Raw genomic sequence first — 70,752 nt, forward strand, 5'->3', positions numbered from 1 at the left:
GGGGTCTGGCAAGGAGGGGCCGGCGTTGGGGAGTGGGGCGAACCTGGGGGTGATTGAGCGGGGAGAAGGAAGGGAACAGGTAGGGAGAAGGGGAGAGGGAAAGGATGGGGGTAAGAGGAGAAAGAGTGAAGACATTCCTCCAGGAAGCCTTCCCTGACTAATCCATCTCCCCATCCTATTCTCCCTCCCTTCTGCGTCACCTATACACTTGGGTCCGCACCCCCTGAGTACTTTAATGCTCACCTCATCCCCACACCAATTATGTATCTATCCATGTACTCCGCTTCCCCTGTCTGTAATTTATTTTAATTTTTTTCCCTCATCAGACTGTAAATTCCTTGCGGACAGAAATGGTGCCTACCTACTCTATTGTGTTGTACTCTCCCAAATGTTTAGTACAGTGCTCTGCATACTATAAGCACTTAAGATGTTCCATTGATTGATTGATAATAACAATAAAGATTGTGGTATTAACTGATTTAACCCCACTGTTTAAAGTGGGAGATGGGACTGGCCCAGATGCAGCCCCTCCTATCCCCAGGAGACCCTGACAACCCCCACAGATACAGGAAGAGGAAATTGCCAGTCTCCCAGCCCTTCTCTGTCTGGCTGTGGCTCTGCCGGCTTCCTCCTCCTCCGGGCAGCCTTGTGGGCAGTGCCAACCTCCCAGCCCCCCAGGTTGCTCAGCTAGGGCCTCCGGGAGCTGCTGCTCCCTTGCTCCCCATTCACTGGTGCTCAGACAGGTCCAACCATGCCCCCAGGCCCAGCCTGCACTGGGAAAACCTAGCCCAGTGGACCCCCACCAAAACGATTTCTCCTCTGTCCCCAGCAGAATCAACGTGAGAAGCAGTGCAGCCCAGTGGAAAGAGCACAGGCCTGGGAGCCACAGGAACTGGATTCTAATCTTGGTTCCTCCCCTTGCCTACTGGGTGATCTTAGGCAATCACAACTTCCCCATGCCTCAGTTTCCTCAACTGCAAAATTGAGATTCAATACTTGTTCTCCCTCCTACTTAGGCTGTGAGCCCCATGTGGGACTGTGTCTGACCTGATTAACTCATACCTACCTCAGCACTTAGAACAGTGCTTGGCTTATAGTGAGCACTTAACAAATATAACAATAATAATAATAATCTGCCTCCAGATGGACTTAGTGTCTAGCTGGTGGGCAGTACTGGGTTCAGGATGCTCTGAACCATCCCACCGCCCAGCCAGGGGCGAGGCCGGCCCTAGCCCTAACCCTAACCCTAACCTCCCAGAGTAGCAGTGAGGCGGAGGGAGGAGAAGAGGGGGAAACACAGGGCTGGGGAGTGGGGAAAGAGCCCACGTGGCAGACGGATTGGTGAGGTTGTAAGCCATTCTCCCCTTGACTGGAAGATTGATCTCTCTCTCCCTCCCTCTGTTAAGCACACACAAGCAAGATTTGCCTGGGCAGATTCAGGCCAGAAAAGGGATTTTCCAGCAGCAAATTCCTACCCATCATTCCCTCCTCCCTGCACAGGCTCCAGGGTCTCAGGAATTCGGGGAGGAGCAACCAGGTAGCGAGGAGGACGTGTGAGAGAATCTGAATCCGGGAGACCCAGGGTGGCCCCATCCCCAGAGACCACTCCCTCTCCACCCCTGCAGGGTTCATTCTGCTGCAACACACCCAGAAGAAGCTGGTCCGAGGCTGTGGGCTGGTGGCCGGAGAGGAGACACCACGGCACCGTGGCCTAGTGGCTAGAGCATGGGCCTGAGAGTCAGAAGTACCTGGGTTCTAATTCTGGCTCAGCCACTTGTCTGCTGTTTGACTTTGAGCAAATCATTTAACTTCTCTGTTCCTCAGTTCCCTCATCTGTAAAATGGGGATTAAGACTGTGAGCTCTATGTAGGACAGGGTCTGTGTCCAGTCCAATCATCTTGTATCTACACCAGCACTTAGAACAGTTTCTGGCACGTAGTAAGTACTTAACAAATATCACAATTGTTACTATTATTATGGCCACAGGGAAGGTTGGGAAGCCACTAAGTAGGCAGCTCAACTCCAACTCCTCCCATCTTCCTGTGCCGGGAATCACTGTGGGAGCAGGCAGAAATGCAGGTAAGAACCCCAGACTCCCTGGAAGGGGCACGAGGCTGGGAGCCAAGAGACCTGGCTGGGTTCTAGCCACAGCTCTACCAAAGACCAGCTGTGTGTAGCCTCAAGCAAGCCTCCTAACTGCTCTGAGACTCAGTTTCCTCCTCTGCAAAATGGGAATCGCATGCAGGCTCTTCTTCCCTCTTAGGCTGTGGGCCCTGTGTTGCACAGAGACTGTATCTGATCTCATTGTTTACCCCAGGGCATCACACAGCGCTCCTAGCTGTCTGACCTCACCCACCGTGGTGAGGTGTAGACAGGTCCAGCCAGCACTTGGAACGGTGCTTGGCACATAGTAAATGCTTAACAAATACCATAATAATTATTATTATTATCCTGAAAAGTAACTAGTGGACATGGGCAGTGATGACCTCTGAGGCTTTTGAAGCAGCGTGGCATGGGACCTAGTGAATACAATATGGCTCTGGGAATCAGAAGAAGCTAGGTTCTAATCTTGGCTATGTGACCTTGGGCAAGTCACTTGACTCTCTGTGCCTCAGTTACCTCATCTGTAAAATGGAGATTAAGACTGTGAGCCCATGTGGGACAGGGATTGTGTCTAACCTGATTAGCTAGTATGTACCCCAGCGCTTAGAACAGTGTTTGACACAAAATAATCGCTTAACAAATGCCATCATCTTCTTCTTCCAAGCCTTAATGAAATTGCATCTCCTCCAAAAGACCTTCCCCAATTAAAACCTCATTTCCTCTTCTCCCATTCCCTTCTGTGTCACCCTTGAACTTGGATTTTCACCTTTTATTCACCCCTCCCTCAGCCCCACAGAATTTACGTACATATCCACAATTTGTTTTTGAATTAATGGCTGTCACCCTTCTAGACTGTAAATTCATTGTGGGAAGGGAACGTGTCTACCAACTCTGTTATACTGTACACTCCCAAGTGCTTAGAACAGGGCTTTGTACCCAGTAAGCTCTCAATAAATATGATTGATTGATTGGTTGAAGAGTCTATCCCAGCAACACCGCCTGCTGGTCTGTGGCCCTACGGCACAACATCGACACTGCCAACATCATTTTGGACAAAAAAAGTTTTGCCCATAAATTTCTCAAGTGGACTTTGCCCTCTGCCCACCTAGATGCTTGTTATACTCTGTGCCCCCATGGGAATATCACTAGCAAGTTTCAAGAAGGTGAATGGTGCCATCCTTTCTCCCTAGAATCAATCCCTTCATGCATGTTCTCTGCCTTTTATTATGGGACACTACATCATCATGGGATATACTGAGTCCTTAATAAATGGCATCATGATTAATTATTAATCATTGCCTTTCACAACTTATTAACACCTGAGTCTCTCATCCACACTACTCCCCACCCAACCCCTCTTGGAGCTCCCTCCCCTCACAAATCTGCCAGATCTCACCTCTCGCTCACCATCGAGGCTCTCCTAAAATCCCACTATCAATCACTGTGGTATTTAAGTATTCATTCAATCATATTTATAGAGTGTTTAGTTTGTGCCAAGCACTGTACTAAGCACTTGGGAAAGTACAACACCTACTATGTACCAAGATCTGGAGTAGATTCAGGGTCATCAGATCAGAACCAGTCCCTTTCCCATAAGGGGTTCACAGTCTAAGAGGGAGGAAGAACAGGTATTTTAATCCCTATTTTACAAGAGAGGAAACTGAAGCCCAGAACAGTGGAATCACAGACAAGTGGTGGAGCTGGGATTAGAACCCAGGTCTCCTGACTCCCAGGCCCATGCTGTTTTCACTGGGCCATACTCTTTCAAAAAGTCTTCCCTGATTAATTCTTATGCCATATCAGCTCAACAGCCACCTCTTGTTCTTATGGACTTATTTTTAGCCATGCTCATCACTTGGATATCCAATTTATTTATACTAATTCCACTGGTCAGAAACATTTCACTGTCTGTCTCCTCTGTGAGAGTGTAAGCCCTTTGTGGGCAGGGAATGTGTCTTGTGCTTCTATACTTTCCCAAGAGTTGAATATAGGGCACTGCACCCAGCAGCTACTCAGTAAATACAACTGCGACTAGTACTATCTCAGAAGTAACTTTAAGCTCCCCCTCCTCCTTCCCCAGGTGGTCAATCAATCAGTGATATTTATTGAGTGTTTACTATGTACAGAGCACTGTACTTGGGAGAGCACAATTCAGCAAAGTTGGTAGAGATGTTCCCTGCCCACAGGGAGTGTATAGTCTACAGGGAGGGACAGTGTCTGTGGTCTCAGAGCCTTGTTTTACCCCCACCCACCCCATATTTTCTTGCCACCAATCTCCACGCCCCGGTTAGCCCCACTCTCCGACCAAACAAGTCATGCCGCCGAGTGATTTAGACTTAGACTGTGAGCCCCGTGTGGGAGGAGGACCGTGTCCAACTTTTTTTTTTTTTGGTATTTGTTAAGCACTTACTAAGTGCTGAGCACTGTTCTAAGCGCTGGGGGAAATACAGGGTAATCAGTTGTCCCACGTGGGGCTCACACAGTTTTAATCCCCATTTTACAGATGAGGGAACTGAGGCACAGAGAAGTTAAGTGACTTACCCACAGTCGCACAGCTGACAAGTGGCAGAGCCGGAAGTCGAACTCATGACCTCTGACTCCAAAGCCCAGGCTCTTTCCACTGAGCCACGCTGCTTTCTCGATTGATTAGCTTGTATCTACCCCAGTGCTTAGAACAGTGCTTGGCACATATTAAGTGCTTAGAAAGTGCCATAATTATGATTTTAAGTAGGAGGGAGGCAACAGGGGCTGAGGCGAAAAGGCTGGCTCATCCAGTTTGGTCACACCTATTGCCCCTTTCAGAGCCTGGCCACCTGACTTCCCCCTCCCTTGCTAGCCCCATGCCTCCCTTTCTTCAGAGAATCCAATTAATTCTTCCCCCACCCTGGTCCTGGAAGGGAGTCAGTATCTGCCTTGCCATTGTACAGGTGAGTAAAGTGAGTCCCTCTGTCTTGCTGTGTATCCATTGGAAAGAGCAGAGCTCTGGGAAGCAGAAAACTCTGGTTCTAGCTCCAGTGTATTTGGGTTGTTTGGTTTTTTTAAAGGTATTTGTTAATAATAATAATAATAATGTTGGTATTTGTTAAGCGCTTACTATGTGCAGATCACTGTTCTAAGCGCTGGGGTAGATACAGAGTAATCAGGTTGTCCCATGTGACGCTCACAGTTAATCCCCATTTTACAGATGAGGTAACTGAGGCCCAGAGAAGTGAAGTGACTTGCCCACAGTCACCCAGCTGACAAGTGGCAGATCCAGGATTCGAACCCATGACCTCTGACTCCGAAGCCCAGGCTCTTTCCACTGAGCCACGCTGCTTCTCATTAGTTAAATGCTTATTATATGCCAGGCACTTTATTTAGCCCTGGGGTAAATAAAAGCTAATCACTTTGGATACATTTTATGTCCCACTTTGGGGCTCGTCTTAAGCACTATTTTTCAGATAAGGCAAGGAATGGAGGCACAGAGAAGTTAAATGACTTGTCCAAGATCACACAGCAGATGAATGGAGGAGCCAGGATAAGAACCCAGGTCCTCTGACTCTCTGGTCTGTGCTCTTTCCACTCCTTTGGGGCTGCTTCTCCCTGCTGGGGCCGTGCCACTGAGGGGAAAGTTTCTGAGTGAAGAACCAGCTAGGGCATTCGGCAAGGTGGACAGTTGAAGCAGGAATCCTGACAAATAGCTAGCTAAGGTGGGTGGAGAAGACCATAGCAGTTACTGAGGCAGCAGCCAACTGGTCACAGCTAAAGGCACAGCAAACAGCACTATGCTGCGGTCACTTCTGCCTTAAACGGGTCCTGCACGTAAAACCTTTGCATGCAGTTTGCAGTGTGCTCTGCCGCTACCCATCGACTTGCTCACTGCACTCTGAACTCCAGGTGGAAAAGTGTAATATTAATAATAATGATGGTATTTGTTAAATGCTTACTATGTACCAAGCACTGTTCTAGGCGCTGGGGTAGGAACAAGGTAATCAGGTTTTCCCACGTGGGGCTCACAGTCTCAATCTCCATTTTACAGATGAGGTAACTGAGGCACAGAGAAGTTAAGTGGCTTGCCCAAGGTCACAAAGCAGACAAATGGCAGAGTCGGGATTAGAACCCACGTCCTCTGACTTCCAAGCCCGTGCTCTTTCCCCTAAGGTATAAATGGTGCTGGACAAACAACTACCCTAGACTCAGTTCCTCTGAAATTTCAGAGGCAAGGTCTGTCACTCATTTCTGATGGGGGACTCCATTGGTCTCATCCAAGTGAAGGTCAGAGGTTAGGTGACCACACAGCACTTGGGTTTTTTATTTTTTGTGGTATGTATTAAATGCTTACTGTGTGCCAAGCTAATCAAGTTGGACAGAGTCCAGGTCCTATGTTGGGCTCACAGTCTTAATCCCCATTTTATAGATGAGGCAAATGAGGCACAGAGATGTTGAGACTTGCCCAAGGTCACAAGGTCCGGCAAGTGGCAGAGCCGAATTAGAACTCAGCTCCTTCTGACCCCCGGGCCTGTGCTCTTTCCACAAGGCCGAACTGCTTCTCCAACTCTTGATCTGGAAGCAGGAGTCGGAGCTAAGGTCTTGTGGACCTCTGGCCGGGTGTTCTGCCCAGGAGAACTTCGATCTTTGGAATGGAGGGAATCATCCCTGTGGGATACCTGCCTCCTTATCCTTCCTCAGGGGCCCAAGGGACAGGACAAGGTGGGACTTGGATCATCTTTCTGACCACCAGCAGTCATTAGGTCAAGCAGAGATCAGAAAAAAGGAAATGTCCTCCTACCCCTGCTCCCCCCCCAGTTCCCTCCCTTCCAGGTAGAGGGATTGAACTAGACAGAAGTTTGCATGAACCAGAAAAAGCTTTATTAGGTGGCTACAGGTGGCAGGGCAGGAGAAGGGGAGACATGGGAAAAGGCACTACGGGAGCAGAGCGGGGTTGGGGAACCGGCCCAGACAGTTCTTGAGCTCCTGTTACCAGCAAGGGCTCCCACTTCGGCCCAAGGACTGGTGTGGGGCGACTGCTGATGGGGGCAGGGGCGGAAGGGCTCGGCGAGGGCCACCCAAGATGCCAGGTGACTCAATGCTTGGGGCGGAGAACCTGCTCATGGCTGGACACCACCTGCCCATCGCGGACATCCTTGACGACAGTGCGGACCTGGCGGCTGCTGGAAGAGCCTGGGGGACCGCGGTGGGGTTGGGGAGAGAAAAGAAGTGAGTTGGGAGTGGAAGGGAGATGGAGGTCATTGAGGGGCAGGGGCACTGGAACCCTCGGGATCCCCAGGACAATTTCTCCCTGAGGATTGATCCATTAAGGGGATGGTCTCAGGGCTCAGCAGAGAGGAGGGCACGTGTGGGTGTATTTGGGGTTGGGTTGGGGGGAACGAGCCGGGAGCAGTTCCAGAAGGGAAGGCAGTCAGGGTTCAAACGCTGCAGTAATTTTATGCTTGATATTTGTGATGAGTTTGGTACAGTCTGATGATTGTCACTATCACCAAAGGAGCAACACCCACCCTGGAGAGGAGCTAACGGGGAGAACCCTGTGCAGACCAGGAAGTTGAACTTCCTGCGATGTTTACAGGTGTGCATTCTTACCGTCTCGGGTGGACTGGGAGCCGGACAAGTACTGGGAGTTGGATATTTGCTGGCCAGAGATACTGAAGGAGGGGAGGAGAGGAAAGAGGAGTCATTAGAGACAGGGCCAGCACGGAAGAACTCCTGGGGCAGAGGCCTTCTCAACCCACCCTGTGGACGATGGAGACCAGAAAACCCATCCCACAACTCACTGGGCATCCTCGCCCTCCAACAGGCGGCGGTAGGTGGCAATCTCCTGCTCTAGCCGGGTCTTGACATCCAGCAGGATCTTGTACTCCTGGTTCTGCTGTTCCATCTCACAGCGCAGCTGGGCCAGCTGCTCCTCCACGTTACCGATCAGGCACTGGATCTGCGAGAGCTGCATGCAGTAGCGCCCTTTGGTCTCTTCCAGGTTTCCTTCCAGAGAGGCTTTCTAGGAGTGGAGAAGACGGGTGAGCGGGGACGGTCACGCACCTCTCTCCTCGGCCCAGGGTCTGTTCCCTCCATCCGGGCCCCCGGGGGGCTGGGCGGCCACCCACCATGCTGAGCTGGGACTGGAGTTCGATCTCCAGGGACTGGAACAGGCGTCGCAGCTCTGAGACTTCACTCTTGCTGCTCTGGACCTGTTGACTGTTGGATGTCACCTGCTGGTTCAGCTCCTCAGTCTAGAATGGGGGAGACACAGGGAGTGGGTGCAAGAATCTGGGGGCTCTTGCCACCTCCCCCATGGTCACCAGCCTCTGTGGGCACCCACCTTGCTGAGGAACCAGGCCTCGGCGTCACGGCGGTTCTTCTCTGCCAAATTCTCGTACTGGTCTCTCATCTCGGATAGGATGCGGCTCAGGTCCACGCCCGGAGCAGCGTCCATCTCCACGCTGACGTCTCCGCCCACCTGTCCCCTCAGGGCCCTCATCTCCTGGAAATGGGCAGAGATGATACGTTTAGGCGGAGTTGCTCAGAGGGGGTTGGTGCCCCCACTCCATTCCAGCTGTGGAAATGCCATCGTCGCCCTCACAGCGGTCCGGACTGGACTCCAGCCTCACCCCCCTACCAGAGCTGGCCAGCAGATTTGAGAGTTTTCCAGTGGCTTGAAGAACTGAGAGGCTGTGAGGATCTGGGAGGAGCGCCCCCGCCCCCACCCAATTACGTTTCTAGCCTGCCTTTCCCCCATAAAATCCCCTTCCTTTTCCCCTCCTTCAGTCAAGATAGAATGTTGGGTCCCAGACCAGGTCACTATGGCCAGAGTCCATCCTGGTTTAGGGAGGTATGTCTTCTGGCATATCTCCCTCCCTCCTCCTACCCTGTCTCAGAATCTACTATTCAACACACAGATAGCCCACATCTCAGTTTCTGTCATATCCAAGTCTTCAACGTCTCCTCCTCCTCCCAACTGGACCCAGTATACCTACTGCTACCAACTCAGTCCAGCCTCACCTCCTCGTGGTTCTTCTTGAGGTAAGACAGCTCCTCCTTCAGCCCTTCAATCTGCATCTCCAGTTCGGCCCGGGTCAGGGTCAGATCGTCCAGGACACGGCGCAGCCCATTGATGTCGGCCTCCACATTCTGACGGAGGACCAGCTCATGTTCGTACCTGAACAGTTGACCCAACAAGCAAAGGGGACAGGTGTGAAGGCCTCTGAAGGGAGGGTTCTGGTCACTGGCTGCCGCCGGGCCCAGATCCCTCCTCCTAACGGGTCAGAGGATCCCTGGCGAACAGCGCCCCCATCAGGCAGTCCCTGGAAGGGACCTGGGGAGGATGGGGTCACTCACTTGTTCCTGAAGTCGTCAGCTGCCAACCGGGCGTTGTCGATCTGAAGCAGGGGCTGGGCATTCTCCAGGGTGGCGGTCAGAATCTGTGGAGCAGAGGTCAGAGGCACAGTAAGCACTCAATACACTGGATTGATTGAATGATGAGGATTCCAGATCCCCTTCTAGCCCCTTCCCAGAGACTGAGGCAGGGGAGCGGGGTTGCTCACTGCAGAGTCCTTTGGGCCCATGAGAGAAAATGGACATGTTCATCCCAGCTGGAAGGAGGGTGGCATGAGTCCCTGTCTGTCCCCAGGCCCGACTCCTGGCACAACAGAGACTCTGTCCCCTTTCCCCTTGGGAAGTAGCCCAAATCTTGCCAGGCTCATCTGAGCCTCATCAAAGGGCACAAGGAGCTGGCGAGGGGCCCACCTGGTGCCCCAGGCAGCGTCTGGGTGCCATGGCAGCTCTTGCCAGGGATTGGCAGCTGTGCAAGGTTAACACGCTGTGGGGGAGGGGAGGGCCCTCTGATTCAGCCCGTATCTGGCCGTGGACAGTCAGTCTCCTGCCCAGCTTCCAAGGCTAGAAAGGGATAGCTGTTCCCCCAACCCAACATCACAGGTGCCCCTGGCTGGGTGGCAATGTTGAGGGCTCAGGCCCCCACCACCTTCTAGCTGTGGTGAAGTCATTGTTCCACTGGAGCCACTGGAGTGAAGACACCACTCTTCTTGGATCTCAGATCAGAGCTGAGGGTCCCAGCAACTGAGAAGACTGGCCCCCCAACCAACCTTAACCATATATCTCTAATTATGAGCTGTGAACAGACTGCCATACCCTAGCTCTGCTCCATGCTCCCCTCAGCCAAGTCTGAGGCTCTATCCTGCATTACCCAACTGGCCCCACACCTTGTTTTTCAGCTCCTCGATGGTGCGATAGTAGGGGCTGTAGTCCCGATCCTCGCTGGGCCTCTGCTTCAGGTACCAGTCACGGATCTTGACCTCCAGGTCGGTGTTGGCCTCCTCCAGGGCACGCACCTTGTCCAGGTATGAGGCCAGCCGGTCGTTCAGGTTCTGCATGGTCACCTTCTCCCCACCGGCCAGGAGCCCGTCACCCATGACAAAGCCACCACCAAAACCGCCACCGAAGCCCCCGCCGAAGCTTCCGCCATAGCACCCACCGAAGCCGCTACCCAGTCCCCCACCGAAGCTGCCTCCACCGAAGCCGCTGCCGTAGCCGCCTCCGACCCCACAGGCACCCCCGGAGGAGAAGCGGGATGAGGTCACCGACATCCCCTTGAAGCCAGAGCCCCCGCAGGTGCTGGGCACCCGGCAGGACCCGCCGGTCAGGATGGAGGAGACGTGGCTGGAGCCGCCCCCAAGGCCACAAGACCCCTTCGTGGAGCCGGAGGAAGAGAACTGGCGACTGCAGGAGGTCATGGTGAGCAGAGAGTGGACGGAAGGAAGGATGGGTGCAGTGAGGCTCGGAGAGAGACAGAGAGCCGAGAGCAAGTGCTATCTGGCCCAGTCCTGGGTCGTTTTATAGTGCCGTGGAGGGGCGGGCCCGCCTTATGCTTCGTTTCCCTTCTCTGCTGACTTCCGTCCCCGGGGGCCAGTCGCCTCCCAGGAGGATTACCCAGCTCCTGGGCCTCGTCATCGTCTGCTCCGTTCTGCAGAAACGCCCTCCAAGCCTGGCGCCGCCAGGCCCCAAAGAAACACAATGCCAAGGCGGCAGTGATTCAGCTCAGGCCAGGTGGGGGACCGTGTTGTTCCCTTCATGGCAGGACCCTGAGGGGTTCGGTTGAGTGGGATCTAGAGCGGGGGGACAGAACGCGGTCTATGGTGGCTCCTCTTCCCTTCCCAGCTGCTGCTGGGACCCTTCTAGAGAATGTGAAGTGGGACTGGGAGTCAGGTGAACCAGGTTTCCAGTCCCAGTCCTTCCATGGGATTGCTGTGTGTCCTTGGACAAGTCATTTAACTTCTCTGTGCCTCACATACCTTGACCATGAGCCCCAGATGCATCAAGGTCTGTATCCATCCTGAGAACCATGTATCTACCCTACCAATTAGAACAGTACTTGACACATAGTAAGCACTTAAATATTATTATTAATATTATTGTTACCATTAAGTGGCTGAAACTCTCTGGTCCTCTGTTTCCTCACTGAAGGGAAGGGACTTGTCTAGCCCCACTGGCTGTCAGAGATGCTGAAAGAAGCAGTGTGAGATCACTGATGGGAAAAACTCTGACACGCCCCAGAGCTAGGCAGATTGCAGGTGTCAGTGGGTTTTTCTCACTGTTCCAGTGGGTTCCCGTGGGGCCTACTGGGCGCAGAGGGCAGGGCCCGCGTTGAGGGTGGGGTGAAAGCAGGAATGCTCTCCTGAGTTCCAGTCCGCCCCACCTCAGACCCACCCAGCCCTGGCATGACCACTGGTTCCACCCAAAATGCTTGGATCCAGGCTCGCTGTCTCCCACCTGTCTACCCCAGGCCCCCCTCCACCTAGACACCCCAATTCAAATGGCAGGACCCTGTAAGGGGGTAAGTTTCAGGTCCCTGATCTCTGACCTTTAGATCAAACCCTGAGTTTCTGGATTGGACAATGGTTATAATAATAATAATAATAATGGTGGTACTTGTTAAGCACTTACTATGTGCAAAGCGCTGTTCTAAGTGCTGGGAGGATACAAGGTGATCAGGTTGTCCCACGTGGGGCTCACAGTCTTAATCCCCATTTTACAGATGAGGTAACTGAGGCACCGAGAAGTTAAGTGACTTGCCCACAGTCACACAGCTGGCAAGCGGCGGAGCAGGGATTCGAACCCATGACCTGTGACTCCAAAGCCTGGGCTTTTTCATTCATTCAACAGTATTTGTTGAGCGCTTACTATGTGCAGAGCACTGTGCTAAGCTCTTGGAATGTACAAATGGGTAACAGATAGAGACGGTCCCTGCCCTTTGACGGGCTTACAGTCTAATCGGGGGAGATGGACAGACAAGAACAATAGCAATAAATAGAATCGAGGGGATGAACATCTCATTAAAACAATAGCAAATAAATAGAATCAAGGTGATGTACATCTCATTAACAAAATAAATAGGGTAATGAAGATATATATAGTTGAGGCGGACGAGTACAGGTGCCGAGGGGATGGGACGGGAGAGGGGGAGGAGCGAGAGGGAAAGGGGGAAAGAGGGCTTAGCTGAGGAGAGGTGAAGGGGGGGTAGAGGGAGCAGAGGAAAAGGGGAGCTCAGTGTGGGAAGGCCTCTTGGGGGAGGTGAGCTTTAAGTAGGCTTTTGAAGAGGGGAAGAGAATGAGTTTGGAGGAGGTGAGGAGGGAGGGCGTTCCAGGACCGCGGGAGGACGTGGCCCAGGGGTCGACGGCGGGATAGGCAAGAACGGGGGACGGCGAGGAGGTGGGCGGCAGAGGAGCGGAGCGTGCGGGGTGGGCGGTGGAAAGAGAGAAGGGAGGAGAGGTAGGAGGGGGCAAGGTGATGGAGAGCCTTGAAGCTTAGAGTGAGAAGTTTTTGTTTTGTGCGGAGGTTGATAGGCAACCACTGGAGGTTTTTAAGAAGGGGAGTGACGTGCCCAGAGCGTTTCTGCAGGAAGATGAGCCGGGCAGCGGAGTGAAGAATAGACTGGAGCGGGGAGAGACAGGAGGAAGGGAGATCAGAAAGAAGGCTGACACAGTAATCTAGCCGGGATATTACGAGATCCCGTAACAGTAAGATAGCCGTTTGGGTGGAGAGGAAAGGGCGGATCTTGGCGATACTATAAAGGTGAGACCGGCAGGTTTTGGTGACAGATCGGATGTGTGGGGTGAACGAGAGAGACGAGTCAAAGATGACACCGAGGTCGCGGGCCCGAGAGACGGGAAGGATGGTTGTACCATCCACGGTGATAGGGAAGTCAGGAAGAGGACAGGGCTTGGGAGGGAAGATGAGGAGCTCAGTTTTGGTCATGTTGAGTTTTAAGTGGCGGGCAGACATCCAGGTAGAGACGTCTTGGAGGCAGGAGGAGATTCGAGCCTGAAGGGAGGGGGAGAGGACAGGGGCAGAGATGTAGATCTGTGTGCCATCTGCATAGAGATGATAGCTGAAGCCGTGAGAGCAGATGAGTTCACGTAGGGAGTGAGTGATTATGGAGAACAGAAGAGGGCCAAGAACTGACCCTTGAGGAACCCCAACAGTTAGACGATGGGAGGGGGAGGAAGAGCCTGCGAAGGAGACCGAGAATGACCAGCCAGAGAGATAAGAGGAGAACCGGGAGAGGACGCAATCCGTGAAGCCATTGTGAGATAAGGTATGGAGGAGAAGGGGATGGTCAACAGTGTCAAAGGCAGCTGAGAGGTCAAGGAGGGTTGCTGCTTCTCATCTCATTCCTTCATTCAATCGTATTTATTGAGGGCTTACTTTGTGCAGAGCACTTTACCAAGCGCTTGGAATGTAAAATTCAGAAAAAGAGACAATCCCTGATCTCATCACCATCCCATTCATACCCCAGCTCCCTCTCCTTCAACTCTGGGGGATCTCTACAGAGTGGAATTGGGACTGAGAGTTCTTTCCCAGCAGGGAAGCCACAAGGTCCCAGATGTGAGCTAAGGAGGGGAGGGTGACTTTGGGGGAAAAGAGTAGCCAGAGCCCAGAGGAGCCAGTAGAGACAGAGTGAATACAGGTGGTGCCTGAAATGAGGTGTCAGGAGGCAGGTGTCAGGTCCAGGAGGATGGGGAGAGGGATCCTTCCCTACAGGAAGTATCCAGTCTTTCTGTCTGGGACAGAGCAAGGGACCATAAAGGAAGGGAGCAATTGGAGGGTGAGGAGATGGATAACACGTTGTTCAATGGTAAGCCTGCTGGGAAAGGTGGGGAGCACTGCTGATCCCGGGCAGCTGGCAAGATTCCTTTTCCAGGCCGGACCCTGGACAGTTTGCCCAAAGGAGGTTGTTGGGGTCCCTAACTCTTCCCAGATTCTGGCTCCATAACACCTTCACAAGGCATTGCCAAGGAAGAGGACGGGGTTGGAGAAGAAAGGGGTGGTCCTGTCCTGTGTCCGGAGAGATTAGAGATGTCAGGAGTCCCCTCTATCTTGGAAAAGCCCAGATCCTCACTCTCTTCCAGGTTCAGGACTTTGGGCATTGGACCCAAATGTGGGGGTCACCCTTTCTAGCTTGGGCCTGCTGAGTCTTCTTGGCAAGGTGGGGACTTGGGGGTGGCAGGAAATTGACCACCACTCCCCCCTGAGGGTCCCATGGCCAGGTAGTGCTGCTTAAGGAGCCTGTCTTCCCCAGAGGAAACCATGGATTGTAGAGAGAGGTTGCAGGGCTATCCTGCCCGGCACCACGTGAGTCTAGATCGGGCTTCCTGTCCCCTTATCCTCCCCAACTAGAGAAGTCACTGGCCTCAGTTTGCCCACCTCCCAAGCCTCGGCCTCTGCCTCTAGAAGCAACCTCTCAGAGTGAAGTGGGACCCCGGAGTCAGATTTGGACTTCCCAGCCCCCCACAATGAGTGTACCCAACCCGATGGACAGGCAGACAGAGTCAGGGGCCTGGCCAGAGACGGGGCCTGGCCAGGTTCAGCCTTCCAACTGGCTCTAGCACCGGATCCCTACATGGGCAGAGGCCCAGCCAATCAACAGAGTGACCACCAAGACTACATCATGGCAAAGGGACGGAGATCCAGACCTCTCCAGATCAAACCACCCCTACTCTAAAAGAGGGTGGTAAAGTCCCCTATCTTGAAAAAAGCAGCAAGCTGGTCACCATTAAAGTGCATTTCTTTCTAAACTGCAGCCAAAATGGAAAAGAATCATCCAACTTTTGGAGGTGGGGGTAGGAAGGAGAGTATTGAGGGCTACCAAAGGAGGGACCCTGCCCACCTGTGAGGAAAGGACTGATCCCCAGGGTCCTATAGGGACCCCCATAGGCAGGGGAATGGACTAGTTGACCTCAAGCTCCCTCCAGGGCTCTGTCTCTGTGATCAGGGACAGTGCCCTGAGCCCTCAGAGATCATGTCACCATGAGTCACTGCCTGAGCCGACTGGTTCCTGCCACTGCCAAGCTTTGAAGTAGCTGGTGGGGCATCCCTGGATCAAGCCAGCTGGGGTGAGGACTGGATTTAGGGAGCAGCGGGCTGCCTGAGCGGAGAAAGATATGGTTTGGCATCTTCCCAGTCCCACAGAGACTGTCAGCTCTTCCCGACATTCCCAGGTCTGATTGGAGATCCAGAAGGAGAAAAGCTGGAGTCCAGTGCGAACAGCTGCTGGGGGGACAATGGCACCACAGCGGACAGTGGCTGAGGAGGTCGGGGGATCATGGGCCCTATGCTGTCTGCTTGAATGGACCATTCCAGGAGGCAGGGGAATAGTCCAACTGATCTCCCAGCCCAAAGCGCCGCCTTCTGGGTAGAATGCCTGGCCCTTGGGGCAAGATTTCCCCAGGCCAAGACCCTCCAGTTGGATCCCAAAATCCCAAGTTGCATGAGGAAGATCCACTCCCACCACCACCCCGCCCCTCCTTGGGCCTCACAATCTGGGCAGGGTTCCTGGAACAACCGGAGTCTATGGGAGAGGCTGAGGCAGGGCAGCTGTGGGTGTCTGCTCAGAAACCCACCAGAGGGAGGCTGACCATGACCCTGCTCCTGTCCGCATCTGGCCCCCAGCCACAAACTCACTGGCTGGGTGGGATCTGGAGCCAGAGCTGGAAAATTTAGCTGCATCCTTAACCTATTCCCGCCTCAGTTCCCATCTGCACAGTGGGATTCATGGAGTGGGGAGAAAGTCTCAAAAGAGACGCACTCCCCAGGAGATTGCCGGCAGAGTCTCTGGTAGGGAGGGGAAAATGATTTTTGTCCTAAACCAGTGATCCAATTAGTTAATGGTATTACATATATTAAGTTCCTTCTGCATTTTCCTGGACTAAGTGTGGTGGTTTAGTTCACTGTTAATTTCGTTAAGTACTCACTATATGCCAAGCACCATACTCAGCACTGGGGTAAATTTAAGATAATCAAGTTTGACAGTCCCTGTCCCACATGGGGCTCACCCTCTAAGTTATTTCATCCCAATTTTATAAATGAGGAAATTGAGGCTAAACATTTTACCATCGCTAAAATCTGCAATTTGCTCTCCAACGAAACTGCTACCAAGTTGATCCAAAGTACATACCGTATCCCTCCTTGATTTCTGAATCACTCTCCTTTTTGACCACTTTTCCTCCTATTTCTCCTTAAACCAGTCCATATTTCACTCTGCTGCCCAGATCATTGTTCTCAAAAACTATTTTGTCCATGCTTCCCTCCTCCTAAAGAATTTCCAATGGTTGCCCATCCACCTCCACATCAAACAGAAACTCCTTTCTTTTGGCTTTGCAACACTCAATCACCTTGCCCCCTCCTATCTTATCTCCCTGATTTCCTACTGCAAGGCTCACTTCACTCCTCTAATACCGACTACTCAAGGACCCTCGATCCCATCTATCTTGCTGCCGACCCTTGCCCATGTCCTGCCTCTTCAAAGCCTATCTTCTCGTCTTCAAAGCCTCATTAAAATCCCATCTCCTCCAAGAGACCTTCCCCAACTTCATTTCCCCTACTCCCTCTCTCTTCTGTATCGCCTTGGCACTTAGATTTTACCCTTTATTCATCCCATCCTCAGCCCTACAGCACTTTTATACATCTCTGAAATCTGTTTTGTCTGTCTCCCCATCTAGACTGTAAGCTCCTTCTGGGCAGGGAACATGTCTATCAACTCTGTTGTATGGTGCTTTCCGAAGCACTTCGTTCAGTGCTCTGTACCCAGTAAGCGCTCCATAAATATGATTGATTGAGGCACATTGAAATTAAACGACTTGCCCAAGGTCATACAGCAAGCAAGTAGCAGACCACAACTCCCAAGCCTGTGCTCTTTCCACTTAGTCATGCTGCTTCTCGTAAAAATGCGCAAATGTGCCAGTAGGTAAGAGATTATCCCTCAAAAATACTCAATTTCAAGGATGCAGTTCCACCACAGCATGGAAGAAGAACAACTTTAGTTATACCTCTACCTCAGTCTTGTCTCTTTCACTGCCTCCCCCTTGCCCACATCCTCCCTCTGGCCTGGAACTTCCTCCCCCTTTATATATGACAGTGAAGCAGTAAGCCTAGTAGGTAGAGCACAGGCCGGGGAATCAGAAAGACCTGGTTTTTAATCCCGGCTCCTCCACTTGTCTGCTGTGTGACCTTGGGCAAGCCACTTAACGTTTTTGTGCCTCAGTAACCTCAATTGTAAAATGGGGATTAAGCCACGAACTGTGTCCACCCTGATTAGCTTGTATATACCCCAGGGCTTAATATAGTGCCTTGAACATAGTAAATGCTTAACAAATACCATAAAGAAGAAGGAAAGACACTCCCCAATTAAAGTCTTATTAAAATCACATCACCTCCAAGAGGCCTTCCCCAACTAAGCCCTTATTTCTCCTACCTCCCTTCCTTGTCTCCCAGGGACATAAATCTGTACAGTTTAGCCACTTGATAGTCACCCCTCCCACAGCCCCACAGTACTTATGTACATATCTGTAATGCATTTTAATATCTGTCTCCCCTGCTAGATTGTAAACTCCTTACGGTCAGGGTTTGAGTCTGTCAACTGTGTTGTATTGTACTTTCTCAAGTGTTGAGTAGAGTGCTTTGCTCATAGTAAGTGCTCAATAAATGAGAAGCGGCATGGCCTAGTGGATAGAGCACGGGCCAGGAAGTCAGTTGGGCCTGGGAGTCAGAAGGACCTGGATTCTAATCCCAGCTTTGCCATTTGTCTGCTGTGTGACCTTGGGAAAGTCACTTAACTTTTCTGTGCCTCAGTTATCTTATCTGTAAAATAAGAATTAAGACTGTGAGCCCCACATGAGGCCGAGATTGTGTCCATCCTGGAAACCTTGTATCTACCCTAGGGCTTAGGACAGTGCTTGGCACATAGTAAGTGTTTAACAAATACCAGAAGAGATAAATAAATACCTTTAATTGATTTGATTTAGTACTACTGTGGGCAGAGGATTGTATTAAGCTCTTGGAAGGATGCACAGCAGAAAACAGGATCCCTCTCCTAGGGAGCTTACAGTCTGGAGAAAGGGGCAGACACTTGAATAAACTCCAGATAAAGGGAGTGATTGAGCACATATAATAGTAAGTGTGTCCAAAGCTGTTACTTACCTGCTTGGGTGGAGGGGCAGGGCTGAAGTACTTGTTGGGAGATGTAAGGTGAGGCCGTTACAGTTGATTCAAGAAAGTCCTCCTGGAGGAAATGGGATCTCAGAACCGTTTTGAAGATGGGGAGAATTGGAGAATTGTGGTCTGCTATATATGAAAGAGGAGGGAGTTCCAGACAATAGGAGAGGTGTGTGAGCAGGAGACAGATAGGGATAGAGAAAGAGAATAAAGCATAGTGAATAGGTTAGGTTGAGGGGATCAAAGAATGCATCACCGACCCCTCGCCCACATCCAGCCTCTGGCTTAGAACTCCCTTCCCCTTCATAACTGACCATCACTCTTCCCCTCCTTCAAAGGCATATTAAAATCCCATCTCCTCCAAGAGGCTTTCCCCAACTAAGCCCTCATTTTCCCTACTCCCTCTCCCTTCTGCATCATCCTTGCACTTGGATTTTTACTCTTTATTCATCTTACCTTCAGCCTCACAACACTTATGTACATATCTTTAATTTATTTGGATTAGACTGTAAACTCTTAGTGGACAGAGAATGTGTCTACCGACTCCATTGTATTGTACTCTCCCAAGCGCTTAGTACAGAGCTCTTCACACAGTAAGTGCTCATTAACCACTGATAGATAGATTGGTTGAATAGGAGGGTAGTGGGAGCGGAAACAAGACACTTGCCCTGTCTTCATAGTTTCTAAAACGAATGGAGGAAAGAGACTGACAAAAGGTATATACAAAGAGTGTGACAGGAGAAAAAACAAGGTTATAATGGGTAACAGAGGGTCAGAATGAAATAGCTGAAAGAATAACTTAATTTACAACTTAATACACATTTCTTCACAAGGGTTGTTGAAGAGTATAAGCATACAACTGCCAAGAGGGTTGATTGGTAGTGTGACTTGAGGAACTGGGAATCAACTGGGGTTCCGGCAGGGTCCCCACCTCACCTCTCAGCTGCCCCCTCCCAGGCTGTCCTGACTGGAAACCCATCTCCTGGCAGCAGCAGTCACCAAAGAAGATAATTCTCCCAGTCTTTCCTATCACTGTAGACAATACCTTTATTGTCCCTGTCTCACAAGCCCTTAAAATTGTCCTCTACTCATCTCTCGCTCACACAACCCACATATTCAATCTGTCACCAAATCCTGTCGGTTCTATGTTCACAACGTCACTAAAATCCTTCCTTTCCTCTCCATTCGAAAAGTTAGCATGCTGATTCAAGCACTTTCCTACCCGGCCCTAACTCTTGTACCAACCTCCTTGCTGACCTCCCTGCCTCCTCTCTCTCCCCACTTCTGTCCATACTTCTCTCTACTGCCTGAATCGTTTCTCTAAAAAAAATTCAGTCCGCATCTCCCCACTTCTCAAGAACCAGTGGGTGCCCAACCAGTGCCCATCTACCTCTGCTTCAAACAGAAACTCTGTAGAACAGTGCTTGGCACATAGTAAGCGCTTAACAAATACCATCATTATTATTTACCATGAGCTTTAAAGCACCAACCCGCACTCTTCACTCCTTTAGCTCCAGCTTACTCACTAGGCCCGGATCTCATCTTATCTCACCACTGATCCCTTGCCCATGTCTTCCCTCTGGCCTGAAATGCCCTCCCCCTCCACGTATGCCAGATCACACTCTCCCCACCTTCAAAGTCTTATTAAGTTCACGTCTCCTCCAAGAGGCCTTCCCTAATTAAGCCCTCTTTTCTCCAACTCCCCCTCTCTTCGACATCATCTCTGCATTTGGATCTATACCTTTTGAACTTTTGGTATTCACCCCATCTCAGCCCCACTGGATTTATGTACAAATCTGTAAATTATTTATTTAGAGTAATATCTGTGTCCCCTTCTAGATTGTAAAAATTTCTCACTATGGGCAGAAAACGTGTCTATTGTATTGTACTTAGTACAGTGCTCTGCACACAGTAAATACTATTTATTGATATATCTACCCTATATATATCATGACCTTCAGATTACCTCATCCCTCCCTGTGGGACCCCCCGCTCTACCAGGGCTGAAACCCAGCTAGTGTACACCACTCCTCACCCCGCTTGTCCCCTCCTCAATCAGTCCTTCCCTGGCCCTGCCTGGCCAGAGGGAAGGGCTTGGAACTGGATGTTCCCCTGGGACCCCACCTCAGGATGAGTCCTGCCCCCTTCCATCCACTGCAGCCCAAGTTCCCGTGGCAGAAATCACTGAGTGCAGAAGGGGTGCCTATCTTACCAATCTATCAATCATTCATATTTATTGAGTGCTTACTATGCTCTGCCCCCTTCTCCCATCCCAAGGAGAAGCCTCCCATCCCTCCCACCTCTCTGCTCCAGGGCCAGGACAAGTGGCGGCTGGGGGGCGGTCCCTGCATAGCTACTGGGGCTGGAGGCTGGGACAGGATGGGAGCAGGTCCAGTGGGCTGGTGGGAGCAAGGGATGGGGCCTGGGTCCAGCTAAAGCAAGGCTGGGCAGGGCAGGGGACTGGGCAGGGGGCTGGACATGGAATACAGAGTCTGGGGGCTGAATCCAGAGGTATAATCGAGGGTCTGGGCTCCATGAGAAAAGGGGGAAGGGGTATGTCTGGGTGGGCATGGGGTCATGGGTTCTGCACCCCACAAGGGACTTCTTTAACCCAGTTGTTGCCCGCACCCCAGTGATGTCAGGGAGGACTCCACTGAGGGGAAAGAGGCAGAGCTTCCAGCTCTCCAAACCTTGGGGGGAGCCGCTGGGGCCCCACGTTGAACCCACCCCAGTCCTCTCTCCTACTGCAGGCTCTCAGCCCTTCAAGGTTCCAAGCCTTTAGGCCACAAGTCCAACCTCAACTGTCTCCCACCATCACCACACACAGCTGATACCCACCACATACACATAGCACACACCACACACACACCACACACATATAGCAGGCACCATCCACACATCCAGCAGGCACCGACCACACACACAGTAGGCACCCGCCACATGCAAAGGACATGCCCAGGCAATTCCCACCACACATATAGCACATCCACAGCAGACACCCACTACACACACAGTGCACACACAGCAGGACACCCAAAGTGAACATCAAGTGCAAGCATACATACACACACACACACACACACACACACACACAGTGGATGTCCATCACAAACCCAGTAAACATAGGTCAGGAATCCACTGCACACCCAGCATGCCCAGGTCAGACAATAGTGCACACGCAATGCACACTCAGAGGGCACCCAGCACTCACCCAGAAGACACAGTCGGCTCATTTGAACAGTTACTGATAGTAACTGTTACTGATAGTTACATGTATCCCCATCCCCACCACTCCCAGGGACTGAGTCCAGCCTCTTCTCTGCATCCGGGTAACAAAGCTTTATTGGCCAGCAGAAGGAGGGCCAGGGACGGGCTAGGGGCCGAGGCTGGGCTGGTAGCCAGGCAGGAGGCTCTCGAAGTGGGGAGGGACTGAGCACCCAGCAGGAACAGGCTGATCCCCGGCCTTCTGATTCCAGCCCAGCTCAGCGGGTGGTTTGGTGGACCTGCTCACGGGACGAGATGACCTTTCCATCCTGCACCTCTTCCACAATGGTACGCACCTGGCGGGTGGTGAGGCTCGCTGTGGCGGGGGAGAGCAGAAGAAGTGAGGAAGGTCACTATGGGGACAGGGAGAAAGAAGGGACCCGGGTACAAACCCCACTCCCTGGCCCGGCCCACTCATCCAGGTGAATGCTGGGACAGACGACCATGGCTTGGCCCACCCACCCAGGTGAATGCTGGGATTGATGTTGGGCAGCTGTTGGGGATATGTACTCGCTCAACAGGCCAGCAGTCAGTCCACTGGGATCAGCCCAGTGATTAGTCCACCCTGCTTGGGGCTTTGGGAGGATTCTTACCTTCCTTGGGCTTGTATTGAGAGGCCAGGCTGCAAGAGAAGACATGAAGGCGTGTTTAGGTTGTGCCCGCCACCGCCCCCCGGCCAGTGAGCTGTTCCCAGGATTCCCCGGACCCATGCCCCATGACCCAGCGGCCTCTTTTGGTGGAGGCGATGGGGAAAGGGGTGCAGGAGTCCCCCTTGGCCACTCACTGGGCATCCTCGCCCTCCAACAGGCGGCGGTAAGTGGCGATCTCCTGCTCCAGCCGGGTCTTAACGTCCAGCAGGATCTTGTACTCCTGGTTCTGCTGCTCCATCTCACAGCGTAGCTGGGCCAGCTGCTCCTCCACGTTACCAATCAGGCCTTGGATCTGCGAAAGCTGCACGCAGTAGCGGCTTTCCGTCTCCTGCAGGCTGCCCTCCAGCGAGGCTTTCTGAGGACAGAGAGAGGACGGAGTGGGCAGGGACAGTCACTCACCACTCTCCCCAGCCCCGGGTATGTCGGCCTCCGTTCAGGCCCCCGGGGGGCCGGGCGGGAACCCACCATGCTGAGCTGAGACTGGAGCTCAATCTCCAGGGCCTGGAGATTTCGTCGCAACTCGGAGATCTCGCTCTTGCCGCTCTGGACCAGCTCGCTGTTTGTGGCCACTTCCCGGTTCAGTTCCTCCGTCTGGAATGGGATGGGAGAGGGGAGAAGAGACACAGAGATCATCCTCAGGATCCAGAGGCATTCGGACAGATCCATGGACAAGTGGTCCATGTTGGATCACTGAAGAAAAGTCAAGAGTGGAGTATGAAGAGTTAGGAGTGTTGAATGGTTCATGCTGGGATTATTGAGGGGAGAGTCAGGGATGGGGAGGGAAGAGTTTGGGGTGTTGGGTGGTCCCTGTGGTCACTGGGAAGAGTTAGAATGGAAAGGGTAGAGTTTATGGTGTTGGATCAACCCTGTTGATTACTGGGAAGAATCAGATTGGAGAGGGGAGAATTTAGAATATTGGATGGTCCGTGCTGAGTCATTATGGGAAGAGTCAGGGATGGAGAAGGGAGAGTTCTATGGGTGATCCTCTAGACTGTAAACTTGCTGTGGACAGGAAACATGCCTACCAACTGTGTTGTACTGTACTCTCCCTAGCGTTTAGTTCAGTGCTCTGCACACAGTAAGTGCTCAATAAATACCATCAAATGACTGGTTGATTGATGGATGGTCCACGCTATGTTACTGTGGGGAGAGTCGGGGTTGGAATGGGGAGAATTGGGGATATTGGATGGTTTGCCCCTAGTCACGAGGGTGGGTGACTAGGATGGTAATCAATCAATCGATCGATCATATTAACTGAGTGCCCACTGTGTGCAAAACACTTTACTAAGTGCTTGGGAGAGTACCAAACACTTATGAGAAGCAGTGTGGCTCAGTGGAAAGAGCCTAGGCTTGGGAGTCAGAGATCATGGGTTCTAATCCTGACTCTGCCACTTGTCAGCTGTGTGACTTTGGGCAAGTTCATTCAATTCAATAGTATTTATTGAGCGCTTACTATGTGCAGAGCACTGTACTAAGCGCTTGGGATGAACAAGTCGGCAACAGATAGAGACAGTCCCTGCCGTTTGACGGGCTTACAGTCTAATCGGGGGAGACGGACAGACAAGAACAATGGCACTAAACAGCGTCAAGGGGAAGAACATCTCGTAAAAACCGATGGCAACTAAATAGAATCAAGGCGATGTACAATTCATTAACAAAATAAATAGGGTAACGAAAATATATATAGTTGAGCGGACGGGTACAGTGGTGTGGGGATGGGAAGGGAGAGGTGGAGGAGCAGAGGGAAAAGGGGAAAATGAGGCTTTAGCTGCGGAGAGGTAAAGGGGGGATGGCAGAGGGAGTAGAGGGGGAAGAGGAGCTCAGTCTGGGAAGGCCTCTTGGAGGAGGTGATTTTTAAGCAAGTCACTTAACTTCTCTGGGCCTCAGTTACCTCATCTGTAAAATGGGGATTAAGACTGTGAGCCCCACGTGGGACAACCTGATTACTTTGTATCCGCCCACCCCGAGGGCTTAGAACAGTGCTTGGCACATATGCCATCATTATTATTACTATTATTACCATATAACAGAGACATTAGAGATGTCCCCTGCCCACAGTGAGCTAGCAGTAGTGAGTAGTCTAGAGGGAGCTGATCAGTATAGGGTTCCTCCAAGTGCCCTCGTATCTCAGTCGGAGACAGAGCCCTGGTCCGGTGGACCCATGGTCCATGGGGCTGAACCAGTATGCTCTTGCTCAGGGATTAATGGATGTGTGACCTGAGTAGACAAGGCAGGCTCCTGCCCAGGCAGCTGTAGTGCCCCCACATCCCTGACCCCACCCTCATACCTTGCTGAAGAACCAGTCTTCCGCATCCTTGCGGTTCTTCTCCGCCATCTTTTCATACTGGTCTCTCATCTCAGACAGGACACGGCTCAGGTCCACACCAGGAGCAGCATCCATCTCCACGTTGATCTCCCCGCCCACTTGGCCCCTGAGGGCATTCATCTCCTGGGGAAGGGAGCCGGGGAGTGGGGAGGTCAAGGGGTGAGATGCTGGGTGGAAGACCAGGGAGACCCTCCCATTTCCCCTTACTCTCTCCACCCTGGGCTTGCTGTTTGTATATTAGGGCTTCATCATGGACAGTGGGTAACGAGAGATGGAGCTTGGGATGGCTGTAGGGGAGGGACAGTAGGAGGCCATGAGGGCTTCTAGGCTGAGGGTCTCCCCTGACCCATGGAGACTCTCAGCTCTTCCAGGTGAAGATGGAGTCCAGTCCAGGCAGCTGACCAACCCCAGTCTCATCCTCACCCACTCCCCCATCACACGTCTCTCTGGGCCTCAAACATCTCTTTCTCCGCTGACCCTGCCCTCGGCCCCACCCCAACGAGGCCCTCACCTCCTCATGGTTCTTGCGGAGGTAGGCCAGTTCCTCCTTCAGGTTCTCAATCTGCATCTCCAGGTCAGCCCGAGCCAGGGTCAGCTCATCCAGCACACGGCGCAGCCCGTTAATGTCAGCCTCCACGCTCATGCGCAGGGCCAGCTCCGTCTCATACCTGTGGGGGTCAAGGAGGGGTCAATCCAGGGTCGTCCCCCAGGAGGTTCCAGCCGGGTCAGGGACCTGGCATAGTCCAGCAGGAAGGGGAAGACCGAAGTGGCACTTGAGTGGATGACATAAACAGCTCAGCATCATCGCTCTCCTGAGCCCCTGGGCTCCCCACCATCCCATCCCATCCCAGGATGTGCATACTTGGTACGGAAGTCATCAGCTGCCAGGCGGGCATTGTCAATCTGCAGCAGGATGTTGGCATTTTCCACGGTGGCCGTGAGAATCTGAGGACACAGGAACGGGGGGTGAGCTGGGCCACATTGGGAAGCCCGAAGTCCAGCTACCCAGGGATCTTGCGAGACTCAGGGAGAGCCAGGCTTCCCCTACAAATCTCCCCTCCCACAACCCTCAACCCCTAGGTTCCCGAGGCACATTCTCATGCCCGTCTACACCCCGTGGACCATGCCAGCCCGCAGCATCCTCGGCCCCAGGATGATAAATATCTCATCTTCTGATGCTCCAGAAGCAGATGGGTGTATAATGAGCACTCTCTGCTTCTCTGACTCCCTGGATTTCTGGGTTTCTATCTCCCTGGAGCTCTGCCTTCTTGAATTTGTGTCTTTCTATGTTTCTCAGCATCCCTCTTCGTCTCTCTTTGCCACTCCCTCCTCTTTGTCTCCTTTTTTCTGTGGTTTTTTGTCTTTCTTCCTCCAAACACTGTAAGGGTTCAATAAATCCCACTGAATGACTGATGGATTGCCTCAGAGGTCCCGCTCCAGGCCCCTACCAGGATGCCCAGGCACTGTTTAAAGGGAGACAGCACGGGATGGGGGGAGGATCTTGTCTCCCGCCCCCGCGGGGAAATGTCTCAACCTAACTCGGTCCCGGGAGCAGACGGTACGGCCCCGCACCAGACCACCCGGGCGCTTCGGTGGAGCCAGGTCAAGAGTTTCCACTTCCCGCGCGCGAATCGCCTGTGGGATGCTCCCCTCGCCCGACCCAGTGGGCAGATGGCCATGCCCACATCCGAGCCCCAGGTGATGGACCCGGACCCCCTGCCCACTAGCCCCCAGCTCGGCCAAGTTCCCCACATACACACACACACACACACACACACACGAGTGAACGAAGCCCTCACACTCCGCTCCTCTGGTGCTAACCTTCTCACTGTGCCTCCATCTCGCCTGTCTCGCCGCCGACTCCCGGCCCACGCCCTACCTCTGTCCTGCAACGCCCTCCCTCCTCAAATCCGCTAAACCATCCCTCTTCCCCCCTTCAAAGCCCTACCGAAGGCTCACCTCCTCCAAGTGGCCTTCCCAGACTAAGCCCCCTTTTCCTCAGCTCCCCCTCCCTTCTGCCTCACCTCGATTCGCTCCCTTTGCTTTTCCCCCCCTCTCCCCACCCCACAGCACTCGTGTATAGATGTATAAATCTCTAATCCTATTTATTGACATTGATGCCCGTTTCCTCGTTTTGATGTCTGTCTTCCCCCTCCTAGACTGCCAGCCCGGTGTGGCAGGGATTGTCTCTCTTTACTTTGCCGCACTGTATTTTCTAAGCGCTTAGCACAGTGCTCAGCACACAGTAAGCCCTCAATAAATACGACTGAATGAAGCCCTCCCCCCCAACCCCGATTTCCGAACCGCCCCACCGTTTTCCTTCCCTTTCGCCCTAAGGCGACTAACAGTCCCGGTCCCTCGAGATGAGGGGAAAGCCCAGGAGGAAAGCTGCAGGACTGGGGGTCTTGGTCCACCAGGCCGAACCGGCACCGGAGGATTCGTCTTCCTCATGCCCCCAGCCCCCAACCCCCAGGCCCGGGGCCGAGTCTCACCTTGTTTTTGAGATCCTCGATGGTGAGATAATAGGCGCTGTAGTCGCGGGCCGGTCCCGGAGCCTGCTTCTGGTACCAGTCGCGGATCTTGACCTCCAGGTCGGCGTTGGCCTCCTCCAGGGCCCGCACCTTGTCCAGGTAGGAGGCCAGCCGGTCGTTGAGGTTCTGCATGGTGGCCTTCTCCCCGCCGGCCAGGAGCCCGTCGCCCCCGCCGAAGCCGCCGCCCAGGCCGCCCCCGAAGCTGCCGCCCAAACTGCAGGTGTAACCGGCCCCGTAGCCGCCGCCGCCGCCGCCGCCGGACACCAGGCGGGAGGAGGAGACGGAGCTGGAGAAGCCTCCGGGGAGGCGGCAGGAGGAGCGGGTGGAGCCGCCCCCCAGCCCGCCGGCCCCCTTGGAGGAGCTGGACGACGTGTACTGACGGATGGTGGTGGTCGTGGCCATGGCGGCGTCGGGCCGGACACGGGGTGGGCACGGAGGTGGGCACGGAGGTGGGCACGGACGGGCTCGGGGAGGACACGAGCTCACGGCCGGAGACGAGATGCGCTCTGGAGGCCGCCCCCCCGGGGCCCTTTATACTCTGGCCAGGGGGAGGGACGATTGCAAAACCCCCCGCCCCCTCTCTCCCCCGCGCTTTGGCTTGCCATTCCCCTCGGGTTTCATCAGCCTTGGCCGCCCGCCAACGCCCAGGTGTCTCCCCCCACCAAGCCCGGCCCGCTGCTGCTCTGCGTGACGCTGCGCTGGGCCGGGCCGCCTTCTTCCCGCCCCCTGCCTCGACGGGACCCACGGGCACGTGACTCGGTCCGGACCCCCCCCCCCCACCCCCACCCCGGTGGCCACGGTTCCCCATGACCTAATGGGTCTCACGTCACCCCCGTGGCAGGGGAGGGGCTCCGGATTTGCCGGGGCGGTGGGGAGTGGAAGGGGAGGGGGCCGGATTCCTGTCGGGGCCCCGGGACCGGTGTGGCTCAAACTGGATCTCAGGAGGCTGCGGGACCGGAGGGGGAAGCGAGGAGGAGCGGGGAGGGGGGGCCTGGGCCAGGTGGAGACCACCCTCCCCCGGAGGCCCACCTAACCCACCCTTCGACGGGACTCTTCCGACCTCTGCTCTCATTCCTTGTCAGTGGTATTTATTGAGCGCTTACTGCGTGCAGAGCACTGTACTGAGCGCCTGGAAGGTACAATGCAGCAAAAAAGAGAGGCAATCCCTGCCACCCCGGGCTTATTTATAGTCTAGAAGGGGGAAGACGGTCATCAGATCAAAGAAACAGGCATCAGTATAAATAAACAGAATTTTAGATCTATACGTATACACGTAAGTGCCGTGGGGCGGGGAGAGGGGGGGAAGAGCAAAGGGAAAGAGTCGAGGTGAGGAGGAATCCCCACCGCCAATTCCCTTTCAAGGCTCCCCGCCCCCCCTCCAGGTCCAGCTGGTCAGGAGGGTCGCCAGACCGGTCTATCCCCCATCAAAGGACAGGGACTGTCTCTATCTGTTACCGATTTGTACATGCCAAGCGCTTAGTACAGCGCTCTGCACATAGTAAGCGCTCAAGAAATACTATTGAATGAATGAAGCCGGCCGCTTGGCCCTGGGGGTCGGCGCCGGGAGCCCCATTCCGACTTCAACTCCCGAATCTCCTCCCCTATCCTACTACAGGGAGACCCTCCCAGCCTTCCGCCCCCTGCACACACACCGCCATGCAGCCTTCCCGCAGACAGGAGGGGCCGAGGGAAAAGCGATTCAGCGACAGGACTCTGGACTCACTGTGCAGTCTGGGGGACCGGGCTTTTGGAGGAGGAGGAGGAGAAGAAAGGATGATATTTATTGAGCACCCACTGAGAGCACTGCATTCAACTATGCACTCGAGAAAGGGCAACCGAGCCAGAGTGAATCAGAGTGCCTGGGGGTGCGGGGTGAACTTCCCTCCACCCGGAGGGTTATAGCAGGAGAGTGTGGATGGCCCCGCGCCCAGAGGGGGTGAAATTGGGCCCTGGCCTGGATGACTCTCAAACCCACCCACCCACCCCCTCCTCTACTCCCCTATTTCCCATCTCAACCTCTGCCCAGCCCTCTCCCGACCCTTGTTTTCCCATGCGGGACAGGGACTGTGTTCAATATGGCTATCTTGTGTCTATGGAACACTTAGCACAGTGCTTGGAACACTGTAAGTGCTTAATAAATGCCATCATTATTATGGCTTTTCTAACAGCTCTGGCCTTCCTCCTCCTCTTTCAGTCCTCACAACCCTACTTCTGCTGCTTCCAGACTCCCCGGCTCCCTTTCCGCAACTTCATATCTCCTCTAGCCTTAAGCCTCCACCACCTGCCCTCCGTGCCTTCCTCTGTCCCTCCCTGATTTCCCAGCTTTTCACATCTCCCAGTTTATTCCCCAGGCTCCCCAGCCACTCTCCCCCCAGTGCCTTCTTCTCAGTCTCTCCTTGGTTCCCCTGACCTCTCCCAGGCTCTCTCATCCTCTCGCATCCTCCCTTGGCCTCCCTTAGGCTCCCCCAATTCCACTTCCCACCCTCCCCTGGCCTCACCTAGCCCCTTCCAGTTTGTCCCCAGAGCCCCCAGCTCCTTTCCCCAGTGCCTTCTGTGCATCCTCTTTCGGTTCCCCTGACTTCCTCCATCCTCCCTCACCCTATCCCATCCTTTGCTTGCCTCCCTCAGCCTTCCCAGCCTCCCCTGGCCTAGCCTCTCCCCTCCCAGTTTATTCCCCAGGCTCCCCAGCCCTCCTCCCCAGTGCCTTCTCCACACTGTCTCCCGGGTTTTCCTGTCTTCTTCCAGCCTCTCTCATCCTCTCGCATCTTCCCCTGGCCTCTCTCCACCTGCCCTGGCCTAGTCTAGCCCCTTCCGAGTTTATTCCCCAGGCTCCCCAGCCCCTCTCTCCATTGCAGCCTCTCCCTGGTTCCCCTGACTTTCTCCAGCATCCCTCACCCTCTCCCACCCTCCCCCACCCTCTGACATCCTCCCCTTGGCTCCCTCAGCCTCTCCTGGCCTAGCCTACTCCTCTCCCAGTTTATTTCAGTCTCCCTAGCCCCTCTCCACTAGTGCTTTCTCCGCAGCTTCTCCCTGGTTCCCCTGACCTTCTCCAGTCTCCCTGATTCTGTCTGATCTTCACCCTGACCTCCCTCAGCCTCCCCTGGTTCTGCTTCCCAGCTTGCCCGCCTCACCTAGCCCCTTCCAGTTATTCCCCTGGTTCCCTAGCCCCTCTGTCCAAGTGCCTTCTCCACAGCTTCTCCCCAGTCCTCCCATCTTCTCCAGCCTCCCTGATTCTGTCTGATCTTCCCCAGGCCTCCCTCAGCCTCCCCCGGTTCCACTCCCCAGCCTCCCCTGGCTTCACCTAGTCCTTTCCCGGTTTATTCCCCAGTCTCCCTAGCCCTTCTCCCCAGGTGCCATCTCCACAGCTTCTCCCTGGTTCCTCGACCTCCTCCAGCCTCCTCCCTTGTCCTGTTCCATCCTCCCCTGGCCCCTCCCAGCTTAATTCCCCAACTTCTGAGCACCTCTGGCCTGCCCCGGCTCAGCCAGTCCAGCCCCCACCCTGTCTGGAAACCCCGACAGCGCCTGGCCCAGGGCGTTGGAAGGAATTCGTTCTGTCTGGGCTCAGATGGTTCCTCCTGCAGCCAGCGACAGGCCCAGGCAGCGCCCTCAGCCAGGGCCGATTCCTCAATGGCTTTGTGGACGCCGAAGGCCAAAGAAAACAGTGGGGTTCCGCCCCGCCCCCCCACAGACTGCCAGGAGAAAGGCCCCTCCTACCTCTCCCGTCAGGGGTGGGCCACTCCGTCGGAAAATCCCTGGCCCGGCCCAGCCCGGCTCAGCCGGGCCCAGCCCGCCACAAGGCTCATCCTCTCCGGGCTGGGAACTAGACTTGCCAGGGAACCATCACCCTCCTTCCCACCCCGAGAACCGCACGGGCTCCAACAGGCCCAGCTCCCTCCACTGGACCAGCCGAGAGAACAGGAAATGGAGCCAAGGGGAGCAGACCGTCGAGGAAAGGGCTGGGCCCAGGGCCCAGCCATCCTTGCCCAGGGTCTGAGGCTCTTGGATGGGTGCTGAGATGTCTGCCCTCACACCTCCCTCTCACCCCCCAAGCACGGATCCGGGTAGGGGGGAAGGGGCAAAAGGGGTCTGTTTCAACAGTCAGCTACCCTCACACCTCCCTCTCTCCCTCGGGAACAGATTGGGGTGGGTGGAGGGAGTGGGTCTGTTTCAAAGTTCAGGATCAGCTCTTCTGGGGGCAGCGGGTTTGGGGCACTGAAGATCGGGGAGAGAGGCCCAGGAGGCAGGGGTAGAGGAATTTGAGGACTAAGGGTCAGGGGAACTGTGGGCAAGGGCTAAGACCTTTTCCAGTCCGGCACCTCAGTCGTGATGGTGACCCCCGACTCCTGGTCTGTAGGGCGGTGGGGTGGGGGGAGATGTCCCTGAGTCCAGGAGATTCCGACACCGCCCCAGCCCCGCCCTCTGCCCAACTGTGCTGCTGTTCCAGCCTAGCTCTCAGCCCCTCCAAGGCCTCTGTGAGTCCCCCAAAGGGCCCTCAGCCCCCCAGACACACTGATAGGGATTGTGGACCCTTCCAATCACCCACAGTCCCATCTTTATCTCTGTAACCCGGCCCCTGCCTAGCCCCCCTCTTTCCTCTTCTCCATCTTCCAGCACTTTCTGTAAGGGCCCAACTTCTTCCCCATCCAGGGCCTTCCCACTCCCACCAACCTCCAATCCCCCAGCATGGGTGGACGCCTGAGATAGGGGGACTGAGGCAGCCAGGATATTAGTGGGGGACTTGATTTGGGAGAGTCCCTCCCTTTCATTTAGGGTACCCCCAGAGCCTTTGGGTGAGGCACTGCCCTAGTAATAATAGTAATAATAATAATATTGGTATCTGTTAAGTGCTTTCTATGTGCCAAGCACTGTTCTAAGGACTGTGTAGATACAGATAGTCAGGTGCCATATGGGGCTCACAGTCTAAGTAGGAGGGAGAACAGAACTCTGGTGTAGGAGGCAGGATCTTAGGGGTGACTGGAAGGATGGAGTGCAGGAAGTCCAAGCGAAGGGAGTGAGGGGACAGGGCTGGACAAAGGGGGGGAGAGGGGCCATGTTGCCTCTCACCCAACTCTTGGCTCCATTCCCTCACACACACCCATTTCCTGCTCTTTCCCAGACATGCTAGGAATGGTTTGGGGAGGGGAGGGAGGGAACAGGAGAGCAGAATTCAAGATTGACCCACTATACGGAGGAATGACAGTGAGAATTTCACCTGGACGAGATGCCCCAACTCTGGGCGGGTAGGCAAAGATATTTAAATCGCATACAAACGGGAACACAGCCACCCAGGTATTTCCCACGGAAAGCCACACCCTGATCATTCCTGAATCCAGGCCCACGTCAGACTTGGAAGAGAGATGCCCAGGTCCGGGTGGGGGGTGGGATAGGAGAAGGGGGACCCCCCACGCATTTTCTGCTCGCAGTTTCTTCCAGAGGGGGCAGGACTGGAAACTCGTAGCCCAGTCCCAACTCCAGATTCCCAGAATGCAGTAGGGCACGACTCTGGGGGCGGTCAGGGCCTCCGGGATGGAGTGACCTCAGCCCTCCCCCAGGGATTGCAGTTTCTCTTTCCCCAGGAACCGGTCGGCACACGTTCCTAGTCGACTACTTTTCAGGTTTCTCCTATCACGCTGGAAAGTTTAGCAATCGGCTCCTTGTCAGGTTGTTCAAAAGGCTCGAAGCCGGAAGGGCACTCTGAGTGTCGTCATCGTCGTCATCATCACCACCACTGACAAGTCTGGACTCAGCTTTCCTCGAGGCAGAGCCCTGGTCCAGGCACAAGGTACTGAGTTAGCCCAGGCTTCTTGCCCCACTCTCCCTGGCCCTCTACTCCAGAGAGCTCCCCGTCAGGGCTGACAGATGGATGCAAAGACCTTCCCAACTGGGCAATGGAGAGAAGAAGCTCAGCAGGAAGAGAGTGTGCTTAGTGGGTGCTTGGGGAGTGAATTGGGGAAACCTTCCTGGAGGAAGGGGCCTTTGGGTGGCGATTACCTGGAGGGAGAGGAGGAGGCTAGAGCAGTGGGACTCTGGGAGAAGCAAGTGGCTACTGCAGATCAAGGAACAGAGGGTTGAGCAAGGAAATGGGGATCCTAATAATAAAAATAATAATTATGGTATTGTTTAAGCGCTATGTGTCAAACACTATTCTAAGCACTGGAGTAGGCATATGTTAACTGGTTGGACACCGGTCCTGTCCCCCGTGGGGTTCACGGTCTAAATACAAGGGAGAATCGGTAATTAATCTCCATTTTACAGTTGAGGAACTGAGACATGGAGAAATTAAGAAACTTGCCCAAGGTCACAGAGCAAGAAAATTGGCAGAGCTGGGAATTAGAACTCAGATCATCTGACTCCCGGGCCTGTACTCTTTCCACTAGGCCACACTCCTTCCTTGAGGGCTAAGGTCATCTTGTCCCTCCCTCTGCCTCTTTAGCAGTCTTTGGTTTCTCCCACCTGCCTTGCAGCAGGATTTTCTAAGGATAGAGAGAGAAGCGGGGAGGGACAGAGTAGACACACACACACACATTCACTCACATGCTATATCAAGTGGTGACGAAGAGAGGAAATACGGTCCTTGCCCTTGACGGGCTGCTAGTATAATGGGGCACACAACACACACCCACACACACACAAACACACACCTGCAGGCAAAAGCGTACAGGAGGCTGAGGGAGATACGGAGGAGGAGGAGACAGTCCAGATGGGACAGGACATTCACACAGTCAATCAATCAGTCAATAAATAATAATAGTAATAAATTAGTCAGTCAATAAATAGTTAGTCAGTCAGTCAATAAATTATTGAGCACTTATACCATATTAAGAGCTTGGGAGAATACAGTATAATGGACACAGGCCTGCATGCCCATCTCTTGCTGCCCTGAGCTGGGCTGGGTCTTCAGCTGCATGACCACCAGCTGGCTGCTCTGCGGTGACCCAGTGCCACTAGTTTCACCATCAGGCACCTAGTAGGTGCAGAGCATTGTACGGGACATCTACTGTGTTCAGGGTGCTGCATCCGATGCTTGTTTTATGGAGTGTGTGTGTACTGGATGTCTGCTGCGTGCTGAGCTCTGTACTACTTGCTAGGGAACATGCGATGGAAGTAACAGACCTGAGGAGATGAGCGGACGCAAATTGTGAAATTAACAGTAGGTAGGAGAATAAAGAGCATGGATACAAATGATAAAAACAAATGGGGACAATTAAATAATTAAGCAATTAGGTCATTAAAGTAAATGAATGATGAATAATCTCATATGCAGACGGGTGCTGACATGGCTTGGCGGGTGTTGACGGGTGACACAAGTCAGGAGATGATGACTAAGCTGGGAAGGCCTCGTGGAGAAGGTGGCTTTTCAGGCATCTGTGCTAGAGAGAAGGGTAGGTTGCCAACGTTATCCAGAGCCTCAGAGTCCCAGACCCGCAGCGCTACCCACTTGCAAGCCTAGTGGAAAGAGAAGGAGTGTGGGAGTTAAGGGTCCTGGGTTCACGGTGTAGTGGATTGAGCTTGGGCCTGGGACTCAGAAGGTCATGGGTTCTAGTTCTGGCTCCTCCATTCATCTGCTGTGTGAGCTTGGGCAAGTCACTTCACTTCTCTGGGCTTCAGTTACCTCATCTGTAAAATGGGAATTGAGACTGTGAGCCCCACAGGGGACAGGGACTATGTCCAACTGGATTTGCTTAGATCCACTCCAGTGCTTAGAACAGTGCCTGGCACATAGTAAGCGCTTAACAAATACCATCATTATTATTATTACTCTGCCACTTGCCTTGGACCTTGGGCAAGTCACTTCACTTCTCTGGGCCTCAGTTATCTCATCTATAAAACAAGGGTAAAATACTTATTCCCTTTCCCCTTTAGAAAGTGAGGGACAGGGTCTTTGCCCAAATTGTTTATGTTGTGGTATTTGTTAAGCACTTACTATGTGCCAGGCACTGTAGTAAGCCCTTGGCTAATCAGATGTATCATCCCCAACACTTAGCACAGTGCTTTGCACATAATAAGCACCTAACAAATATCACAGGAATTCTTACCGATATCATTATTAGTATCATTGTTAGAGAACTATTATAATTACTATTCTCACTATTAATGAACCGGTCCTTGGCTTCTCTGTGATTCTTTTCTGCCATCTTTTCATGTCGGTGGGAAGAGCATGGGCCTAGCAGTCAGAGGACATGAGTTTAATCATTCATTCAATCATATTTATTGAGCATTTACTGTGTGCAGAGCACTCTACTAAGTGCTTGGGAGAATACAACATTAAATAGACACATTCCCTGCCCACAACCATCTTACAGTCTAGAAGGTTCTAAACTTAATCTCAGCTCTGCCCCTTGCCTTCCTTATGAAACTGGGCAAGTCCCTTAACTTCTCTGTGCCTCAGTTTCCTCATCTGCCATCTGAGGATGCAGTACCTGTTCTCCCTCCTACTTAGATTGTGAGTCTTATGTAGGACAGGAACTGGGTCCGACCTGGTTATCCTGGACTACCCCAGAACTTGATATAGCGCTTGACAGATAGTAAGGGCTCAGGTCCATTTTCCACCGATGTCTCTCCCCGCCCCGGTCCTTTGGAGAGCTCCACTTCTGGGGATGGGGGAGTGCCAGGGCTCGGGGTGGGGTGGGCCATTGAGAGGCTGGAAAGCGAGAGAGGGGCAAGGAGTCAGGAGAGGCAGAGGGAAGTGGAAATCGAGGGAGCCCCATCTTGAGCCCCAGGAGAGAGACCTTTCCCAGACCCCCGGGGTCCCTGTTAGAGAGCAACAACACCGCCCAACCAGGTGGCTGCTTCTCAGTCAGTCAATTGTACTTACTGAGCGCTTACTGTGTGCAGAGCACTGTACTAAGCACGTGGGAGAACACAATATAAAAATAAACAGGCACATTCCCTGCCCACAGAGAATTTACAGACTTTCTGCTACAAATCAGAACTCTCCTGTGCTGGGCAGCAGCCACATGCGAGACAGTCGAGGATGGAGACTCAAGTTTACTGCGCGGAAGGAGGCAATGGTAAACCGCTACCATATTTTTACCAAAAAAACTTTATGGAACAATTGCAGGCCGGAGATGGGGCATTCTGGGAGAGATGTACCCATGGTGTCACTATGGGTCGGAGATGACTTGACCGCATAAGACAGCAACGTGGACAGAAGTGCTGGGGTTGGGAGTCGGGATGAATAAAGAGAGTAAGTCAAGGTGACAGAAGAGGGTGGGAGAAGCAGAGAGGAGGGCTTAGTCAGGGAAGTCCTCTTGGAGGAGATGTGCCTTCAATAAGGCTTTGAAGGGGGGAAGAGCAATTGTCTGTCTGATATGAGGAGGGAGGTGTTCCAGGACAGAGGCAGAACATTGATGAGAGGTCGGCAGAGAGATAGACAAGCTGGCCATACCCCCATCACTCACATTGGTTCTCCAGGTGGGGAGTGGTCTGCAGGCCCAGACATGCATCAGGCTCTGGGGGTTGTGGTAGGCAGGGGAAGGGGCGGGGGGTGGGGGTAGTTTCCTGGATCTCCCACCCCCTCCACCCATTCAGGATGAGAGTACAAGGACAAGTGTTAGGGTGTAAATTGATTGTGGTCACGGACTGTGTCTACCAACTCTGTTGTGCTCTTCCAAACACATAGTACCGTCCTCTGTACTCAGTAAGCACTTCATAAATACCATTGATTTAATGATTAGGGTTTTCAAAACCCGGACCCCACAGCCCTCAGGCCCTAAAGATCAGGCCGTCAGACGCCGCCCTCTCCACTTCCTACTCCAGCCCAGACGTGGGAGGCTGGGACTGCCACCCCTGAGCTCTCAGCCAAACCCAGGTGCCTGTCGGGTTTCTAGAGTCGATATCTCGTTGGATGGGAAAGCCAGGCAGGAGCTCTTCTCTCAACGTGCCAGAGGAGCTGGTGGCAGAATATGGGCAGCGGCAGGCATGGTTCCACCTGTCGAGGCAGTGCCCCTGTTCCTCGGCCTCCCAAAACATGGTAAGCCCACCGCCTCATCCATCTTTCCATCTGTGCTCCTGGCCTTCCCTCGCCCCTGAAGTGAGAGCCAAACCACCACCGTGCAATTTGCTTTTCCCAGTGGTCGTTCCGCTGGGTGCCTGTGACTTCCACAGGGCCCTCCCTGCCTCCTAGGCCTTCCCTGCCTACCCCGCCCACCCCCCTTCCCTGCCCACAGGTTCTCAGCCCTCTGGGCAGTCATTGTGTGGTGCAGAAGAGAGGCGCCAGCCCTGCCCAGAGCTGCCCAGCCCAGCCCAGCCCTGGGGAGTGGGAAGATCAGGGAACAGCCCCAGACCCTAACCTCTAATTAGGAAGCTGAGCCACTTACTTCATCGGTGGGAGGTGTGGATGTGGGGAGGGGGGTTTTGGTTACCATGGGAATGCCTAACTCCAGAAATGGTGTACCTTTGACAGTCACAGACAGTTCTCCCTCACGCAAACGTTCATACACATACATACTTACACACTCCCTGATGCTGACACAGTTTTGTAGTTATAAGCACTAACAGAGATATATACTCACACACACAGATAAATAGCAGCCCTAAGGACAAGCACCATCCACACTCACAGTCCCCTATCTTTAGGCCCAACCCCAGAAAGTTATCCCCACAGCCCTGAATCCATTCAGACACACACGCACACACACAGACAATATGTACCTCCCCAGTAGAAAGTCACCCATAGGCACCCCACTACCATATCAGTCAGTCAATTATCATCCCCTGCCCCTAAGCAGACACATAGCACAACTCTCCCCCAGACACTGCTTGTTGATGGTGGGGTGGTATTCTTGAATGTGAAGATGCTTAGTATTAGCGCAGTTCTGGACAGTCAGCTTATAGACAGGCAGACAGACAGACAGATATGGCCCCATGAACATGCCCCAGTCACCAATCAACGGGGCAAGGGTTAGCAGCCGGAAGCTTGGGGGGGCGAGCAAAGGGGGATGAGGGAGGAGGAGAAGTCAGCCGGCAGCTGAGTGTCCTAGGCCTAATCCCTTTATTATTATTATTATTGTTATTAATAATGATTGTGTTATTTGTTATTAATAATAATGGCATTTGTTAAGCACTTACTATGTGCCAAGCACTCTTCTAAGCACCAACATAGATACTTGATAATCACGTCCCACATGGGACTCACATGCTAAGTAGGAGGGAGAAAAAGTATTGAATTCCCATTTTGCCGATGAAGGAACCGAGGCACAGAGAAGTTAAATGACTTTCTCAAGGTCACACAGCAGGTAAGAGTCAGAGTTGGGATTAGAACCCAGGTCTTTTGACTCCCAGGCCCGTGCTCTCTCCATTAGACTACTCTGCTCGTTAGGTGCTTACTGTGTATCTACCATTGTACTAAGTGCTGGGGAAGATACAAGATAATCAGATTGGATACAGTCCAATCCTGCCTGTGGAACTCACCCAGCCAGATGGCACCAACCTCACCAAGAGGTCCTGACCTGCCCAGGCCCTGTCAGCCTGGTGTCTCCCCCACCAGGCTTTGGCCGGCCACTTCTCCCTCACCCCCTCTAGACTGTAAGTTCATGGTGGGCAGGGAACATGTCTACTACCTCTGTTGTATTGTACTCTACCAAGTTCTTATTACAGTGCTCTGCACACTACAAGTTCTTGATAAATACCATCGATTGACTGAATGATCCCTCCAGGCCCCTGGGATAGGGAAGGGACAGGGAAGAGCCAATGCACTTGAGGAGAGGGGAAGGCGGTTGGGGGTTACCCACGGTCACACCGACAGTGGCACAGGGCAGGGACCACGCCTCGATCTCCTCGGTGTCCCCCAGGCACTCAGGTCAGAATATATACCAGAGGCACAGTCAGTGCTGGTGGTCGTGGCCCTGACTATGTTCCTGGTCCTGGTCCTGGCCCTGGCTCCGTTCCTGTTGCCTGTCCTGGTCCAGTGATAATGTTGGTCCTGGCCTTGGCCTTGGACCTGGCCTTGGCCTTGGCCCTGGCTCTTGCCATAGTCCTGGTTCTGGTGCTGGTCTGGCCCGGTTCCTAGTCCTGGTCCTGGTTCTGGCCCTTGCCCTGGTCCTGGCCCTGGCCCTGGACCTGATGCTGCTCCTGATCCTGGTCCTGGTCGTGATACTGGGCCTGGTCCTGGTTCTGGTCTTGTCTGGCCCTATTCTTGGTCCTGATCCTGACTCTGGCCCTTGACCTGGACCTGGTCCTGGCCCTGGCCCTGATTCTGGCCCTGGTGCTGGTCCTGGTCCTGCCCCTGGTCCAGTGAGCATGAGGGGACATTGAGAGCACAGAAGGGCACAGGCAAAGAAGAGGAGTGAGCATGGGGGTCCAGATCGGAAGGTAGAAGCTCTCGAGTCTGGTAGGAAAAGGAAGGAAGGGGAGAATAGGGAGAGCAGGGAGTAGAGTTGGGAAGAAGTGGGGAGATAAGTGTTTGGGTCGGGGAAGGGCAGGATAATACGTGGGACAACAGCTCTGGGAGAGAGGAGAGTACCAGGGCCAAAGACCAGGGGCAAAGAGACAGAAGGGGAGGTGAAGAGTGGAGTAAGGAAGATGTGGTGGGGGTCACAGCGAATGGAGAGCAGAGCAGTGCAGGATAAGGCTGGAGTCTAGCCCAGGCAGGTGGACTGTGGAACAATGACTTCAACTCAGCTGAAAGGGCAAAGTCTCCATCACCACTACCAAGCTGGCACCTGGACCTGTCCCTGTCAGGGCGTGTGTATGTGTGTCTGTGTCTGTGTGTCTGTCTCCATGCAGTTATGGATGTGACAGTGACCCATTCCCCCCCTTTCCCTCTGCTTCCCCTCCCCTCCCCCCCCCCCACCCTCTGCTCTTCCCCTTCCCCTCAGCACTGTGCTCATTTGTGTACTTTGTTTATTACCCTATTTATTTTGTTAATGAAGTGTATATCTCCTTGATTCTATGGACCTCGATGATGTTTTGTTTTGTTTTGTTCTGTTTTGCTTTGCTGTCTGTCTCCCCCATTTAGACTGTGAGCCCATCACTGGGCAGGATTGTCTCTGTTGCCGAATTGTACATTCCAAGTGCTTAGTACAGTGCTCTGCACATAGTAAGCCCTCAATAAATACTATTGAATGAATGAATGAAAGTGGCTGCATGTGCAGAGAAGCAACATAGCTTAGTGTATAGGGCACGGGCCTGGGAGTCTGCTGCATATCTGCTGTGTGACCTTGGGCAAGTCACTTAACTTCTCTGTGCCTCAGTTACCTCATCTGTAAAATGGGGATGAAGACTGTGAGCCCCATGTGGGAAAGGGGTTGTGTCCAACCTGATTAACTTGTACCTACCTCGGTGCTTGACAGATAGTAGGCGCTTAACAAGTACCATAATTATTATTATTATAATGACGGTGGACCTGTGTATGTGTCTGTTTGTGCCATTAGTCTCTGAATCTGTGTTGGGATGTGTGTGTGTGTCATTGTTCTTTGTGTCGTAGTATGTCTATCTTTGTCTATGTGTTACTTTGTCTTGATATGTGTCAGTGTGTCTGTGTATCCATCAGCATGCGTTAATGTGTCTGTCAGCATATCAGTGTATCTATGTTTATGCCCAGGCCTATGTGTCAGTGTGTGTCACTCTGTGTGTGTGGTCATTACTTGGAATCAATGTATATCTGTTTGAGTCTGTGTATGTCAGTGCATCCATTTGTCACTGTACTTGTACCAGTGTGTCAGTGTGAGTCCATGTGTCTTTTGTCTATGTCAGCATACCCTTGTCATTACGGTTGTCCACGCAACACCGTGCCTGTGTCCCAGTGTGCGTGCGTCAGTAGGTTGGAGATCCCGGTGGTCCGGTTCTTCCCTCACGGCTCCACTGCCCAGACCGGGCCCAGTGGGGGGGGTGAAGGGTTTCCGGGATGGCGGGAGGGAGGGCTGTGGGCTGGTGGGGCAGAACGGGAGGTTGAACTAGGCAAGTTGGGCCACTGGGAAGGCCCCTGGGCGGGGAAGAAGGGAACCCTGTTGGGGAGAGTCATTTACCGGGGTGACGTCATGACTCCAGAAGAGAGGAGGGCACCAGGACCGAGGACCAGGGGCCAGAGAAGGGGAGTCCAACAGGCCATGGGAGAATGAGCTTGAGAGTCTCTGAGTGTGTATGGGGAGTGAGAGTCAGGGGCTCCAACTCCAGGACAAGAGGAATGCAGAAAGACAGCCTTTGTTTAGACCACAGAAAGAGCTTCCAGAGGTGCCATCTGTCACCTGCTGAAGTGGGGGATAAGGAGAGATTCTAGAATTTAGTCTGCTCTCTGTACCTCAATCTCATCTGTCCCACCACCCACCCCTTGCCAATGTCCTCCCTCAGGCCTGGAACTCCCTTTCCCCTTCATATCTAACACTCCTCCACTCTGCCCACCTTCAAAATCCTCCTAAAATCACATCTCCAAAAGGCCTTCTTCACTGAGTCCTCATTTCCCCTCCCTGCCATCCCTGCTGTGTCGACTAAGCACTTGGCTGTGTACCCTTTAAGCACTTAGACACTCACCCTAGCTCCGCAGCACTTCTGTACATATCCTCATACTCTACTATTTCCTTTTTCTGTAATTCTTTTTTTATGTCTGTGTCCCCTTGTAGACTGTAAGCTCCTTGTGGGCAGGGATTATGACGACGAACTCTTCTATATTGTACTTTCCCAAGCGCTCAAGTACAGGACTCTGCACACAGTAAGCACTTAATTAATACTATCATTACTATCATTCCCAAATGCCACCGGTTAATCGGTTGATTGATAGAAGTTTGGATAGAAGAGAGGGAGAAGAGAAGAAAAAAAAACCCCAGGCTCTCCAGATATGGCCGAACAAGTCTGGTGGACTCTGGGAAAGCAAGAATTTAATAACAATGGAAACGTGATTCCTACAGGCACCCAACCCAACCCTGTCCTCATCCTGTGACTTTGGTGGGTGGGGAGGGAGATAAGGGGGTGTCTGCATAGCTAGGGTGGGCTGAGGCAGGGGGAAGCCTCTGCAGATTGTGCTGTGAGCTAGAACCAGGGAATCAGGAGTTAGAGGTCAAAAATGAGCCCCTCACCTCCTGCCCTGCTCCCTATTCCTTCAAGAGAGAGAGAGAGAAAGTAAGAGAGACAGAGAGAGAGAGACAGGCAGAGAGAAAGTCAGAGAGAGAGCACCCAGGGACAGTGAGTGGACAGACTACCTGACCCATCTCTGTCACAGACTTGAGACAGGTGTTAAGCCAGCCATTCTTCCAAGGAAAAGTTGAACAGGCAGGTGTGTTGGGGAAGTCAAAGCAAAGGACCAGGCAGGGAAGTCTCTGTGGAGGAGGAGTGCTTTGAAGGAGGAAGGGCTTGGCAATACAGATCAAGGAAGGCATTCCAGGCTGGAGATTCTGGGAGTGACAGTACCTCGGGTCCCCCAACTTAACCCAGTCCTCCTCCTACCTTTCCCATCACAGCTGACACCACCACGCAGCTCCCTGCCCAGAACTTCGGTGTCATCTCTGACTCGGCCTTGAGTCAGTGGGTTTCTTTCACTTCCACATTGAGCCTGCTGCTGAATTCAGCCAGTTTTCCAAGCATATTTCCCAGATCCACCCCTTTCTCTCAACCCAAAGGGTCACCACCCTGGCCCAAGGTTGGATTACTGCTTCAGCCTCCTCCTCCTCCTCCTCCTCACTGGCCTCACTGCTTCCAGCCTCTCCTCTTTAGACCATATTACACATTGCTTCACAATTCACCTTCCTGAAACATTACTCTGCTCACTGCTCCCTCCTCACAAAACTCCTATGATCCCATTTTTCTCTGCATCGTCATCATCATCGATTGCATTTATTGAGCATTTACTATGTGCAGAGCACTGTACTAAGCACTTGGGAGGCTCCAACACAACAAGAGTTGATAGGCATGTTCCCTGTCCACAGCAAGCTTTCATCAAACACAAATACCCCAGCCTCAACTTCCAGGAGTAATAATAGTAATTATTGAGCACTTACGGTGTACGGAGCACTGTACCTGGCACTGGGAAAGAATATACAAGGAGCAGGGTGGCCTAATGGCAAGAGCCCGGGCTTGAGAGTCAGAGGTCGTCGGTTCTAATCCCAGCTCTGCCACTTGTCTGCTGTATGATCTTGGGCAAGTCACTTAACTCCTCTGGGACTCAGTTACCTCCTCTGTAAAATGGGGATTGAGACTGTGAGCTCCGCATGGGACAATCTGATTACCTTGTATTTACCCCAGCGCTTAGAACAGTGCGTGCCACATAGTAAGCGCTTAACAAATACCATTATTATTATTATTAATTAGACCCCCTGGATCTCTCGGAGGGCTCACAAACTAAAAAATAGAAGGAGAGATATGGAAGTGGTAACAGACACATAAGAAGAGATAAAACAAAACACTAAGGAGAAGGAGATGAAAGTACAGCAAAGGTCAGTAGGGCATAATTTCAGGAACCATGGCCGCCTTCCACGAAGGAAACTAGAGTCTCCGCCCTCGTCTCTCTTCCATGTCGCTGCTGGCCAGCAGAGGTGAATTTTGATTTGTAGCAGATTGCCTTCCGCTCGCTAGCCACTGCCCAAGCTAGGAATGGAATGGATAGGCCTCTGCGCGACTCTCCCTCTCATAGGTGAGACTGGCAGAGTACCGAGGGGAAGTAAGTTCTTAACAAATGTAATAACAATAATAATAATACAGTTGATAGGATTGCTGCCCACAACTAGCTAATGGGCTATAGGGGAGACAGACATTAAAATAAATGCCAGATAGGTGAAATGGCAGTGTATAACGATTTGTACATAACTGAGAAGGAGCGTGGCCTACTGGTTAGAAGAACACGGGACTGGGAGTCAGAAGGACCTGGGTTCTAATTCTGACTCTGTCTCTGGTCTGCTGTGTGACCTTGGGCAAGTCCTTTAACTTCTCTGTGCTTCAGTTGCCTCAACTATAAAATGGGGATTGGGATACGGATTCTGTCCAAGTGATTACCTTTTATCTACCCCAGCACTTAGAACACTGCCTGGCACACCTTAAGCCCTTAACAAATGCCATTAAAAATAAGGGTGTTGTGGGTCTGGGGGTGATGTGAATGTCCAAGTGCCGAAGTGGTACAAACAAGCACATAGCCCATACAGCCCATAAAAATATTTCGACATCTTAAATTCTTAGAAACTGTTTTTACCATTTTTCAACTGGATGGATAAAGTGAATAATTATGACCTCACTGAGTTGCGGTTTGCCAATCACCTGCAGCTGCTTTTCCCTTGCTGTGAGACTTGTGTATATAATCTTTATTATTTATGACTTTGCCACTTGTGCGGCGTTGGACTCGTCAGGGTGCCGGTCACAGCTCTTTCAATGGCGGCAGCAGAGCTGCTCCAACCTACTAAATAGCATTCATTCGTTCATTCATTTATTCGATCGCATTTGTTGAACGCTTACAGGGTGCGGAACACTATACTAAGCACTGGGTAGAGTACAATGTAACAATAATAATAATTATGGCATTTGTTAAGCACTTACTATGTGCCGAGCACTGTTCTAAGCGCTGGGGTAGATACAGGTAATCAGGTTGTCCCACAGGGGGCTCACAGTTTTAATCCCCATTTTACAGATGAGGTAACTGAGGCATAGAGAAGTTCAGCGGCTTGCCCAAGGTCACACAGCAGACAAGAGGCAGAGCCGGGATTAGAACCCGTGTCCTCTGACTCCCAAGCCCGTGCTCTTTCCACTAAGCCATGCAATAAGCAGACACATTCCCTGCTCACAACGAGCTTACATTCTTGAGGGGAAGACAGACATTAAAATAAATAAATTACAGATATATAGATATAGATATAAAACAGATATCCCAACAGCAATTAGGTGGTATTTCCACTGAGAGTACTGTGGACATTAGAAGTGTTTTCCAGTACTCCCAGGGAGAGAACTCCAGAACGTTGAACCAGTTGCCATTGTCTCTTCAAAGATTCTTCCCACTGATGGAACTTCCCAGAGAACCTGGATCTGGCTCACAGTTGTTTCATTTTTAACCATCCTAGAGTGTTTAAAATTATCTCGGGAAAGCGTATGAAAGTCAATCATTTTTATTCATTCATTCATTCAATCGTATTTATTGAGCGCTTACTGTGTGCAGAGCACTGTACTAAACGCTTGGAAAGTACAATTAGGCAACAGATAGAGACAATCCCTACCCAACAGGGGGCTTACAGTCTAGAAGGGAGAGACAGGCAACAACACAAAACAGACAGGCAACAATAGCAACAAAGTAGATAAATAGAATTACATATATACACAACGTTAATAAAATAAATAGAATGATAAATATGTACGAATACACACAAGTGCTGTGGGGTGGGGGGAGGGATAGAGCAGAGGGAGGGAGTAGGGGCAATGGGGAGGGAAGGACGATCAGAGTGAAAGGGAGAGCTCAGTCTGGGAAGGCCTCCTGGAGGAGGTGAGCTCTCAGTAAGGGTTTGAAGGTGGGAAGAGAGCTAGTTTGGCAGATGTGAGGAGAGAGGGCATTCCAGGCCAGAGGTAGAACGCGGGCCGGGGGTCGATGGTGGGACAGGTGAGAATGAGGCCCGGTGAGGAGGTTAGCGACAGGAGCGGAGTGTCCTGGCTGGGCTGGGGAAGGAGAGAAGGGAGGTGAGGTAGGAGGGGGCAAGGGGATGGAGAGCTTTGAAGCCATTAGTGAGGAGTTTTCGCTTCATGCGAAGGTTGTTAGGCAATCACTGGAGATTTTTGAGGAGGGGGTGACATGCCCAGAGCATTTCTGTTACTGTTTATAAAAATCACTCTCAGCAGATGGCAAGCCTGTCCTCACCTCTTCTCCCACTCTTCTAACTCAAATCTGCCATAATAATAATAATGTTGGTATCTGTTAAGCGCTTACTATGTGCAGAGCACTGTTCTAAGCGCTGGGATAGACACAGGGCAAACAGGTTGTCCCATGTGAGGCTCACAGTTAATCCCCACGGGTAGCGGGGGGCAACCTGACTGACCAGACCCCGCCTCAAATGGCACACCCTCTCTCTAGTCAGCCAGCCTCATCCTAGCTCCCTGATCCCGGACTCCCACCCCCAAACCCAGACCCTCCCCCAGCTCCCCGCTTTCTCCCGTTCCCTACTGTCTTCCAGAATCCCGAATATATGAAGCAGCATGGCCTAGTGGCAAGGGCATGGGCTTGGGAGTCAGCGGGCATGGGTTCTAATCCTGCCTCCTCCACTTGTCTCCTCTGTGACTTTACGTAGTCGCTTAACTTCTCTGTGCCTCAATTACTTCAACTGTAAAATGGTGATTGACATGTGGGAAAGGGACACTGTCCAACCTGATCACCTTGTATACACCCCAGCTCTTAGAACAGTACTTGGCACATAGTCAGCCCTTAACAAGAGAGAAGCAGCATGGCTCAGTGGAAAGAGCCCGGGCTTGGGAGTCAGAGGTCATGGGTTCGAATCCCGACCCTGCCCCTTGTCAGTTGGGTGACTGTGGGCAAGTCACTTCACTTCTCTGTGCCTCAGTTCCCTCATCTGTAAAATGGGGATGAAGACTGTGAGCCTCACGTGGGATAACCTCATTCCCCTGTATCTACCCTAGCGCTCAGAACAGTGCTCTGCAGGTAGTAAGCGCTTAACAAATACCAACATTATTATGAACAAATACCACTCCCTTCCGCGTCACCCCCACTTGCTCCCTTTGCTCTTTCCCCCGCTCTCCCCGCCCCACATCACTTATGTATATATCTGCAATTTTATTTATTTCTACTGATGTCCGTTTACTGGTTTTGATGTCTGCCTCCTCCCCACCGCGACTCTGAGTTCGTTGAGGGCCGGTATTGTCTCTCTTCATTGCTCTATTGTACTTTCCCAAGCGCTTAGTACAGTGCTCCAGTAAGCGCTCTGAAATACCGTAATTATAATTATCTGTCTATATTATCTATAATTATTCATAGATATTCAAAATAGTTATCTAGATTATTCATATATTACATATGAAATCTTTAGCAATAGTGCCCTCCTCTGGCCTCACGTGGAAGTGCAGGTGCTGTTGCCCCAGCCAGGGAAGAGTGTGAATCATTCATTCATTCAATAGTATTTACTAATAATAATAATAATAATAATGTTGGTATTTGTTAAGCGCTTACTACCTGCAGAGCACCGTTCTAAGCGCTGGGGTAGATACAGGGAAATGAGGTTGTCCCACGTGAGGCTCACAGTCTTCATCCCCATTTTACAGATGAAGGAACTGAGGCACAGAGAAGTGAATTGACTTGCCCACAGTCACACAGCTGACAAGGGGCAGAGTCGGGATTTATTGAGTGCTTACTATGCGCAGAGCACTGTACTAAGCGCTGGAATGATCCCTAGAGCCACGACCAATAATTGGGTATCCCCAGATGCAGAGACCTCACAGCCCTCTCCGACCCCAAAACCTAAACCATGGAAACCCCCAGAGGGGCCCGATCTGCAAGGGTCCTCTCTTTCCCCGGCGCTTATGTATATTTATCATTTTAATTTGGTCTCCTGTTCGCACTTAACATTTTCTCTGCCATTTCATCATTATCATTGGAATTTCCTAAGCCCCTCCTGAGCGCACAGCACGGTACTCAGCATTTAGGAGATTATAACACTGGCATGACACACATTCCCCCTCCCTGACCTCAAGGAGCTCACAGTCTAAAGGAGGAAATAGGCACACAAAAATTATTTACACAAAAATGGGAACAGTAAGAAGAACAAGAATATACTGCAGACATAATAATTGGGGTGTTTGTTAAGTGCTTACCATGTGATAAATACTGAATAAAGCACTGGGGCAGGTATAGGATAATCAGGTTGGACACCACATTTGTACCAGTTGGAGTTTACAGTCTAGTGGGGAAGAAAAGTTCTTTCATATTCATTTTACAGATGAGGAAACAGGCTCATAGAAGTTAACTGACTTGCCCAAGGTCACACAACTGACAAGTGGCAGATCCAGATCCTCTGACTCACAAGCCTTGGCTCTTTCCACTAGGACACACGGCTTCCCAGGATGAAACAGCTGAGCAAATAATTAAATGTACAAATTAGTACATAAGTGCTGAGGCTAGGAATACATTTGATTAGTGGGTTTGACACAGGGAGATGTGAATCAATCAGAGAATGATTGCAGGAGGAGGTGAGATTTCGGGGGGGTTGGTCTGGTGAATCTGGGGGAGTGGCCGGGTGGGAGGAGGAGTTCCAGGCACAGGGAATCAATGTGAGTAGAGAAAGGAGGTGGGAGAATAGAGAACTATATAGAGTTTTGGAGAGAGGAATGACAAGTGAAAACTGGGAAATAGCAGGTGAAGGGAATGGACAAGCATGAAGTTCCTGGTCAAAGGTTTTTATTTCATCTGGTGGAAGAAAGAGAAGCTGGAGAGAAGCAGTGTGGCCTAGTGGATAGAGCACAGGCCTGGGGGATCAGAAGGATCTGGGTTCTAATCCCAGCTCCACCACTTTTGTGCTGTGTGACCTTGAGCCAGTCACTTAACTTTTCTGGGCCTCAATAATCTCACCTGTAGAATGGTGATTAAGACAGTGAGCCCTTTTTGGGACAAGAACTGTGTCCAACCTGTTTATCTTGCACCTACCCCACCTCTTGGTACAGTGACTGACACACAGTGGAATGAGCATAAGCCTGGGAGTCAAGGGATGTGAGTTCTAATCCCATCTTTTCCAAATTCTTGCTGTGCAACCTTGGGCAAGTCACTTAACTTCTCTGTGCCTTAGTTCTCCTGTTCTTCCTCCTACTTAGACTAATGATAATGTTGGTATTTGTTAGGCACTTACTATGTGCCAAGCACTGTTCTAAGAGCCGGGGTAGATACGAGGTAATCAGGTTGTCCCACGTAGGGCTCACAGCCTTCATCCCCATTTTACAGATGAGGTAACTGAGGCACAGAGAAGTGAAGTGACTTGCCCAAGGTCACACAGCTGACAAGCGGCGGAGCTGGGATTAGAACCCATGACCTCCGACTCCCAAGCCCGGGCTCTTTCCACTGAGCCAAGCTGCTGAGCCTCATTCAAGATAGAGATTGTGACCAATCTAATTCACTTGTAATCTACCCCAGTGTTTACAACAGTGTTTGACACTAGTAAGGGCTCAATACTATTTTAAAAAATCTTTAACTGGAACCCAGTGGCCTCTGGCACCACCAACCCTGCCACCCAAAAGGGAAGCAGGGTTTCAGAGAGGTGGGCAACAGGCACAATGGTGAGAAAACAAGCTATCAGAGTGGGCAGCCAGGCACTAGAGAGGCAGCCGACACAAAGTACAAGACCTCAGGGCAGAGAAAATGGGAAAAGATGGGCGATTTTTTAGTAAACCAGCCTGTAAACTCTCTCTAGACTGCAAAATCATCGTGGGCAGGGAATGTGTCTGTTTAATTCTATATTGTACTCTCCTAAGCACTTAGTACAGTGTTCTGTGTACAGTAAGTACTCAATAAATGCGATAGATCGATGGATCTTGGTACAGTTCTCTGTTCACCGTAGGCGCTCAATAAATTCCATTCATTGGTTGCAGGGACACTGCCCCCGCCCCACTCTGCTCTTCTCCAAACCTCCACTGCTCCTGCAGTTCCCAACTCCCTGGGATTCTGGTTTGGAGACTTTTTCTTCTCCCAGAGCCGAGTTCAGCCTGGTTCCCGTTCACTTTCAGCATAAGCCACCCTCCCTTTTTTTATACAGTTCCCCTGACCTGGAACTCCCTCCCTCTCCTAATCCATTAAATCAAAACTCTCCTGTATTTTAAACCCGCCTTAAAATCCCATGTCCTCCAACAAGGTTTCCCCCATTTTATCCCCAACACCTCACGCTGAGAGACCCTTCCAGCCATTCCCAGCACTTAGATATTTATATTCATCTTTAGCACTTCACTAAACTGTATGTTTATTAAGTTCTAATTCCAGCTCCACCATTCATCTGCTGTGTGACCTTGGGCAAATCACTTCACTTCTCTGTGCCTCAGTTACCTCGCCTGTAAAAGGGGATTGAGACCGTGAGCCCCACAAGGGACAGGGACTGTGTCCTACTCAATTAGCTTAGTACAGAGTCTTGCACATAGTAACTGCTTAACAAATACTATTATTATTATATTATCATTATTATTATCCATTTGTTTATTTATTTTGATTTTTTGATTACTCCAGTCATAAAAATTCTATTTACAATTTTCTTATAATCATCATAGTCATAATCATGGTATTTGTTGATCACAGTACTATGCGCCGTGGGAGACACAGGATAATTAGGAGGGACTCAGTTCCTCTCCCACATAGGGCTCACCGTCTAAGGGGGAATTACTATCAGACTCATATTAAAACCTAAACTCCTTGTGGACTGGGAACAGGTCACTTCTTTGTGTTGTACTTTCCCAGGGGCAAAATACAGTACCCCCTGGTACTCAGGGAATGTATCTTCCAACTCCTGTATTGTACTCTTTCAAGCTCTTAGTACAGTGCTCTGCACACAGAAAGGGCTCGATAAATGCCTTTGATTGATTGACTGATTATTCAGGGAATATTATTACTGCTGCCCCTATTACACAGGTACAGAAACAGACCAACGGACATGCGCACACCACAAGGATATACTGTGCGGCGCTCCGATCTGGGTGAGTAAAGAGGCTGCAGGTCTGAAGCACCAGGTGTCCTTCAAGGGCAACTAAAGCCTGCCCTCCCTACACCTCGAACCCATTCATTCATTCATTCATTCATTCATTCATTCATATTTATTGAGCACTTACTGTGTGCAGAACACTGCACTAAGCACCTGGGAGAGTCCAGTATAACAATAAACAGACACATCCCCTACCCACAATGAGTTTACAGTCTGGGGGATGGGGGGAAGACATCAGTACAAATATATATTCATTCATTCATCCATCCACTCATGTTTATTGAGCACTTACTGTGTGCAGAGCACGGTACTAAGCGCTTGCAAGAGTCCAATATAACAATATACAACCATATTTCCTGCCCACAATGAGCTTTCAGGCTAGGGGTTGGGGAGAAGACATCAATACAAATAAATATTTGTTCATTCAATCATATTTATTGAGCACTTACTGTGTGCAGACCACTGTACTAAGTGCTTGGGAGAGGACCATATAACAATAAACAAACACAGACTCTTCCCACAATGAGCTTACAGTCTAGGGGGTGGGGAGAAGACATCAGTACAAATAAATATTCATTCATTCTATCATATTTATTGAGCATTTACTGTGTGCAGAGCACTGTCCTAAATGCTTGGGAGAGGACAATATAACAATAAACAGACACAGTCCCTGACCACAATGAGCTTACAGTCTAGAGGGGAAGACAGACAATATAAATAAATAAATTACAGAAACATACATAAGTGCTGGTCCCAACCTGGGACATCCCCCTTCCACCCACCTATCATCTCATGGCAAGATACAGCCTAGGGCTTCCAAAGAGGACAATTTGATTCTTTATTAATGTCATTATTCTTATCAGTACTATTACTGTTAGGATTAAGCGTTTGATGGAGCCTCCCGTGGTAGAGAGAGCAGCTCTGAAGACTTTGCGGTTGAAAACCTGGGTGAAGAAATTGATTCTAGTGATAGTGATTTGCACAGCGCCTTTCACCCTCCCTCTAGTCATGTTCTCCCTTGGACAAGGAGTGCAATGAGCGAGGAGGCAGGCAGAAGAGCAGCACATTTGGGAGGTCATGTGAATATATTTTCCTTGCAGGCCCTGGCAACTGGAGGGCCTTGATGAGCAGAAGCTTGCCTCCGTAGTGGCTGAGGTCTTTACAGTCCAATTCGTCAGATATTTTTTCTGGAGGCCTTACACCTATAGAGTCCACACGAGGGCTGAAGGCCTGGTCGAGGTGAGGGATTCTACGTGCGTGCACATTTTTGTCTCTGTGGCTGTGTTCATTCCTTCATTCAATCGTATTTATTGGGCGCTTACTGTGTATAGAGCACTGTACTAAGCTCTTGGGAGAGTACAATATAATGATAGACACAGTCCCTGCCCACAGCGAGCTTACATTCTAGAGGGGGAGATAGACATTAATATAAGCAAATAAATTACAGATATGTACGTAAGTGCTGCGGGGCTGGAGAGTGGGAGGGATGAATGATGGGAAAGAGAGTGATCCAGAAGGGAGAAAAGGAAAGGAGGATTTAGGGAAGGCCTCTTGGAGGAGGAGTGGGTGTGTTTGTGTGTGTGTCACTTATTCTCCGGTGCTGACCACTGGAAAATGGGATTGCCAGGGATCTCCCCACCCACCCCTCCATCCCAGTAATGCTCAGAGCCTGGGATTCGGCGCCGGGAGAGGATGGAACGGGAGAATTCCCAAACTGGTCCACCAGGGGGAAGCAAGTGCTCCTGGAAAACCCCAGAGCCTGGGACGGGGTGGGAATGACTGGGCCCAGGAAGGGACCAGTGTCCAGATTAGGGTCTCTTCCTCCATTTCCCACCCTGGACCATCGCCCTCAGGACCTCCGCGGTGGGAACCAAAAGAAGGAAGGGAGAGGGGGTCCTGCAGTGGGAGCTGGGGGCAGAAAGGGGGAGTGAGTCCTGCTAGAAACACCACCATTTGCGGGGGGCTCACTCTGCCCTTCGAAGCAGCCATAGACCTTCTGCTCCACCGGTAGTGTTCTGGGCAGTGTGGGCAGTAGGGCCCAGGCAATGGGTCCGAAGAGGGAGGCTCACAGTTCAGAGTAAGGTGTGGGGAGCCTGATTCAATCTCTTTCCCAGTAATCTAGTCTCTCAGCCTCCCTCATAACTCTGCCCTGCAGCCAAAGCCGGTAATTTTGGGTGGGGGTGGAATTCATTCATTCCTTCAATTGTATTTACTGAGTGCTTACTGCTGTGCTGGAGGGGGCAGAATTAGGCAGGGGAGGAGAGGGGGCTGCTGCCCTGCTGCTCCCCATCCCTAGGCCCCACGCAGCCTGGATGATCCACTGTTAGTCCAACTCCAGGGATTGTCCCAGGAAAATCCCCCCACCCCCCCATAGGGAAAGCACCCAAAGGCGTCAACGGCTTTCCTACCCAAACTTGTATCTACCTCAGCCCTGGGTGCATGTTAGGGGCATAAGCAAGTTGTGGGCAGGGAATGTGTCTGTTTATTGTTATATCGTACTCTCCCAAGCGCTTAGTATGGTGCTCTGCCCATAGTAAGAAGGGCTCAGTAAATACAACTGGCTGACTGACACAAAAACCACATGCCCAGCTCTCTTTCAGGGACGGAGGCCAGGGTGGCACTGTAGGGAGAGACCAGCAGAGGGAACCAAAGCTGTGCAGGGCTTTATGCCGCACCTGGCTCTGGTCACCCCAGCCCCATGGTATGGGTAGGGGGATGTAGGGGAGGGGGCTCGGGGCACCAGAAAAGAGGGAGAGAGAGGTGGGAGGAGCCGAGATGGTGAGGGTAGAAGGACAGGACTGAAGGCGCTGGGAGAGAGAGGTAGGGTGTCAGCAAATGGTGCTGTGGGTAATAATAATAATAATGTTGGTATTTGTTAAGCGCTTACTATGTGCAGAGCACTGTTCTAAGCGCTGGGGTAGACACAGGGGAATCAGGTTGTCCCACGTGGGGCTCACAGTCGTAATCCCCATTTTACAGATGAGGTAACTGAGGCACAGAGAAGTTGTAACTGGCCCACAGTCACACAGCTGACAAGTGGCAGAGCTGCGATTCGAACTCATGACCTCTGACTCCCAAGCCCGTGCTCTTTCCACTGAGCCACGCTTGGCAAGTGGTAAGCTGCTGTGGACTGTGTGGGCTATGTAGCCCCCATAGCCCCAGGTGACTAAAGGTCTAGAGGGTGGACCATGTCAGGATAGCCGTCAGGGAGCAGGATTTTGAGGCACTAAAGGAACACGCTGAAGATTAATGCTAGAAAGAGTTGCTACGAAGAGCCAGGAAACGATCATGAAATGTGTTGATTCATTCAATAGTATTTATTGAGCGCTTACTATGTGCAGATACTATTGCCACAAAAATACAAATTGTCGATTCTATGGTGTTTCCAGTGACAGTGTATTGGATCCGAAAGCCAGACAGTAAAAAAACAGGAGGGAAAGAGCATCAATTCTTTTTAAATGTAGTGTTGGAGAAGGCTTTTGTGACTACCATGGACTACCCGAAAAACAAACAAATGGATTTTGGAGCAAATTAAGCCAAAGTGATCTTTGGAAAGCCAGATGACTCGATTTAGATTAGTATATTGTGGACACATAATCAGGAGGACTAATTCTCTGGAAAAAACACTAATGCTAGGGAAAGTCCAGGGAAAACATAAAAGAGGCAGACGGGCAGCCAGATGGATAGAGACCATACCAATGATAATGGAAGAATCCTTAGCAAGGTTACGCATTATGGCAGAAGACAGGACATTCTGGAGAAAATATATCCATAGAGTCGCTATGAATCAGAAATGACTCGATGGCACTTGGTAGTATTAATAATAATAGGAATAAGAGTGGGCGGGACAGGTAGCAGGGATGGAAGGCAGCACACGTCCTAGGTTGGGAGACAGGAACGAGGGATTGGGTGGGTGGAGGGCAGCACAGGTCCAGGGGCAGGGAGTTCGGGTAACGGGTGGGGAGCAGCAAATATCCAAGGGCAAGGTGGGACAGAAAGGAGGGCTTGGGGCAGTACAGACTCAGGATTGCGGGGCTGGCAGCAGGGGTGGGGGCCATCACAGCCCCAGGGGACAGGAAGCAGGGGTGCAGGGCAACATAGACCCAAGGCAAGGGGGCAGGGAGCAGAGGTGGGGGGCATCACAGCCCCAGGGGACAGGAAGCAAGGGGTGCAGGGCAACATAGACCCAAGGCAAGGGGGCGGGGAGCAGGGGTGGGGAGCATCCCAAGCCCAGGGGTCAGGGAGCAGGGAGGGGACAGGAAGCAGGCCTAGGGATAGAGGGAGTCATCATTTCTCCATCCTTACTGACTCTCATGCCCGTTGCCCACTCCAGCTGTTTCAGACATTTAATTCCCTCCTCGAATCCTCTGTCCCCGACCTCCCCTATCTCTTGCTCCTAATGACCTAGCCATGTACTTTACTGAGAAAATTAAAAACATCAAGTGGGATCTCCCTAAAATCTACCCTGCTCCTCTCCAATCCCTCCCTCTTTTTTTTTTTTTAAATGGCATTTGTTAAGCACTTGCTATGGGCCAGGTACTGTTCTAGACCTTTGAGTAGATACAAAGTAATCAGGTTGAATACAGTCCCTGTCCTACGTGAACCATACAGTCTTAATCCCCATTTTACAGATGAGGAACTGTAAAATGAAGTCAAGGTCACATAGCAGACAAGTGGAGAAGTCGATTAGAACCCTGGTCCTTCTGACTCCCAGGCCCATGCTCTATCCACTGGGCCACGCTGCTTCTCCTCCTGCCCGCTCTTTGATTCTCCCATCTTTCCCAGCAGTATCTCAAGAGATCTCCCACCTCTTCTCAAAATCTCCCCCCTCTTTCAGTGCCTCCCACCCCAACCCTTCACCTTTAATGGAAACCCTTGCTGGCTCCTTTCTTCCCATCCTGACTGCCATCTTCACCTGTTCATTTTCCAAAGGCTTCTTCCCCACGGCTTTCAAACATGCTCCTGTCTCCCCTATCCTAGAAAACCTTCCCTTGAACCCTTGACTCCCTCCAGTTACTGCCACATCTCCTTCCAATCCTTACGTCATTCTACTGGCCAGATCATCTTGGTAATGGGTTCAAATCCCGGCTCTGCCACTTGTCAGCTGTGTGACTGTGGGCAAATCACTTAACTTCTCTGTGCCTCAGTTACCTCATCTGTAAAATGGGGATTAAGACTGTGAGCCCCACGTGGGACAACCTGTTTCCCCTGTGTCTACCCCAGCGCTTAGAACATTGCTCTGCACATAGTAAGCACTTAACAAATACCAACATTATTATTATTATTATCATCTTTCTAAAAATCCATTCAGTCCACATCTCTCCACTTCTCAGTAACCTCAAGTGGTTACCCATCTACCTCTGCATCAAACAGAAACTCCTTCACCTTGGCTTTAAAGTACTCAATCAGCTGACCCCATCCTACCTTACCTCATTGATTTCTACTACAACCCAGCCAGCACTCTTTGCTCCTCTGACACCAAATTACTCACTGAACCTCATTCTTGTCTATCTCACCGCAAGCCCGTTGCCCATGTCTTCCCTCTGGAACTCCTTCCCCCTTCACATAAGACAGATAATTACTCTCCCCTCCTTAAATCCTTTACTCAAAGCCTTATTAAAATCACATCTCCTCCAAGAGGCCTTCCTGGACTCTTTGTTTCCCCTACTTCCTCTCCCTTATGTGTTGCCTATGTCTTTGGACTCTTTTCACTCCACCCTCATCTCCACAGCACTTACGTACATATCCATAATTAATTTAAATGACAGCCCCCCTTCTAGACTATAAGCTCCCTTTGAGCAGCCAAACTCCACTTTTTCTCATCTCCCACTCCCTTCTGTGTCACCCTGATTTGGTCCCTTTGCTCCTTGTTGTGGCCCGACCCCACAGCACTAATGTATATATCTGTAATTTTATTTATTTGCATTGTCATCTGTCTCCCCTACTCTAGACTGTGAGCTTTTTGTGGGCAGGGAATGTCACTGTTTATTGCTGTATTGTACTCTCTCAGATGCTTAGTACAGTACTCTGTAAACAGTAAGCGCTTAATAAAGGCCTCAGTTCCCTCATCTGTAAAATGGGGATTAAGACTGTGAGCCCCACGTGGGACAACCTGATTCCCCTGTGTCTACCCCAGCGCTTAGAACAGTGCTCGGCACATAGTAAGCGCTTAACAAATACCAACATTATTATTATTATTAAATACAGCGTGGCTCAGTGGAAGGAGCCTGGGCTTGGGACTCAGAGGTCATGGGTTCAAATCCCAGCTCTGCCACTTGTCAGCTGGGTGACTGTGGGCAAGTCACTTCTCTGTGCCTCAGTTCCCTCATCTGTAAAATGGGGATTAACTGTGAGCCTCACGTGGGACAACCTGATTACCCTGTATCTCCCCCGGCGCTTAGAACAGTGCTCTGCACATAGTAAGCGCTTAACAAATACTAACATTATTATAAATACGATCGAATGCACTCATTCATTCATTCAATCGTATTTATTAAGCACTTACTCTGTGCAGAGCACTGTACTAAGCGCTTGGGAGAGTAGAATATAACACTAAACAGTGACATTCCCTGCCCGGAAAGAGCTTGCAGTCTAGAGGCTGGGGATCCGGGGGGAGACATCAATAACAATAAATAAAATGACAGATAAATATCAGTGGTTGATGGGGGGCAGCAGAGGCCCAGGGTCAGGGAGTAGGGAGCCGGGGCAGGAAGCAGGGTTGGGGATCAGGAAACAAGGTCGGGGACAGCAGAAGCCCAGAGCTGGGCAGTGGGGACGGGGAACAGGGATGGGAGGCAGGGACTGTGAACCTGGAGCCTGAGATCCCAAACTTTAGGGTGATGAGGGAGGACACACAGAAGGAAGCACTGGATGGTCAGAGAGGTGTGAGGGGTGAGGGGGAGGGCATGAGAAAGGCAGTGGCAGAAGGAAGGGGAGAGGTAACAGGCGAGGTCTGGGGGTTGCCCCCTCCTCCACGCCCGGAGCTGGGGCCTCCGCTCAGCACATTCCCGGGCCAGGTGGGGCCAAGGTATTTGCAGACGGGCCAGGCCCGCCCTGAATCTCTAGCATTCCTGCAGCCCCACCCGTGGCCACAACCGCGTCTTTCCGGGTCTCTGCACAACCCCTCCCCAGCAAAGTCTTTCCCCTCCAGATCCCTTACTCCAATACCCACACATAAACACACACACACACACACCACACCACCCCAGGATGTTAGACTGGGTGTTCCTGGGGAGGGGGAGATAGGGTCAGGGTCCCAGCTTCCCTCTCTGAGAAGCCTCAGTGGGAGAGCGGGGAGCCAGGCCTGGGTTTCACCTTACAAACTAAGAGTAGGCTGTGGTGGGAAACACAGACCCACAACCAGATACACTCATGCAAAAAAAAATCAGCTCTGACTGACACCTCCAGGCCAGCCCCCTGTCTGGCTCACCCAGAACTCTCTCTCCAGTAGTAGCCCCACAGTGTTTAGAGAAAATTATTATTATTATTATTATGGTATTTGTTAAGTGCTTACTATGTGCCAGGCACTGTCCCTGTCCCACATAGAGCCCACAGTCTCATTCTCCATTTTACAAATAAGGTAACTCAGGCCCAGAGACGTGGAGTGACTTCCCCAAGATCACACAGCAGGCAAGTGAAGGAGCTAGGATCAGAACCCATGACTTTCTGACTCTCTGGACCGTGCTGTATCCACTATGCCACGCTGCGATTCTCAATCAATCAATCATATTTATTGAGCATTTACTGTGTGCAGAGCAATGTACTAGGCACTGCGGAGAGTACAAATATAAGAGGTGGTAGGCACATTTCCTGTCCACAAGGACCCTTACATCCTAGTTGAGGAGACAGACTATGGATATGTACATCTGTGCTTGGGGCAGAGGGTGGGGTGAATAAAGGGTGGAAATGCAAGTGTAAGGGTCACCCTGAAGGGCATGGGAGAAGAGGAAATAAGGACTTAGGGAAGGCCACTTGGAGAAGTTGTGCCTCCTCCAGGAGGCCTTCCCACACTAAGCCCCCCTTTTCCTCTGCTCCCCTACCCCTCCCCTTCCCATCGCCCCGACTCCCTCCCTTTGCTTTACCACCCCCCAACTGCACTTGTGTAAATATGTACATATTTATAATTATAATTCTATTCATTTTTATTAACAACGTGTATATATCTATAATTTTATTTATTTATAATGATGCTACTGATGCCTGTTGACTTGTTTTGATGTCTGTCTCCCCGTTTCTAGACTGTGAGCCCGTTGTGGGCAGGGATTGTCTCTTTTTATTGCTGTATCTTGGGAAGTGTACTTACTGTATACTTTACATGCCTATCAACTCTATTGTATTATACTCTCCCAAGTGCTTAGTACAGTGCTCTGCACACAGTAAGCGCTCAATAAATATGAGTGAATGAATGAATCGGCCTTCAATAAACTTTTAATGTAGGGAGCATGGTGGTCTATTGTATATGAAGCAGGAGGGAGTTCCAGGCAAGACATGAGCTAGGGGTCAGTGGCAAGATAACAATAATAATAATAATAATGTTGGTATTTGTTAATCACTTACTATGTGCTGAGCACTGTTCTAACTGGGTTAGATACAGGGTAATCAGGTTGACCCACATGAGGCTCACAGTCTTAATCCCCATTTTACAGATGAGGTAACTGAGTCACCGAGAAGTTAAGTGACTTGCCCAAAGTCACACAGCTGACAGGTAAGGGAGAGGGGGGTACAGTGAGTAGGTTGACATTAAGAGGAGACAGGTGTGTGGGCAGGGTTGAAGTAGGAAATCACAGGGGTAAGGTAAGAGGGGGCAAGGTGACTGACACACACATGGACACACAACTATACATAGAAACCCATAAACTCAGATATAAGTATACACACACACACGGAGTCCGCTGTACTGTGTTGGTGAAATTCACCAATGGGCGCAAATGTGACAACACATGAAAGACCCCCAGGCCACATAGGAGCTCCAGTTCACCCAGTTCTGTGCTTCCCCCTTGCCCCCTCCCACACACAAATACACACACACAAACACAAATTGTTCTTTGAGCTGTGCCGATGTTTTCAGCAGCTGGTACAGCGTACCCCTTTTGTCTACTTGTCTCACAATCATTTTGGGGCTCTGGCTCAGAGAGAGCTGTTCCTGTCTGGATTCAGCCCACCATACCCATATGTCTGCAAGCCTTGACTGGGGATTCCACTGAGATGCAGTTTTACCCACAGTCACTCCGTACACCAGCACGCACACATGCCCACACAAGCACACGCAGGCAGACTACAGGGATACAAGTACACAGGCAGACAGAGACAGAGGCACCATTACCAAGCACACAAACCTACACGTACACAGATTCAAACAGAGGCACAAACTAATGCACACAAACTCATACATGCTCAGACGCAAACCCCAACATGCTTACGCATCAACTGAGGTACACATAAACACAAACCCACCCATGTTTACAAACAAAGGCATATCTGCACACCCAAAATGGCATTGTTACACATAGAGACAGGCAAATATATGCACAAACAAACTCACACTTGCTCAAAATTATACTACATAGGCATAGTCACATATAGACACACGCACACACTCCTGGTTACACAAACCCACCCATGCTCATTCTCAGACACATAGACCCCCATACATACTCAAAACCCGCACATGCTCACTCCCAGATTACGCAGGTTCAAATACACATTCACACGCATGCTCACATAGCCCACATGTGCTCACACACTGGTACAGACACCCCTGCACACCCAGACACACATATGAACTCCCACCCATCAGAAGTAACATGGTGACAAAGCCTATGTCAGGGAACTGGGCAGGGGGTGGGCGGTGAGGGTAGATGGCACCCAGGACTGGTGACCCCTCCCCACTCCATTCCAACTCCAGCCTGAGCCCCCTGATTCCTTGATTCAGCTGAGACCCAATCTTCCCTCTCCACACCAGATTTCCCTCTCCACCGCCTCCACGCCAGCTTTTCCCCCACAGCAGCCTTCCTCCCCACCACAAGTTTTCCCTCCTCTTTGCCTTCCCCTACCAACCTCCACCCACCAGGCTTCCCCTCACAGCAGCCCTCCCCACCACCAGCCTTCCCCACTCCCAATCTACCCCACTACCCAACCTTCACCTCATAGCAACCCTCTTCCACAATCAGCCTTTCCCCACAGCGGGGCTCCTTCCTACCAACTTTCCTTCCCCTGACCTTTCCCTACCAGCCTTCCCTCTCCCTACCTTCCCTTCACAGTATCGTGGATACTGTGGCCTAGTGGATAGAGCACAGGCCTGGGAGTCAGAAGGACCTGGGTTCTAATCCTGACTCCTCCACTTGTCTGTTGTATGACCTTGGGCGAGTCACTTTGTTTATTTGTGCCTGTTACCCCATTTGTAAAATGGGGTTTAAGATTGTGAGCACCATGTGGGATCGGAACTGCTTCCAGCATGTATCTTGTATCCACCCCAGTGCTTAGTAGAGTGCCTAGCACATAGTGAGTGCTTAACAAGTATCACAGTTATTATTCCCTCCCCCTGCTTTCCCCTCCCAGCCTGCTCCCACCAGGCTTCCTCTCACAACCTTCCCCTCATAGCAGCCCTCCCCACCACTAACCTTCCCTCTCCCTGTCTTCCCCAACCAGACTTTCATTCACACCATTCTTTTCCTCTACCAACCTTCCCCTCACAGCTCCCCTTCCCCCTGCCAACCTTCCCCTCACAGCATGCCTCCCCACCACCAGCCTTCCCTCCCCACTACCAGCCTTCCCCCCTGCCAGGGCCCTCACAGGTCACGGAAGCTGTTCAGAACCAGAGTAGGGGTTGGGGGGAATCCCTGGTTGCTTGGTTCTCCCTGAGACTCAACCTCTGGGTCCCCCATGGGCTGGAGGGGCCGAGGCTAGGACAATGTCTTGGTGTCCAGCCACTCCTTGCCTGGCCGGAGGATGCCCCCTCCCTGGCAGAGGGGAGGCTGGGCGGTGCCATCTGGTTCCCACAGCCTGACAACCACTCCCAACCTTTCCCAGCTCAGCACCTAGCCCTGCTGCTTCCCTAAAAGGCCAGAGTGAGACTGGTGCGGGGAGAGGAGGAGGAGGGAGAAGGCGGGGGAGAGGGTGGGGTGTACACCTGGTTTGGCGCAACCTGAAAGGTATTGCTGATTGCAGGCTTCGCCCATCAGCCTGAGAAAGCTTCAGTGTCCCTCCACGCCCACCCCCGCCCTGCCCCACTGACTCACTGCTGGAACAGCTGTGTCAGCTGGAACGGGCAGGACCCACTCCTCTCTCACCTTGGACCCAGAGATTTGGGACGGAGGACAGGGGTCCGGGCAGTGGCAAGCAACTGGAGCAGGACCCAGAAGCCCCTGCAGGGAAACAGCTCTGGGCAGCTGCTCCCCTTAATGAAGGGGAGGCAAGAGGGGAAAGAACAGGAGGAGCTGAGACCCCCGTGGTCGGGACAGGATGGAGCCTGTCCCGGCTGGGATTTGGAATGAAGCCAGCTCAGGGCCTGGCCCAGAAACTAGGATAACATGAACAAGTCAGACTTTCCCAGGGAGTTGGTTATGGCCCTGAAAGGGACCGAGGAACCCCCCCCCACACACACACACACACTCTGAATTGGCCTCCTGCCCACCTTGGGCATCTGAGAGGCTGGAGACCCTTCTTTATGTGAGGGGCTGGGAGAGGGCTGAAAGAAAGACCCCTTCCCTAACTTCAGAGGGATTCCAGAATCAATCTCCAGCCTGACTCTCTGCTAAGGGTCATTTTAACCCATTACCCTATCTCAGAGCGGGCAGGCAACTCTCCACCTCCACAGAGGGGGCCTCTCCTGAGCCAAGGGGTCTCGAGAAAAATAGACGCCTGAACTCGCAATCCTTCCTGTCATAAAGTTCTTCCTGTTGTCCTGCCCTCACTTTATCATGCTGAGAAAAGTTCATTTTCTCTTGTCATCCTGGTTACCCAGCTGACTTGTTTATGTCAGGTCAGAATGAGTGGAGAGGGCAAGGGCTCAGCTAGGTAGGCCTGAGGATCCCTGGGGAAAGATATATCTTTTGGGAAAAGACACAGAGCAGGAGAGAAGCAGCATGGCCTAGTAGGTAAAGGTCGGGACTGGGAGTCAGAAGGACCTGGGTTCCAATCCCAGCTCTGCCACTTGTCTGCTGTGGGACCTTGGACAAGTCCCTTAACTTCTCTGTGCCTTAGGTACCTCCTCTGTAAAATGGGGATTAAGACTGTGAGTTTTTTGTGGGACACGGACAGTGTCCAACATGATTAGCTTGTCTCTACCCATGTCTAGTACAGTTCCTGACACATAGTAAGTGCTTAACAAATACCATTTAAAAAGGGGGGGGGGAGAGGAAGGGCAGAGTGCTGCCTTGGATCCTGGGACCGGGTTTGAACCCTGCTTACTGCTGTGCTGTGTGACTTTCCCCAAATCATTTCTCCTCTCTGTGCCCTCCAGACTCCCCATGCAGTGGGCAGAATGGTGAGTGGGTACATGGGCAGGTCCTTGGAGAGCCGAGCTGGGCTGCCAGGGGCATCTGAGGGGCTTATGTGGGGTCTTCCAATCTGCAAGGCTCTTTGGGACACCTTTCCCTACTTCAGCTCTGGGGTCTCTCAGGTGAGGACCAGAGAGGCTTATGGGTATCCTCTTTGTGGGCTCGTGTGTTTTTGTGTGTTGTGCTGCTGTTGCCAGGCAAGGGGGATGACAGCGGGGGGAGCTGGCAGGATGCCCGTGTTCAGGCCCCAGGCTGTGTGTGTGGGCGTGGGGAGCACAGCTTCCCAGCACTGAGGCCGCGGGGCAGGGCTGTGTTGGAACAGGCTGCTTCCCTCCTCAGAGCTCCTGACACTGGGCAGATTGGGACACGCAGACCTGCTTTCTGCTGATGTGGGAGATCCAGGGCCCCACGGTCTGGAAAGTCGGGGGGGCCCAGGTGGCTGTGGGAGGACACCAGGTCCTAGGAGAGTGGGACCCTGATTCTGGTGCAACAACAGTCCCCAGATCCTCGGGGCCATGGACCTGAGGAAGACGGGACCCCCTGGGCCTGGGGGAATGGTGCACAGATTCCCCCGTCTCCCTAGTGCCAGAGAGAAGCAGGCCCTGAAAACAGAATTACTTCTGGCTTGACCCAGGGCCAGCACTTGGCCGGGGTGAGAGGTCGGGAGTTGAGGCCTCAGGATAAACACTCTGCTCCAGGTCTCAACCCAGTGGAGCCTCTAAAACCCCTGAACCCCTCTCCCAGCAGGAAACTCCCTCCACCAACCACATCTACCCCATTCAGGCTCCAGACAGCTGGATCTTGGCTGCTCTGTAGGGTTCTGCGCCTGGGAGCTCCCTTCCCAATGCTCCAAAGTCCAACATGTGCAGTCCAGTGGGGTACGGCCAGCAAACCCTGAGCCAGGCCTCCCCCGAAGCTTGTCCAGGAGTAAGCACTTAGTAGAGTGCTCTGCCTACAGAAAGAGCTCCATAAGTACCACTGATTGATTGGCCGGAAACTGGAAGCTCTTCCGTAATGATGATGGTGTTTGTTAAGCGCTTACTATGTGCCAAGCACTATTCTAAGCACTGAAGACTGTAAGCTCCTTAAGGGCAGAGATCATGTCTACCAACTCTATTGTATTGTACTTTCTCAAGTGTTTAGTGCACTGCTCTGCACAAAGCGCTCCATAAATACCATGACTAACTGGTTGATCGCAGGAATCTGCGGGGTGGGGACATCTGTGTGAGTGCCCGGTGTGTGGTGTGTGTTTGTGAATGTGTGTTTGAGTGTCGGTAAGTATGTGTTCCCACCATGAATGCCATCAACCTGAAACCCCACCCCTCTTAGCAGTCCCACAGTCCACCTGGCCAGCTGGCTCAGAACTTTCTCCTAGAGCGGCACCAGGATGCTGGGAGGAACGGTATGCTGATCGCCCTCTTGTCCACCCACCCTTATGATTTGGGATGGACGAATCCTCACCCCTAACTCTCCCCTAGTGATCCAACAGGGACCATCCTACGGGCTCAACTCTCCCATATCCATATCTAACTCTCCACATGACCCAGGACAGACCAACCAACAACCCTAACTCTCCCCTCTCCGTCCCTGACTTTCCCCCAGTGATCCATTATGGACCATCCCAAAACTCTAACTCTCCCCTATCCATCTCTGACTCTCCACATGACCCAGTACAGACCAACCAATAGCCTTGAATCTCCCCTCTCTACCCCTGACCCTGACTCTCTTTCCAGTGATCCAGCAGAGACCATCCAACACCCTAACTTTCCTCTCCACCACTGGCTCTCTTCCAGGGGCAAAGCCCAAATCACTGGCCAGGGATCTATCCAAGCTCCAGAGCCCCCCGGGGTCCCTGGCCATACAACTCCTGGCCCACTCCCCTGCCTTCATGCTTGGCATGGTCAATGTGAGTAGGAGGCCTGGTTCACAGACTGAGCAGGAGGTGGAAGGGCAGAGGGCTGGGGAAGGTGAGTAGAGGTGGGATTTCAGGTCCCGGGGGCTCCCCTCTTCACCCCCACCACAAGTGCCAATTATAAGACAGGAGTGGGCGGGTTGGGTGTCCCCTGGATCCAGCTTGGGGTTCAGGGCTGGGTTTTCCATCTCCCCTTCCAGCTCCCCTTCTCAGCCCCATCCACTGCTGCCAAAGGCACGCCCTCTGAGTCATAAAGCAGGGCTCGGGCAGGCCCGTCACCTGGACAGGAGCCGACAGGCCCTAGGAACGGGTGGGGAGGTGGGTGTGGGAGGGGCTGGCGGGGGGCAAGGAGGACAGACTCTCCTAGGCTCCCAGTCCGGGGACCGCAGCGGGAATGGGGCTGAACCTAATTTGGAGCTGGCGGGAGAGAGGAAAGGGGTCTGAAAGGGGTGGAGGAGAGGGAGAAGGGGAGGGGGAAAGGGGGAACAAGGGATTAAACTACAGGGGGAAGACCTGCCAGAAAGTCCTCAGATCTCCCCCATCTCGCCACTGTCACACCTCCACCTTCCCCTCCCCACAGTATCTCTTTCCTGTGGGGGCAACGTGGAGGTTGGGGGAGAGCAGGGTGGAGGCTGGGTTCTACGGCCTTTCCCTTCTCCATAGCAGCTACTCCCTGCCCCGTCCCTCTAGGTTAGTGTTGGGGCCTACAGCCCCCAGCGACCCCCTTCTCCATCCCAAGGAAAATGGAGCAGAAAGCACACCCACCTGCCCCACTAACCCCCACCTTGGGGAAAGCAGTGGAAGGGGCAGAAAATATCCACAAATCTCAAGCAAGTGAGGCCCCTCTCCAGTGGAGTCCACAGCTCACTGGAAAGGCCACTGGAGAGGTCCAGGGCCACGGACCAGCCAGCAGCCCTTGGAGGCGAGTCACAGTGGTTCCCCTCAGTGGGTGGAGAACTCTCTCCCTGGGGCCACCCGTGGAGTGGGTGCTTGCTTGTTTGTTTGTTTCATGGTTCTTGTTAAGCATTTACGATTTGTCAAGACCTGTTCTAAGCGCTGAGGTAGGTATAAGTCAAGTAGGTCAGACACAGTCCCTGTCCTGCATGGGGCTCACAGTCTGAAGTAGAAAGGAGAACAGTTATCGAATCCCCATTTTACAGTTGAGGAAACTGAGGCACAGAGAAGTGAAGCGATTTGTCCAAGGTCACACAGCAAGCAATTGGCGGAACAATTGGCAGGGCCGGGATTAGAACCCAGGTCCTCTTACTCCCAACCCCGTTCTCTTTCCACTAGGCCACACTACTTCTCTGATCTCACTGAACCCCCTCCACTCACCCGATCATCCCCTCTAAATCGTGGGCTGGCAGGGGGTGGGAGGGTCAGGGATGGGGGAGATGAACAGAGGGGTCTCTGGGGGCTGGCCTGGGGAAGAATCATGGGCTAGGGGCAGGGGAGCAGGAATCCAGAGGAAGGCATAAGAGCTGGAGGAACTGAGGCAGAGAGGGAAGCCTCCAGGTTCTGCTGAGACTCCCACTCTGCTCTGTGTCCCCTACCCCCTACCCGCCATGTCCCCAGCCCTCTTTACGGTCAAGAGAGAAGGGAAGCTGAAGGACAGGCAGTTTAGCCAGAGGAGAGCTCCTTCTTTGCCACGCCGAGGGTACCCGGGCCCTGCCCGACTCATGGACTCCTCAATTGGCAGGCAGGAGCTCAGAGCCTCCCCTAGCCCCCGAGGTTAGTACCATCCTGCAGGGGGGCACAGAACAGAGAGACCCACCCGGAACTAATCTAGCTGTCTGCAGAGCACTCTAATAACTACCTGGGAGAATACTAGAAACATGATCCCTGCCCACAAGGAGCTTACAATCTAAGGCGGGGGGTACAGTGGAGAAGCAACGTGGTGTAGTGGAAAGAGCACGGGTCTGGGAGTCAGAGAACCTGGATTCTAATTCTGACTCTTTCACTTGCTGTGGAAACTTGGGTAAGTTACTTAACTTCTCTGTGCTTCAGTTTCCTCATCTGTTCTCCTTCCTACTTAGACTGTGAGCAGCTTGTGGGATAAGGACTGTGTCTGACCCGTATCTACCCCACCACGTGCAACAGTAAGTAACAGTAACGCGTAGCTTAGAAGCAGCATGGCCTAGAAAAGCAGCGGGGCCCAATGGGCAGAGTCCGGGTTTGAGAGTCAGAAAGACCTGGGTTCTAATCACACCTCTGCCACTTGTAAGCTGGGTGACCTCGGGCAAGTCACTTAACTTCTCCGTGCCTCGGCTGTGCCTTTGTAAAATGGGAAATAAGACAGTGAGGATCAGTGTGGGACATGGGCTGTGACCAATCTGATTAGCTTGTATATACCCCAGTGCTCAGTACAGTTCTGGTATGTAACAAACACTTAACAACTACCATAAAAAATACCCTAAAAAAAAATAATAAATATAAAATAATTTACCAGTAGCAGGAAGTAGTGATCAATTAAAAAATGTAAGAGTCATATATGCATGGCATAGTGGGTAGAGCACAGGCCCAGAATTCAGAAGGTCAAAGGTCCAAATCCTGGCTCTGCCACTAATCCGCTGTGTGACCTTGAACAAGTCACTTAACTTCTCTGTGCCTCAGTGACCTCATCTATAAAATGGAGATTAAGACTGGGAGTCCCATGTGGACTGTGTCCAACCCAATTCGCTTGTATCCATCTCAGTGCTTAGAACAGTGCCTGGCACATAGTAAGTGCTTAACAAATACCATAATAATAATAATACAAAGCACTGTACTAAGTGGACTGGAAGCACAAAACCAAGAAGTGTCATGTTCCCTACCCACAAGCAGTTTACACTCTAAATGTAAATTGACATATATAAAAGTGTGATGGGAGGTTATGGGTGCCAAAGTGTTGAAATCCTAGTTGAAAGGCTGTGATCTGGGAAGAAGAAAAATGGATTGGAGAAAGCCTCTGGAGGAGGTGGGATTTCAGAAGAAGGAAGGATGTGAGCCAGGGGTTAGAGGCAGGAAGGTGGGGAATGAGGCACGGTGAGAAGGTGAGTTTGGGAGGGACAGAGAGTGAGAGCTGGGAGAAGAGACTGGGTAGGTAGTAATAACAATAATAATAATATTTGTTAAGCACTTACTATGTGTCAAGCACTGTTCTAAGAGCCGGAGTAGATACAAGTTAATCAGGTAGGACCCAGTCCCTGACCCATATGGGGCTCACAGTTTAAGAAGGAAGAAGACCAGATATTGAATTCTCATTTCACAGATGAGGAAACTGAGGCAGAGAAAAGTTAAGTGACTTGCCCAAGGTCACACAGCACACACACACAGTGGAACTGGGATTAGAACCTGCGTCCTCTGACTCCCAGGCCTGTGTTCTTTCCACTAGGTCACATTGCTTCAAGATAACAGCGAGTTTCTGCTGGATGCAGAGAGGAAGTATTCGATGCGTGGGGAGAAGTGGGCAGAAAAACATTTGAGAAAAGTGATCTGGGCCAAAGAATTGAAGTATAGAAAGGGGAAATACCAGAGGCAGGAAGACCAATTAAACATTATCAAATTGGGATCCAACAAGCACCTGTATATGGGTGGTGGTCATTTAGATGGATCAGTTAATCAGTCATCAATTGTGTACTTACTGAGTGCTTACTCTGTGCAAAGTACTATACTAAGCATTTGAGAGAGTACAATATATCAGAGTTGGCAGAAAACTTAAAGCTTACAGTCTAGAAATGGACAGGAAGGAATGACTTTGGGAAACGTTGCGGAGGAATGATGGTAGGGATTTAGCAACAGGATGAACGAGATTGTTGAAAGAGTGAGGAATCTAGGATAAATGATTCAACTCTTTATCCCTGACTCTTTCCCAGTGACCCAGCCCAGACTAACCAGCTCCCTTAACTAACTCCCTTCTCTAATTCCTGACTCTCCCCAAACCGCAAACCAGCACAAACCAGCGAACACCTCTAAACTGTCCCCTCTCCATTCCTGGCTTTCCTCCGTGACCCAGCACGGACCATCCAACACCCTGATCTCTCCCCTCTCCAATCCTGACTCTCCCCAGTCACCCAGCATATACCAGCCCACGTTCCTAATTCTCCCCTCTCCATCCTTGTTTCTCCTCCAATGACCCAGCACAGACCCCTCAGCCGTGGATCTCTCCAAACTTCCTGACCCTGCTGGTGTGTCTAGCAGCACGTAGCCCACCCCTCGGGAAATGACTCGCCTTCCCTGCTCCTCCAGAGCAGAAGTGTTTCCTGATCTTTAATAACATGATAATTATTATTATTATCTTTGTCTCACCTCCTGCCCTCCATTCATTCATTCATTCGATCGTATTTATTGAGGGTTTACTGTGTGCAGAGCACTGTACTAAGCACTTGGGAGAGTGCAGTATAATAATAAACAGATTTCCTGCCCACAAAGAGCTGACAGTCTACAGGGCAGCTCCAGGGTTGCCCAGTGTTGTAGGATTATAAAGTTATCATCATCATCATCATTGTTATTATGATCATTAGAAGCAATGTGGCTTAGTGGAAAGAGCACAGGCCTGGTAGTCAGAGGACCTGGGTTCTAATCCCAGCTCCTCCATTTATCTACCTTATGACCTTGGGCAAATCACTTAATTTTTCTATGCCTCAGTTCCCTCATCTGAAAAATGGGGATTTAATACCCCTCCTCCCTCCTACTTAGATTGTTAGACCTGATTATCTTGTATCTACCCCAACGCTTGGCACATAGTAAGCGCTTAATAAATACAAGATAATGATAATAGCAAGTAAAAAATAATAAATTAATAATAAATAACAAGCGATGAGGGCCGAAAGTGTCCCGGGGAAGGGCTTCCAGCCCCATCTTCTTCCGCCCTGCTTCTTTCAGCCCCACTCAGCCTGATCCCTAGAAGCAGCATGGCTTAGTGGAATGAGCACAAGCTTGGGAGTCAGAAGACCCGGGTTCTAATCCTCACTCTGCCGATTGCTTGTTGTGTGACCTTGGAAAGTCACTTAATTTCCTCTGGGCCTCAGTTTCCTCAATTGTAAAGTGAGGATTAAATACGTTTTCTCCCCCCTACTTAGATTGTGAACCCAATATGGGCCAGGGACTGTATCCAACTTGTATCTTCCCCAGTGCTTAGAACTGTGCTTGATAGATAGTAAGTGCTTAAAATACAACAATAATTAACAATAATAACAATTTATTACTAATCCCATTTATTTAGCACCTCCATTTTACTCATTGCTTGCAGAATTTCCCAAGAAGTGCTGAAGATGCAGTGAGATTTGAGGCACTGTGGTTCTGAGTTCATCCTGTTCCTTACACTGGGAAACCCAGGTGGGACAGGGGCTGTGTCCATCCTGAATATCTGTTATCTACCCCAGTACCTAGTGCAGTGCTTGGTACATAATAATACTTAA

The 70,752-nt window shown here is 51.7% G+C and overlaps 2 protein-coding genes across 2 annotated transcripts; both read right to left on the minus strand.

Annotated features, from left to right (window-relative positions):
* Nucleotides 1–6,934: 6,934 nt before the first annotated feature.
* LOC114815097 (keratin, type I cytoskeletal 14-like) lies at nucleotides 6,935–10,852 on the minus strand. The gene is made up of 8 exons (XM_029075492.2): nucleotides 10,311–10,852; nucleotides 9,430–9,512; nucleotides 9,094–9,250; nucleotides 8,414–8,575; nucleotides 8,199–8,324; nucleotides 7,872–8,092; nucleotides 7,681–7,742; nucleotides 6,935–7,263 (listed from the first exon to the last, which is right to left on the minus strand). Exons 1-8 carry the CDS (start codon nucleotides 10,839–10,841, stop codon nucleotides 7,166–7,168), a joined length of 1,440 nt encoding a protein of 479 aa, XP_028931325.1. The 5' UTR covers nucleotides 10,842–10,852; the 3' UTR covers nucleotides 6,935–7,165.
* Nucleotides 10,853–21,915: 11,063 nt separating this feature from the next.
* Nucleotides 21,916–27,770, minus strand: LOC100092093 (keratin, type I cytoskeletal 17-like). The gene is made up of 8 exons (XM_029076283.1): nucleotides 27,330–27,770; nucleotides 25,700–25,782; nucleotides 25,349–25,505; nucleotides 24,799–24,960; nucleotides 22,977–23,102; nucleotides 22,646–22,866; nucleotides 22,455–22,483; nucleotides 21,916–22,177 (listed from the first exon to the last, which is right to left on the minus strand). Exons 1-8 carry the CDS (start codon nucleotides 27,768–27,770, stop codon nucleotides 22,080–22,082), a joined length of 1,317 nt encoding a protein of 438 aa, XP_028932116.1. The 3' UTR covers nucleotides 21,916–22,079.
* Nucleotides 27,771–70,752: the final 42,982 nt, after the last annotated feature.

This window comes from Ornithorhynchus anatinus, chromosome 11 (genome assembly GCF_004115215.2).
Source record: "Ornithorhynchus anatinus isolate Pmale09 chromosome 11, mOrnAna1.pri.v4, whole genome shotgun sequence".
Classification (NCBI taxonomy): domain Eukaryota; kingdom Metazoa; phylum Chordata; class Mammalia; order Monotremata; family Ornithorhynchidae; genus Ornithorhynchus; species Ornithorhynchus anatinus.

Coding starts and splice junctions, on each gene's coding strand:
- LOC114815097 (XM_029075492.2), bottom strand. CDS start 10,841: ATGACCTCCTGCAGTCGCCAGTTCTCTTCCTCCGGCTCCACGAAGGGG. Junction 8,325..8,413: donor AGGCCTGGTTCCTCAGCAAG/GTGGGTGCCCAC, acceptor CCCCCATTCTAG/ACTGAGGAGCTGAACCAGCA. Junction 7,264..7,680: donor CTCCCAGTCCACCCGAGACG/GTAAGAATGCAC, acceptor GCGGTCCCCCAG/GCTCTTCCAGCAGCCGCCAG.
- LOC100092093 (XM_029076283.1), bottom strand. CDS start 27,770: ATGGCCACGACCACCACCATCCGTCAGTACACGTCGTCCAGCTCCTCC. Junction 25,783..27,329: donor TCGAGGATCTCAAAAACAAG/GTGAGACTCGGC, acceptor CTGTGTCCTCAG/ATTCTCACGGCCACCGTGGA. Junction 22,867..22,976: donor TCCAGTCTCAGCTCAGCATG/GTGGGTTCCCGC, acceptor CTCTGTCCTCAG/AAAGCCTCGCTGGAGGGCAG.